The sequence below is a fragment of the Nuphar pumila genome, chromosome 6 (assembly GCF_984573655.1).
Source record: "Nuphar pumila chromosome 6, dmNupPumi1.hap1.1, whole genome shotgun sequence".
NCBI classification, from domain to species: domain Eukaryota; kingdom Viridiplantae; phylum Streptophyta; class Magnoliopsida; order Nymphaeales; family Nymphaeaceae; genus Nuphar; species Nuphar pumila.
This window is the reverse complement of record NC_143254.1, coordinates 92,400,413-92,461,360: the sequence shown is the minus strand read 5'-3', so window position 1 is coordinate 92,461,360 and position 60,948 is coordinate 92,400,413. Positions and strand designations below refer to the sequence as shown.

General features: G+C 40.1%; 3 protein-coding genes across 3 annotated transcripts; 2 read left to right on the top strand and 1 right to left on the bottom strand.

Annotated features, from left to right (window-relative positions):
• Window positions 1-18,919: 18,919 nt before the first annotated feature.
• LOC149835160 (protein MIZU-KUSSEI 1-like) lies at window positions 18,920-28,452 on the bottom strand. Its single transcript, XM_090009532.1, has 2 exons — window positions 27,907-28,452; window positions 18,920-19,096 (listed from the first exon to the last, which is right to left on the bottom strand). The coding sequence occupies exons 1-2, from the start codon at window positions 28,450-28,452 to the stop codon at window positions 18,920-18,922; spliced, it is 723 nt and encodes a 240-aa protein (XP_089865658.1).
• Window positions 28,453-45,012: 16,560 nt separating this feature from the next.
• LOC149835159 (anaerobic nitrite reductase HB1-like) lies at window positions 45,013-49,200 on the top strand. The gene is made up of 4 exons (XM_090010431.1): window positions 45,013-45,135; window positions 45,848-45,962; window positions 46,030-46,146; window positions 48,883-49,200. The coding sequence occupies exons 1-4, from the start codon at window positions 45,038-45,040 to the stop codon at window positions 49,018-49,020; spliced, it is 468 nt and encodes a 155-aa protein (XP_089866557.1). The 5' UTR covers window positions 45,013-45,037; the 3' UTR covers window positions 49,021-49,200.
• Window positions 49,201-57,508: 8,308 nt separating this feature from the next.
• LOC149835158 (anaerobic nitrite reductase Glb1-1-like) lies at window positions 57,509-60,374 on the top strand. The gene is made up of 4 exons (XM_090009531.1): window positions 57,509-57,603; window positions 58,846-58,960; window positions 59,982-60,098; window positions 60,234-60,374. Exons 1-4 carry the CDS (start codon window positions 57,509-57,511, stop codon window positions 60,372-60,374), a joined length of 468 nt encoding a protein of 155 aa, XP_089865657.1.
• Window positions 60,375-60,948: the final 574 nt, after the last annotated feature.

Sequence of the window (60,948 nt, the reverse complement as noted above, 5' to 3'; positions counted from 1 at the left end):
TATAGTCGTAACTTTGGGATCTACATCCGGATCCAATTTAAGCTTTGTGGCTGCAGTTTCAGTAAAACCTGGAAACACCCACTTGGTTAGGACCTGGGTCCGTCTCAGATCTTTCACATGCTCACCCAGCTGCAGATCTGGATCTGACGAGACCCATCATGCATGTCATGGATCCCACATGGATGCAGACGTGAGCAGGCCATATCCAACAACATGGGTCGGTTCCAAGTCGTACCTGTGTCCACTTAACATGGCCTGACTTAATGTGGGTAGCAAGTAGCAACTAGCATCCACATCGAGAGAGAAACTAAGTTGGATCCACAAACTAATATGCTGGACCCAATCCATCTTGATTAATTATGGATCCAAGCACAGTCAATGCCTCCATCTATCTAGACACCTGTCCCACTTATAGTTACCACTTACCAAGAACCGTAATGGCAGTATAATAGGAAGGCAGAATAATGGAATTAAAAACTTTGTTTGGTTCGCATCACAATTCATATGTGTGAATGACACATAGCTGCCACATACTCGGGAGACATCTCTCTCTCTCTCTCTCTCTCTCTCTATATATATATATATATATATATATATGTATATATATATAATGGGTCGTGCTAAACCCATTTGGTGTTAAACCCCATGTTAAATAGGTTTTTCGAGCTTTTTTTTCATTTTATTTTTAAATTCTAACTGTACAGATGTGATCTATGTACTTGATTTTATAGGGATTAGCTCTTTAAGCGTTTGATTCTAACACATTGGGTGGAGGAGTCTTATAAAGTTCAAAAAATCAACAGCCAAAATCTATGTAAATTTTTTAAACTCCGAACATCATTTTTTTCCCATCGAAAACACATGATCTAGGTGTGGATTCTTAGTAAATCGACCATGCCCAACACATTTATAGGGCCAGAACTGCATAAAAAACACCAGAGAAGATGAAAAACTCAGTTAGCATGCGGTTTAACACAGACCCATTATATATATATATATATATATATATATATATATATATATATATATATATATATATAACACAGAAAAATCAATTTTAGTGCATTTATAACATATCACCAAGTTGGCACTTTCCAAAACTACTATCGATTCAGTATTTTCCAAATAATTAACAACTTTGGTAAAGATTTCCTATACAAGTTGGATCCTTACTACTACAAGGCCTTGTAAGATCTTTGTGAATTCAAACACCATAACATAAAATGATGTTGGGGATGACCCCATGTCATTTTCCAACAAATTGTCAGAAACCCCATCTTGAAAACCAAATCCATTTGGCAAAAACAGAAGAAAAAGATGAAAAGAAGAAACTCTTCTCAGCAGGCCACACTCACACTACCTTCCCTTTTCATCCTTCTTTTTTTAGTGTGTCTTTTGAGAGAGAGAGAGGAAAAGAAAGCAACAAGAGTGGTGATGGTGCATGGTGGAGTGGACCAGAACGGCGCGGAAAAGACAAGCGAAGGTTCGAACCCCGGAAGGAACAAAGCAGGCAGGGGAAAAGGAGAAGTGGACAAGAGTCAAAACGCCAATCATATGGACAAAAGGCATCTCAGGTCACGTCCACAACCCCACCCTCACATCGAAGCCCACCATCATACGCCCCATTTGGAACACCCCCCCTCCCCCTTTTGCCTTTCCAACTTTTGCTTTTCCCATGCCATCCTGCTGTTTAATAATAATTTGTTCCACCTCCCACTGCCCCCGGTTCTCTGGCCAACCGACCCTGCCAAAAGTTATGTATAAAATCATCCCACAAAGTGGAGGAGTTGGGGATCCTGACTCAGACTTGTGTGGCCTACAACTAGGTTCGGCCTTTTTCTCAGTCCGAGTTGCAAAGAAAGGCTTACCTTCTCAAGCTGAGTCGTTGAATTCGGATCGCGGGGACCGCCGGAATACTTCCTATCATTAAATAACAGAGTTAATATTTGGTGTCGGTGGGTCAAAACCTGCCTAACTTGGTTAGGTTCATAGCAACAAGTACGAGTCGGATCTCGTGCTACCAATGATCCAAACCTCCATCCTGGATCCGCTCATTTGCATCCCTACGTGCAATCACATTGCATGGAGAAAAAAAATATGACAACCCATCTGCTCTGCTGGGCTCACAAAAGATTACACTAACTAGTTAATATTTGTGGGGCCCTCGGATCGGACCAGTGTCGAGGGGCCAGTTGGGCGTCATACTTTTGTTGTGCAATGTGATTGCAATTGATCCCTTTTATATGGTTCAAGATTATGGCCATTTGGGTCACCTCTTTTTAACCTTCAAAATATGATGATATAGAGAATATCATAATTTTTACAATTTAATGGCTAAAGTGTTAGGGAAATGATTATTTGATCTTTTCACACTTTTAAATGTTGATTCTTTTTCTTATACCTTTATATTTTAATTACCATTTTGCTTAGACTTTCACAATAAAAAACAAAAATAAATAATAAATCATTTAAGCGAAATAACAGTGCATAAACTTCTGTCAATATGGTTATAAGTCCACGGGCGGTTTTACCTTTACCGATCAAGTTACCATTTTGAACTTGCCTTGGGCCAACTTTACGTAGACTTGGTCCGAGCCAATGAAAAGTTTACCCTAAGCCAAGCATCGGTTAGGATGCCGGGTCGGGTTCTACTCTTCAATCTATGAGGTCAAAACCCAAGTGGGAAAAGTTGAATTTCCCATGCACCCAAAAGGAGAGTATTAAGGAAGAAAGTAAAGGGAAAAAAAAAAGGAAGAAAGTAAAGAGAATAAAGAGGACACCAACAAGAACTTTCAAATTTTGAAAAAGTATACTTGCGAAAAGTGGAGAAACAAATAATATAGTAATATAACTATGTCAAAAAAAAAAGAATATAGTAATATACAAATTAGCCAACAACATGTGGAATGATTTATCCGACGAAAAGGTGACATCTTGGGAGTTTGATTATTTAAGTAAAACAAATGTGGTATTTTTTTTTTTGAGAGGCAAACTGACGTTAGGCGGACTCCTACCTGAACAACAGCCGCCCCATGTGGCAGAGGGATTCGATCTTTGGCCTTCAGCTTGACACAGGACCCCGCTTACCACATGGGATACCACATAGGTGGGTTTTACAAGGCATGACTATATCCCCCTACTTGTTTTTTGTTTGAGCTTGTATTGTTTGGGATCCAGGAGATCTAGTTCTCAATGGGTTTACCTTTAACTGGAGTTGGGATCTATGAATTTTGTTTTACAAGTTAGCGACTTCACAGGTTGATGATCTCTGTCCACAAGAGCTTCGTACATTTGGTAGGGGCGACTTGTGAATGTCACCAAGTTGACGGGACATCGCGAGTTTGAATCCCACAGGAACATCATTTGCCGAAGCTAGGTGTACCCCTGGTGGGCAGGAAGGTCCTCAGATGTTTGGAGAATTCGGGGTGTTCACAAGGCCTAGCAAAAAAAAAAAAAAAAGAGTGATGATCTCTGATAAGAGAGATCTATTGAATCAAGGGCCCACGTGGCATATGATTTCCTGGTTGGGGGCCCACGAGGCATATGATCTCTGATAAGAGAGAAATGTCCCTTGTTGCAAGGTCAAAGCTGGGTATCCTCTTCCATGGGAAAGAGGAGTCTCAAGGATTTTTTTTTTTTTTGAAAAGCAAGCTGGGGGTGTGGCAGACCCCACCAGTTACACCACAATACAATTGGGATTTGATAACTGTAGGCCTACCAACCAATGTGGGGCTCTGCTTGTTTGGTAGTAGAAGTGAGTGCACATCACCATGTGTTTGGCACGTTGCAGGTTCAAATCACAATGGTATAGTTTTATAACTGGTTGGGGGTCTGCCTAACCCCAGCTTGCCTACCTTTAATAAAAACAAAAAAACCACCGCAAGGCTTCGCCCATGTGGCCAGCAAGATAGTTGGGAAGGTGCTGAGATGAAGTCACTGAATCAATCCCCACTGGCACATGGTGTGTACATAGCTTTCAGAGGTGGGCCACATAGGGCAGGGTGGTCGTTGGGCCCCACCCAGAGTTTTCCTTGCTTCGTCGGGGTTTTTTTGTCATAAAAAAAAGTAGGCCTACCCTGTCTATGATTGATCATTGACCCAAGATGAAAATTTCCAGAGAACAAAAAACCAGAGATCTATTGACCCAAGATGAAAATTTCTTTTTTTTTTTTTTCACAACTGGAGACCAAACGCTGCTTTACTCTGCGTAGGCCAGCCCTCATAAAGATGGCTAAGTACGATAGTTTTAGACGAGACTGTGGAAAGAAGATCCCTTCGTTAAAATTGTGTGGGTAGGCAACGAAATAAAAAAAACAGTAAAGAACTTAACAACGGTTAAAGCAGATTTAGAAGATCTTACCACCCATATACAAATGTTTAAAAGAATAATATCTGGCCTCATTTCTCATGAGCAAATCAATAAAGAGCATTTTATCAAGAAAATATCTATAAAAAATGAACAAAATTCATAATTTTGAAAATGCAATAAATTGAATATAAATTAAAAAATATGTATGGGCATTTTCTTTAGAGAATTTACTGCTAACAACATAAATATAACAATAAAATCAATTGATCTGCTCGCTTAAATGATAATATCATGAGAGGCACAATTTTGGTCCTAGGGAAGCTGCTATTATGCGAGTAAAGACCTCACCATACACAATTGGTTACTTGATAGAGGCTGTGATAGATGCGAGCACTAGATTAATTTGCACAACCATTTAGGCTCTATTTGGAATCTGGCAGCTGGGCAATGGGAGTATATACATGGTCAAACTACTTTGGTGGTAGGTGTTTGAAAACTGGTAGCTGGGATGAGAGTTTATGCATTTAAGAGAGGTTAAGTGAAACTGTCTCTACTTTGTATTTGCACTAAAGAGTAGATTTGGTAGCTATCAAATCTAGGATTTAGCAGCTACCATTTTTATAAAATCCTTAAAACTCTCTTGGAGTACTAGTTTCCAAACCGAGCCTTGGGGCATGTTTGAAAGTGAAAAACATACTCATAGGAAGAGAAAATTTTGCTTATGAGAAGTTTTTATATGATATTTTTTCTAAAATAAAAAAATTTCAGTTGTTTGTGCGCATGAAGAGAAGGGAAGAGGGAGGGCCGTGGCTGAGAAGAGAAGATGAGGGAGGGGAGGAAGGAGAAGGGACTTGATGTTGTAAAAGAGGACAGTCTGTTGTCTGACGGTGTATCCGCAATGATCAAACGGTGGGTGGTGGGCATTTTCCATTCGCTTTCAAACAAAGATCTTAGTCCGGCCAGAAATCGGCCTCGAAGATGATCGTTGTCAAGGTTAGGAAAGATGGATGATCAAAGTGAGGGTTGTAACTAGATGGCGAAAAGCGAGCTTTTCTGGTGAAATTTTGATCGCAGCTTTGATTGGGAGAAATTTTGAAGAAGGTCAAGAATAGGGTTTCCAATTGGGTGATAGGTGCTGATGGTGATCTCGAGCAAGCCAGGTTGGGTTCGGCGGGCTGTACTGGCAGTCAATGAACTTAAGGAGGCAGTGGTGATGGTGAGTGGTGGTGGTGGTGAGATGGATGGTGGTGGATGGTGAGATAGATGGTGGTGTTGGGGAGTAAAACTCAACATTTTCTCTAGGTAGGAATCATTTCTCCACCTCCCTTTGGAGGAATGTTTCTTATTAAAAAGAGTACTTTTTAGAAAAACTCTCTCAAAAAAAGTCTCTTTCATTTGAAAAGGTCGAAAAAATCTTATAAACTTTTCATCTTGTATCACTTTTCCTATATCTTTCTCACTTACAAAAAATTTCTTAAACTACATTTGGATAAAAGTAATTAAGAAGAATTAGAATTTTATTTTGTGGTTGAAAAGGTGGCCATAGGATTTACACTACAAGAATTCTTCGGATTAGCGACGGACGCTATCCGACGATAATCCGTCGCAAATCCATCGCTAATCCGTTTAGCGATGGATTGACGACGGCTTAGCGATGGATAGCGTCCGTCAAAATTTCTTGGTCGATAATTAGCGACAGAACTGATTTATCGCTATTTTTGTCGCTAATTTGCGATGAATTAGCAAATGTCATGATCCGTCATTAATCTGTCGCTAAATAAGAACTGATTTGGTTTTGTGATGGATATATATCCGTCGATAATTCATCTCTAAAATTTAACGATGGATACGTTTTTGTCGCCAATTTATCGACGGATTCACGACGAATTTCATTCTATCGCAAAACATCGGTGAATTCAATTTTTGAGACAGATAAATATTCGTCCCTAATCCATCGCTAAATTCGCGATGGATAGTAGCAACGGATAATATTCGTCGCTAATTCATCACAAAATTAAAAAAAAAAATTATTTAAAACATAAATATCAAGATTTTTTTTTGTTATACAATTTATATAACCTGTGTATAAAAAATAAAGTACACATAAAAAATACATATACATTGCAGGTGAAATAAATTTAACATAAGTTATAAGTGAAACAAATTTAACAACCCACTATAATCCTCACCAAGTTCTAATTAGGTACAAGTGAACATATACAAAGAGTTTCTTTTGAAACAATAAGTACGTGAAACAAATTTAACACATAAATGTAATCATCGCCAAGATTCAGCGCATCATCCTCTTCATTGTCTCGATCTGCTCTTTCATCCATGCCTCCATCAGCTTCTTTACGCTGATCATCTTCAGCATCCTACAAGACAACCAAAATGTTAGTATTGATAAACCAAAATATAATGAAATACATTATATGCAATGCACCTAATCTAAGGCATTCAAACTAGCATGGCTGAATAACATGTAGACTAGCAATAAAGTGAAGGACATTAACAAAATTCAGATATGTGTTCTAAGGCTGACAAAAAAAAAATCATAGTGATTCAATCATGGAGATATGCGTTCTAAGGTTGTCAAAAAAATGTCATAGTCATTCAAGCATGCATATATGGTTTATAAGGCTGTCAAATAAATGTGTTATGTATCACAATCATGCATATATGTGTTATAAGGCAGTAAAAAAACTTTTATAGTAATGAAATCATGCTTATATGTGTTCTAAGGTTGTCAAAAAACTTTCATAGTGATTCAATCATGCATATATGTGTTATAAGGCAGTCAAAAAAATTTTATCGTGATGAAATCATGCTTATATGTGTTCTAAGGTTGTCAAAAAACTTTCATAGTAATTCAATCATGCATATATGTGTTATAAGACAGTAAAAAAACATTCATAGTGATGAAATCATGCTTATATGTGTTTCAAGGTTGTCAAAAAACTTTCATAGTGATTCAATCATGCATATATATGTTATAAAGCAGTCAAAAAACTTTCATAGTGATGAAATCATGCTTATATGTGTTCTAAGGTTGTCAAAAAACTTTTATAGTGATTCAATCATGCATATATGTGTTATAAGGCAGTAAAAAAACCTTCATAGTGATGAAATCATGCTTATATATGTGTTCTAAGGTTGTCAAAAAACTTTCATAGTGATTCAATCATGCATATATGTGTTATAAGGCATTAAAAAACCTTCATAGTGATGAAATCATGCTTATATGTGTTCTAAGGTTGTCAAAAAACTTTCATAGTAATTCAATCATGCATATATGTGTTATAAGGCAGTCAAAAAACCTTCATAGTGATGAAATCATACTTATGTGTTCTAAGGTCGTCAAAAAACTTTCATAGTAATTCAATCATGCATATATGTGTTATAAGGCAGTCAAAAACCTTCATAGTGATAAAATCATGCTTATATGTGTTCTAAGGTTGTCAAAAAACTTTCATAGTAATTCAATCATGCATATATATGTTATAAGGCAGTAAGAAAACCTTAATAGTGATGAAATCATGCTTATATGTGTTCTAGGGTTGTAAAAAAACTTTCATAGTGATTCAATCATGCATATATGTGTTATAATGCAGTAAGAAAACCTTCATAGCGATGAAATCATGCTTATGTGTTCTAATGCTAGAAATAAAAATTCATAGTGATTCAATCATTCATATATGTATTCAATGATGCATATACTAGCTTGAAATCTAACAACATGAAACTTTATACCTGATGGGCACCAAAGCTTATGTTGAATGCAGACGAAGTTCCCCTATCCCGAAAAAAGTTGCACAACTCATTATGGACAAGGTTGGGAATGACTTCATTTAAAAAGGCATGCATTGTATCTTGAAGAAACTGGTGGACACCATCTTAAGAAACAATAGGGTCAATCGGACGGTGGGAGTTGATGCTGGCAGAAGAACTCTGAGAGCCCTGACTGCAGGAGGCAACGACTGGTGTGATGTTCATGGTACTCCCAAACCCGAACACACGACCCTTTTTGGGTTCATCGGTTGCAGTCACCCATGCTGCAGGATCAAAAGATGGATGTTGAGTGGAGTCATCGCCATATCGCTCTACCATCTGCTGCTCGTATGACTCCTACAAAGTAATGATTACAGTATTAATTAATAATTAAGAATTATAATATTTATGATAATGTAATTCATGGTAATTTATATATTACAATGTTTATTAATACAATAAATACATACCATTGTTACTCTTGCCTTCTCTGATACAAACTCTCTCGTGTTCTTACGTTTATGTGTTTCAATAAACACATTCTTGTAAGACATAATGCCACATTTTTTTGGCTTCTTACAAAGTTAAATGATAAAAAAATCAATTAGAAAGTATGCAAAAATACTTATAAATTTGATTATATATATATATATATATATATTGATGAGTTACCATTTTCTTCTGGTAGCTCCCAAAAGTCCTAGAACCACCTGTGTGTAGATGGTCATTGGGCATCTTCGTTCGATTTTGTGCAGCCTTTGCTGAGCGGTTTCGAAATTCATGACTCGCCCACTTGTCGCACATTGCATCCCAATAATCTGTTCTGATAGTAGAAGAGCCATGACCCTTCCACTGTAGTGAATCATCTATCCCACCAGCTGCTTTTATTACTGCAATCTTCATATTGTGCAACATGTCGGCAAATCGATTGGCAGTCACCTTCTGCCACACTAGCCCCGCGTCCTACTTCTCTTTCGCAATCGTGAAGCGATTCGAAGCCTATAAATAATTTCAGAAAGTTAGTACACATGACTATAACAAAAAATTAAATATGAAACATATTAGCTATGATAAACGGTTGTATACCATGAATGATGACCATAATTTTTCCAACACCTCCTTTGGGTACTCTTTCATTGAGCGATCAGTCCTGATAGATGCTGAACTAGTGACTTCTTAATTTTTTGTATTATTTCTTGTAGCTTGAACGTCGTGCTGCACATGAATTGATACACATTAATAATCGACTATCGATATACACTATTTATAAGACAAGTATTGGACAAGTGACAATGTAATACTTATGGTCGACTATCGATATACACTATTTGAATGAGTCATTGTGTGTTAGACTGAGAAGACTTTGCATCCGGCATTATCTCGTGATGTGTATGAGTAGCTGGTGTAAGTGAGTCATATGCAGACAAAACATCATCTACAGAACAATGAGTTAGAAATTTATACAATGCACATATAAACTAATCAACTGTGCAATTATTTAAATGATATACCTATTGAAGTATTACGTGAAGACGAAGGCTGAGACTGACTATCACTGAGCTGAGATCCTATAAAGATGATTAACAAGTAACATTTTTTATATCAACATATAAGCAAAAACATAATGAATTCCTATATTTAAATATAACACAAAGACATCTACCTAATGATGTCCCACGACCTCCACTTGGTCCTCGACCACTGAGTGCTCTACCACGGTGACCTCCATGAACCATATTCTAACAAATAAAAATGTTATTTGGATCAGTTACATAACTCTTGATCTTAGCATGAACATGACATATGCATGAACATGGATACATAATCAAATAAAAAATAACTTCATGCAAGCATGCATACAATCACATCAAACATGACAATGCAGTTAAATAATTCATATCACAACAATGTCAAACATGTACCTGCAGCATGCACAATTCAATATCCCGTTAACTACAACCATGAATAACATGAAATCCGAAATACAAACATAAGAACATATGAGAAAGTGATGTGGTATGTATTACAAGATGTATTTCACTAGCTCGAGTATGCTTTCTCATCACTTATTTGAATTTCATATTCTTTTTTTTCCTCCTCCTCCTTTTTGTCCTCTTCTTCTTCTTCTTCATTGGTAGCCTATTTACTTGGTATATCATTTGGATCACATTCTTCCATATGTGTGCTATCGGACAATGGTGATGTGACATGCAAACCATGTGTGACATCGTGACTATAAAAGAAGTCATATATATCACCTGATTGATAGTAATCACCCTCTTCAACAATCTTGTCTTCCTGTAATTGATCATACTCGGGGTATAGTTTAGACTTCACCTTGTAAACCGTCCACCATTCATTTCTATCTGACTTTCTTGTATTCAGATATGAAGTATAATAAACTTGTTGAGCTTGCGATGCTAATATGAATGATTCATATATTCTAAACCTTGATTTATGATTCACCTTCACAATGCCTGAGGCTTTGTCGAATCTTGTTGCTATGAGATCAAACCAATGACACTTGAATAAAGTTACTGTGTTATTTATGCCTAAGTAAGTCAACTCCATTATTTCTTCAATAATGTCGTAGTAGTCAAGTTCATTTTCACCGTAACTGCTACCATTGACACAAACACCACTATTCATCATTGACTTGTTTACACCGTAGTCTTTTGTATGGAATCGATAATCATTTACAATGTACCTGTTGTAACATTGCACAACTTTGGTCAGACCATTTTGTAAATCATATATTCTTTGATCATTAACATCACCATGACAGATTCACAAGTATAAACAATGACTGTAATCACGACCAATTAAGTAACATATTATTATTTACATGAAAAGAATGCATGTCATCGTTCTTACCAACCCTTTAAACTATGCCCCAAACTTATTTTTACGTTCTTTCTGTACTTCTGAATCAGTGAGATGTGGAAGTTCTTTTCGCAACTTTAGATCAAATCTTATGTACTTAATAAATATTTATATTACCGAATCATATACACACATAGAGAACTTAGTATTACATATTAAGTATACTTACTCGATGTAGGGGTCGATCGCTGAGCAATTAAAAATGATATAGATTTGTACTGCGTCTTGCTATCGATCTTCCAAGAATCGTGACCGACAACTGCCAAAGGCATTCCCAAGTGGTTTAAATATCCATAGTTTGTCAGCTACAATAATTTGTTCTCCATCATCATTACGAGGTGAGCAAGTGTAACGTGTTGGAATGTGAGATTCAAAGTACATAGATGAGAAATTTGAAATCTCTTCTAAAGTGTATGTCTCATAAATTGAACCCTCCGCTCTTGCTTTATTCTGAACCTTTTTTTGAGGTCAAATATGCATCTGTCAACAATATACATCTCGTAATACAATAAATTCCCAATAGCATCAAAGAGAAAAGTATAACTTTCAAATGGGTACATCCATCGATATTGCACAGGACCACCAACCCTAAGTTCATATGGCAAATGTATGATCACATGTTCCATAACATCGAAAAATGTTGGTGCAAATATCTTCTCTAGCTGACAAATAGTAGTGATGACAGAATCCTTGAGATTCATTATCTCAGTTACTACAACTTTCAATGCACACAACTCAGATAATACCTCCTATATAGGTTTGTCTAACATATCATGGAATGCTAGGAGAATCAACCGTTGCATAATGGCATGGCAATCATGGCTCTTCAACCCATATAATTGTCCCGCGTCTATCTTCATAGCCCGAGCAATGTTAGAGACATATCTATCTAAAAATCTCAACTGTCTTAACCACTGACATACATGATTTACTTGATCTGGTCTAAGCACATACATTGCCTTTGGTTTCAGTACTTTGCCATTGTACTCTTGGAGTTCCAATTTTGGTCTTTTACATATTACTTTTAAATTCATACAGGCCTTCAGATTATCCTTCATTTTTGCTTTGACATTCATTACTGTATTGAGCACATTATCAAATACATTTTTCTCCGCATGCATCACATCCAAATTATGTCGTATCAATAAGGTATGCCAATATGGTAGTTCTCAAAATATAGATTTTTTGTCCAATTGTGATCCTTCCCAAATCCAAGAAAGGGCATCAGACTACGGGCATCTGTCAATCCATATGGAAAGTATCACAATCGTCTTAAAATCTCTATGTCAGATAACTATGTAGGTGGACTTTCTATTTCAGTTGTGCCTGCTCGGGATACATTCCTTTGTCGTCAGAACGGATGGTCGCTGGGTAGAAATCGATGGTGACAATCAAATCAGCACGGCTTCCTTCCATGCATCAATCTAAAAGATTTTGTATCCTCCATGCAGTACGGACATGCCAACCTTCTAAGTGTGCTCCAACTAGATAACATACCATATGCAGGGAAGTCACTAATTGTCCATAGAACAACAACCTTCATATTAAAGTTTTGTGTTTTGTGGGCAACGTACGTGAGAACACCGTTATCTCACAATATTTTTAGTTCATCAATCAATGACCTTAAATATACATCAAAATTTTGGCCCGGAGACGTCGGATCAGGGATCAATAGAGACAAGAAAATATTTTGATGCTTCATAACAAGCTTGGAGAAAGGTTCTATGGGGTGACAAATACTGGCCAACACGAGTATAAGGTTGATCTACCCCCAGATGGATTAAATCCATATGTACATAAACTGAGCTTAACATTTCTCACTTCCATTGTGAAGGTCTGATGAGTACAATCAAAGTGCTTTCAAGCTTTCACGTCAACAAGATGCGTAATCTTGTCTTCATCATGTCAAACTTTTTTTGCATGCCATCTCATATGTTTAGCTGTCCTTGAAGACATATACAATCGTTTCAATCTAAAGATGAGAGGAAAGTAGCAGAGTGACTTGTATGATACTTCTTTTGACCTCGTGCTAGCATTGCCTTGAACCGAGGATGCCCACATGATGAATATGATCTGTTATTTTCTTGATCTTTGAAATACAACATGCAGTGATTTGGATAAGCATCTATCTTTTGATACATCATACATAGAGCATTGACCATAACCTTCGCACGATAGAAATTTTGTGGCAATTTCTCATCTTTGAGCAACATAGTCTTCATAATAGAGCACAGACGATCAAAACACGATTGACTCAAATTATACTCTGACTTCAAATTCAGTAGTTAAAGAACTGCAGACAAGATAGTGTGACTCTCACAACCATTCCAAAGTGGCTCATCAGCATCTCTAAGTAAGTCATAAAATCTACAAGCTTTATCATTTGCTACTTCTTCCTCTACCTCAGTTGGTACATTACTAGGACCCATAGCAAAACCCAGTTCTGGTCCTGCAACATCAAATATCAAATCCACATATGGATTATCATGCACCACATCCACCCGTGCGTCAAAATTATTCCAAAATTGTTTACCATAAAGCGTTCAATTATGATAATCACTCACAAAACCCTTCATGTATAGGTGATGTCTAACGCCATTTGGTTTTACAATTTGATTTTTCTTACACATCATGCAGGGACACCTAATCCGACAGATGAGATCCACTGTATTGACACTTGCCGTTGCAAATTTAATAAAACTGTCAACACCATCCATATATTCAAGCAACACCTCATTATCAACTATCCTACGGTACATCCATTCATGGTTTGCAGTCATTTTATCTTATAATGTTACGAATATTATCTTTACCAGTTAAAAGAGAATCATAATAATACAACGATGTAAAAAATATCAAATTTATCATGCATTGTTGGTGGATATATATATATATATATATATATATATATATATATATATATATATATATATATATATATATATATATATATATATACACACACACAAGGATATTTAGAATGATGAAATCACATTCATCAACATGATACATTCGTTTGAAGCATATTTTTATGATACAATTTTACATGGAAGGCATAATCAAATTGAAAATAACTTCATACAAGCATGGATATAATCACATCAAATATGACAATACAATCACTCATTCATACTACAACAATGTCAAACATGTATATATAGCAAACACACTCCAATATCCCGCTAACTACTACCATCACTAGCATGGAATTCGAAGTACAAAAATAAGAGCACTTCTATTCTCATACATTCAAATCATACTCAGCGGGATCTCCAAATTCCAACAAAATAGTCCTAGAAATCCACAACTAAGTGAGTGTGTGAGCATGAAAGTATTGCATCTATGAAAGTAAATAACATGTGATGTGCTTGCATCACTTACTCACCACGGGTATTTAATTGATTTGATGCTTTTGCAATTGCATTTTTCTTGTTTCTTTTTGCATGACATTTTAAACCGCATGTGATGCTTAGCATTAAGCATCATGCATTTTTCTCTGCTACACACTTGCAATGCACATTTATATACGGCAGGGTCAACAACCCATCAAGAGGCGGCAGGGGCTCCACCACCACCTGGTAGAGAGAGAGAGGCAGTATACCTGCAGACTCACTGACAAAGGGGATCCGACCACGAGTCGATTGCGGAGTAAGGCTACCAAAATAGGAGGACAACCAAAGACAAGGTCACCGGCCTAAGTCAGAGGAGAAGAGAGCGATCGAGGCTACCAGAGAGGGAGGAAGAAGAGGAGGTCGATGAGGGTCATAGGTGGGGGGGGGGGGACTCCAACGACTGCCGCTCGGAGGCTGGCGGTCTAACAGAAGAGGATGGAGGGCGAAGAGGGACGAGGGCGACGGTGAGAGGGGAGGCATAGTCGGGGAGAGAGAGGAGGAAGACAGAGAGGGTTCGACCCTCTGTGCCCTTTTAAAGGCACAATGAGGTTGTTGGAGCGGGAGGAAGATGAGAGAGGAAGGAAGAAGAGAAGGTCGGTGAGGGTCGCAGGTGGGGTGTGTGTGTGTGTGTGACTTCGATGACTGTCGACCGGAGGTCGGGCGGAAGAGGAGAGAGGGCAAAGAGAGACGAGGGTGGCGATGAGAGGGGGGACACAGTCGGGGGAGAGAGAGGAGGAAGACAGAGAGGGAAGGCATAATCAAATTGAAAATAACTTTATACAAGCATGGATATAATCACATCAAATATGACAATACAATCACTCATTCATACTACAACAATGTCAAACATGTATATATAGCAAACACACTCCAATATCCCGCTAACTACTACCATCACTAGCATGGAATTCGAAGTACAAAAATAAGAGCACTTCTATTCTCATACATTCAAATCATACTCAGCGGGATCTCCAAATTCCAACAAAATAGTCCTAGAAATCCACAACTAAGTGAGTGTGTAAGCATGAAAGTATTGCATCTAAGAAAGTAAATAACATGTGATGCGCTTGCATCACTTACTCACCACGGGTATTTAATTGATTTGCATGCTTTTGCAATTGCATTTTTCTTGTTTCTTTTTGCATGACATTTTAAACTGCATGCGATGCTTAGCATTAAGCATCATGCATTTTTCTCTGCTACACACTTGCAATGCACATTTATATACGGCAGGGTCAACAACCCATCAAGAGGCGGCAGGGGCTCCGCCACCACCTGGTAGAGAGAGAGAGGCAGTATACCTGCAGACTCACTGACAAAGGGGATCCGACCACGGGTCGACTGCGAAGTAAGGCTACCAAAATAGGAGGACAACCAAAGACAAGGTCACCGGCCTAAGTCAGGGGAGAAGAGAGCGATCGAGGCTACCAGAGAGGGAGGAAGAAGAGGAGGTCGATGAGGGTCATAGGTGGGGGGGGGGGGGGGGGGGACTCCAACGCTGCCGCTCGGAGGCTGGAGGTCTAACAGGAGAGGATGGAGGGCGAAGAGGGACGAGGGCGATGGTGAGAGGGGAGGCATAGTCGGGGAGAGAGAGGAGGAAGACAGAGAGGGTTCGACCCTCTGTGCCCTTTTAAAAGCACAATGAGGTTGCTGGAGCGGGAGGAAGACGAGAGGGGAAGGAAGAAGAGAAGGTCGGTGAGGGTCGCAGGTGGGGGGGGGGGGTGTGACTTCGATGACTGTCGACCGGAGGCTGGAGGTCGGGCGGAAGAGGAGAGAGGGCAAAGAGAGACGAGGGTGGCGATGAGAGGGGGGACACAGTCGGGGGAGAGAGAGGAGGAAGACAGAGAGGGTTCATCCCTCTGTGCCTTTTTAAAGGTACAATGAGGCTATCGGAGAGAGAGGCGGGGTTGCTGGCGAAGCAGAAAGGGTGGGCCGAACGCGAAGTGGGGGTCGCCGACGTTGGGTGGCCGGAATACAACAAGCAGGAGAGACGACTCAACCGAGGAAAAGGGGAGACAAAGGGGGAATGGCAAAGAGAGGCTGGAGGGAGGTGGCCGGCAAGGTCTCCGAAGGGAGCTGTCGGTGGGTCGTCGGAGAGCGGGGGCAGAGATGGCTAGCAGGGCAGCGACAGTCGGTGGAAGAGGAGAGAGAGAGAGAGAGAGAGAGAGAGAGAGAGAGAGAGAGAGAGAGAGAGAGAGAGAGAGAACAGATTAGCGATAAAAATATTTTGTTTCAAAATCCATCGCTACTTAGCGACGAATTAGTGACAAAAAATTTTTGTCGCTCATCCGTCGTAAAGTTGTGACGGAGTTTGAGATGAAACATTTCTGTCGCTAATTAGCGATGGATTTTGAGACAGAATGTTTATGTCACAAATTCTGCAACTAATTCCAATTTTAGGAATGACTAATTTTCTCTTGTTAATCCATCGTAAAATTGCGACGAGTTATTTTAGTCACAAATTTCTGTCGCTAATTAACATTTTTTTTGTAGTGTTAGTAGAATTGGATTATAATTCCAGCACATTCCCTAAATCGTAACACATCTTTAGGGAGCATTTTGATGCCAGAAATTTCACGTTCTACACCCAAAGCTTTGAGTGAGTTAATAAGGCTGTGTGGGGGGAGTGGCTTCGCCTCTATAGGCTGCTGGGCATGTGTCATGGTTACAGAGGCCTCTGGTGTCCTCTTTTTTAGCAGATTTTAAGCTTGAGTCTTAATAAGGGGGTGTAAGCACTACAGGAAAATGGGCTTTACTGGCACAACGCTTGCGCCAATGTAAGCATTTATTGACGCAATAATTGTGTCAATGAAAGACTCACCGGCATGACTTCTGGCACCCAGTAAATGCTTTAAATGGTGCAAACGTTGTGCCAATAGAGCCACTTTTTCCTGATCAACATATATGAGAACTTGAAGATCAACTATAGAGTTATAAAACAAAACCCAAAATTCAGAAAAGCTACTAGGAGAGTTCTTGCACATGTTGCTTTGTTTGCTATAACCCACCTCATACCACACAATTATACCATCCTCATGTAACATAACCTCAAAGATTTTGAGTCATTTGCAACAATCCTATAGCCTACACAAAATCTTCCAAGTTTCCCAATTCTATGCCAGGTCACAAGTAGTTAAGTCCTCGATTTTCATATATGTTCTAAAAAAATGCAAAAGAAATAGATATTTGCGAAGAAATTCTGATCATTATGGCACTTCAGCTATATTTTCAAAAAGCTGATCAATATGGCACTTTAGTACACCCGCATTGTTTGCAAAATTTTGGTTCTTTTTCGCTTTTGATATAATTTTCACAAGCACAAATTCTAGTTTTTATAGGTCCAAAAATTCTTTCACAAAACAACCCATCTTTTTTCAATTTAATGGTTTTGTAATGAAAAGTATAGGGTTTTGTAATCTCTCCATAAATTTGAGAGTAAAAAAACTGGGTTATACATCAATCAATCTACTCACATAAAAATATGATTTTGAATGCTTGAATATTTATGTGAATGTGCTTGGCATGGCGAATTTGTTAGGAATCAACCATTGGATCATGTATTTTTTTATGAAAAATGTGATTTTTGAGCCATTGAATTTTCATAGATTTTTTGTTCTTTACTCTTGAATCTTGCCCTACACATCTACATGCTTAGTTTTATAAAGATTGGCTCTTGAATCATCCAATTATGATGCATAAGTGAGATTTTTTAATGCTTTAAAATCAATGGCTCATTATCTTCATAAATATTCAAGCAATAAAAAATCACAATTTTCTTCAAAAATGCATAATACAACAGTTCATTCTGAGCAAATTTATCATGCCAAATACATCTACATACTTGGATTTGCAAAAAAATGCGTTGGAAATGCCTATATTTCTAATTCTCATATTCTAGTGATTCTCTCTCTCTCTTTATATATATATATATATATATATATATATATATATATATATATATATATATATATATATCACTACAAGAAAATTGTTAATTAGCGACGGAATTTTTTTGTCGCTAATTAGCGACAGATTAGCTAGAGAAACAATCTGTCGCTAATTCGCGACGGATTAGCAAGGAAACAACTTTTATCACTAATCCGTCGCTACTTAGCGACGAATTAGCGACTGCAATGTTTTGTCGCTAATTCTTATTACAAGAACACCATTTTAGCGATGGATTTAAAGAGGGAACTATGTCGTCGCTAATCCGTCGCTAATTAGCGACGGCGTAACGACATAATATATTCCGTCGCTTTTTTGGTATTTTGATTTACGACGGCTTAGTGACGAAATTATTCCGTCGCTAAGCCGTCGCTAAATGTCGCGTAAATCCCTAATCCCATCCCTCTTTCTCTTTTTCCTGTTTCGCTGTCTTGCTCCCGCCCTCTCCCTCCCGCCGCCCGTCGGCTCTCGCCACCGCCCGGCCGCCGCCGCTCGCCAGCCGCCGCTCTCCGTCCACCGCTCGCCAGCCGTCCACCGCTCGCCAGCCGTCCACCGCTCGCCAGCCGTCACTCCCCTCTTCTCTGTAGACGATCCATTAACCCCGCAATCCATTTTCTCGCAATCATCCATCTTCTGCCTCTCCATCTTCTTCTCCTTCACGATCTGCATCTTCCTCATTCCTCTTCCATTCCACCTCATCAGGAGCGACACAGCAGCTCGCCACTTCCCCTGGTTCCTTCTGTGCACCGCGCTTCACCCCATCACAGTACATCTGCGTCTTCTTCTTCCTCCCAATCGGCTGAACCAAAGTCGCTTTTCAACCTTCAGGGCTCCGAGCAACCACGGTAAGCATCTCCTCCCTCCTTCTCTTATCCTGTTCCCCTTTACTTTGCATATTTCGCCCCGCCTCATTAGAGCATCGACATAGTATCGGTCTTGCTTATAGCAAGTACCGATCTATGTAAATATGCACATCAAAAGAAACGAATGCGTTCCGATATATTTTCTTTTATTTATCCTTGTTCTGTTTATGCTATGATATTCAGTAAATTTTTTTTTCTGCTAATCTTCGACTTGTGCTTTTATTTTGCTTATTATTTTTCTGAGAGTTTTCGATTCCCCATTCACGTTGTCATCTCTGTTCCCTGAATTTGATCCCACCTCTTCACTAGTCATTTACATGCTGATTTCCTTTTCTATTTCTTTCTTATTTCATAATATTTCAATATTTTTATTTCATTTTGCTTCACATGTTCTGATTCTCTGCAACGAGTTCAGGGTCTTAAACAAAAAAATCTGACAGGCTAGTTGGACAACGGCCTATCACTTTTTTTTTTCTTTCTTTTCGTTTTTGTAAGTGTTTAAAAAAAAAAGGAGAGCAGATCAAAAGATCTCTGGCATCAATCTAATTTCTGGATTGATTCTGATTTGTTGGAATCCTGTTGAAGGTTAACCCGATTGCTTTAATTCTTTCATGGGTGCTGATGCTCTCAATTCAAAATATATTCAAAAGATGAAGATATTATATCTAGATATTGCCATTCTTATTTAAATTCTAAAGTTGTCTCTGTATATTCCTGTTACATTAATGTCTATTCCTGAAATTAATTTGCGGAGGCCACCTGACAAATCAATTTGCTTTTGCTGATTCTTTGACCGAAATCCATCTGTTAACTAAGGTCATGTTGTGATATTCATCTCAATAACGTAAGGAATTCGTGGGGTAAAAGGGTTGATGTGCCCATAAGTTTGTTAAGGCCCATGTACAGCTCTGCCCTCCTTTATTTGTTGCTATCTGGATGGCAATCAGAACGAAAATGTGGGTTGAACATATGGTAGATAATGATGTAAGGGTACATGATAAGTGATTAGGAAGGGCAGGATTTCTCAAGGAAATGAATTACCGGTGCATAAGTGGTGGGTTTCTCGTGAAAACCTCACTCATCCAGTACTTCCATGGCAACATCAAGTTAATGGAATGAGAAAATTACAGATCAGTTGTCTGACCACACCCCTCTTCTCTGTATTGCAAGTTCATTTTTCTGTTTTCCTGTATTTCAATTTCCAATTGTGTTTTTCTCGTTATTTTCTTGTTTCATTTTTCTGTGTTTGCTTTTCATCATTGCATTTCATGTTTAGATAATTTCTTGTCTGCATTTCTTGTTCTGCTAATTTTTGTTAATCTTTTAGTTTTTCATTCTTTTAAAAGTTCTGTTTAGTCTTTTTGCTTCCTTTGCATAAGTGTTTGTGTTTCCCTAATTTGCTTCAATATTCATTGCAGTACATTACTTGCACACTTTATTGTAATACTTGATGTGAGTTGTATTGCAATACTTGGTGTGAATGATTAAAAATTTTATTTGAATGTATTGTAATACTTGATGCGAATGATTCGAATGCATTGTAATACTTGATGTGAATGATTTCAATTATCTGAATGTATTATAATTTATGCAACGAATGATTTGAATTAGTGCAATACTTAATGTGAATGATTTGAATTATTTGAATGCATTGCAATGCTTGATGTGAATGACTTGAATGCATTGTAATACTTGATGTGAATTATTTGAATGTATTGTATGACATATGTTATTTGTTAGAATATGGTTCGTGGAGGTTATAGTGGTCGCTCATCCAGTAGTAGCCAGGCTCAGCCTTCATCTTCACGGGCTCCTGTGATAGGTATATCATATAACTAATTGGATGCTTGATTAGTTCAAATGCGCATTCTGAGAATTTCTAATGTATTTTTTTACAGATGATGTTGCGCCTGTACACGACCCACCTACACCAGTTGATCACACAAGTCAACAGCCAACACAGGAAACAGGGTCTTCTCAGGCTGGCACAAGAAGACTCATTCGAATAGTGTATATCGATAATCGACCGTAAGTATTTTGTTTTCAATTATTGCATATCTTTTAAATATTTTATATTGATATTTACTGTGTAACAATTCATGTGCAGCACTAGGTTTGAGCCACAAGAAGTAGTACGGGAGATTAGGAATTCACTTCTTCAACATCTACCAGGACCAGTTGCTCAATGAAAAGAGTACCCAAAGGAGGTGTTAGACAGATTGTGGTCCTCATTCATGGTATACAGTTGTTTCTCATAGTTAATGCGTTTCATATTTAATTTATTTAAGCAATGTCTACTAACTTTCTGAAAATATTTGTAGGCTTCGAATCGCTTCGCAACTATGGTGGAAGAAAATGATGCAAGGAAGGTGTGGCAAAAGGTGGCTGCCAATCGATTTGCAGACATGCTGCACACTATGAAGACTGCAACAAAAAAAGCATCTGGCGTAGTAGATGATCCATTACTGTGGAAGGGCCATGATCCTATTACTATCAGGAGAGATTACTGGGATGAAATGTGCGATAAGTGGGCGGGAGATGCATTTTGAAATCTCTCTGCAAAGGCTGCACAAAATCGATCGAAGATGCCCGAAGCCCATCTACACACAGGTGGATCTAAGACATTTGGGAGCCACCTAAAGAAAATGGTAACTCATCAATATATAATATTAATTTTATAAGTATTGTTGCAAACTTATGTACTAAATCTTTTGTCATTTAACTTCGCAGGAAGCAGAAAAATGAGGCAGTGTACCATATAAGGATGTGTTTGTAGAAACACATAAACGGAAGACCACGGGAGTCTTCGTATCAGAGAAGGCGAGAACGACAACGGTATGTATTAATTCAATTAATAATCATTGCAATATATATGCAAGTTATCATAATGTTATCATTAATTATAAATGAATACTTTAAACATTATTTTGTAGGAGGCATATGAGCAACAGATGGTAGAGCGATATGGCGATGACGCTACTCAACATCCATCATTTGATCCTATAGCATGGGTGACTGCAGCAGGTGAACCCAAAAAAGGTCGCGTGTTCGGGTTTGGGAGTAATATGAACACTTCACCAGTTATTGGTTCTTCCAGTTACGGCTCACCGACTTCTTGCACCGACATAAGCTCCAAGCAACCGACTATTCTTTCCGGTGATGATGTACGCCAGATCATTAATGAATCACTGAATAACTACTTCCAATACACCGTCGCCCCCTTTCTCCGAAATGAGATCAAGGCCGCTGTTCAGGATAGAGGATCTTCGATTCCAGGTCCCTCTCAGGTATAATCACATATTCAGTCTTTTGTCTGCCTTAGAACACATATGAGCATAATCGAATCACATATATAACTTTTTGCCTGCCTAAGAACACATATGAGCATGTTATAATCACATATTCAGTTTTTTGACTGCCTTAGAGCACATATGAGCATGCTATAATAACATATAGAGTTTTTTTATTGCATTAGAGCACATATGAGCATGCTATAATCACATATAAAGTTTTTTTGTCTGCCTTAGAGCACATATGAGCATGATAGAATCACATATAAAGTTTTTTTGACTGCATTAGAACACATATGAGCATGCTATAATCACATATTCAATTTTTTGACTGCCTAAGAACACATATGAGCATGTTATAATCATATATTCAGTTTTTTGACTGCCTTAGAACACATATGAGCATGCTATAATAACATATAGAGTTTTTTTATTGCATTAGAGCACATATGAGCATGCTATAATCACATATAAAGTTTTTTTATCTGCCTTAGATCAAATATGAGCATGATAGAATCACATATAAAGTTTTTTTGACTGCATTAGAACACATATGAGCATGCTATAATCACATATTCAGTTTTTTGACTGCCTAAGAACACATATGAGCATGTTATAATCACATATTCAGTTTTTTGACTGCCTTAGAGCACATATGAGCATGCTATAATAACATATAGAGTTTTTTTATTGCATTAGAGCACATATGAGCATGCTATAATCACATATAAAGTTTTTTTGTCTGCCTTAGAGCACATATGAGCATGATAGAATCACATATAAAGTTTTTTTGACTGCATTAGAACACATATGAGCATGCTATAATCACATATTCAATTTTTTGACTGCCTAAGAACACATATGAGCATGTTATAATCATATATTCAGTTTTTTGACTGCCTTAGAACACATATGAGCATGCTATAATAACATATAGAGTTTTTTTATTGCATTAGAGCACATATGAGCATGCTATAATCACATATAAAGTTTTTTTGCCTGCCTAATAACACATATGAGCATGATAGAATCACATATAAAGTTTTTTTGACTGCATTAGAACACATATGAGCATGCTATAATCACATATTCAGTTTTTTGACTGCCTAAGAACACATATGAGCATATTATAATCACATATTCAGTTTTTTGACTGCCTTAGCACACATATGAGCATGCTATAATAATATATAGAGTTTTTTTACTGCCTTAGAACACATATGAACATGCTATATATCATTTATGATAGAATCACATATAAATTTTTTTGCTTTGCCTGCCTTAGAGCACATATGAGCATGCTATATTCACATATTCAATTTTTTGACTGCCTTAGCACACATACGAGCATGATCGAATCACATATATAGTTTTTTACCTGCCTTAAAGCACATCTGAGCATAGTAGAATCATATATAGAGTTTTTTCTAGATGCCTTAGAACACATATGAACATGCTATAATCACATATTCAATTTTTTGACTGCCTTAGCACACATATGAGCATGATAGAATCACACACACACACACACACACACATATATACATATATATATATAAAACTTTTTGTCTGCCTTAGAGCACATATGAGCATGATAGAATCACATATAGAGTTTTTTTATTGCCTTAGATCACACATGAGCACATGATAGAATCACATATAGTGTGTAATTTATTTCATTATATTTTGTTTATCAATACTGACTGTTCTTTTCTTGTGTAGGCTGCTAGCGATAATCAACGTAGTGGAGCTGAAGGGACAGATAAAGACAATGAACAAGAAGACGCACAAAATCTTGGCGATGATTAGAGGACTGTGTTGAAGAAGTTCTATTTTTTTTATGTTTCCTAATTGTAATTGTTGAATTGTAAATAATTAAACTTCTTAATTTTAAGGTGGAACGATTAATTGTTGTAGATTCTTGTTATATGAAATTTTTTGTGTGGTTTGTTTTTTATTTACAGGAAATATAAATTGTACAGGAAATAGAAATTGCTCGGTATTTAATTTTCAAATAATTTTTTTTAAATTTTTTTTCGTGTTTGCGACGGATTAGCGACGGAACCATCCGTCGCTATTCATATTAATCTAGCGACGGCATAGCGATGGAAGTAAATCCGTCGCCAAGCCGTGGTCGCCGTTTAGTACCGGCGGATTGACGACGGAATATAGCGCTCGTTATTCCGTCGCAATTAGCGACGGACCTGGCGACGGAATAATTCCGTCGCCAGTTAGCGTCAAAATATTCGCGTCGTAAGCATACTGTCGCCTCGTTGTCGCTAATCCGTCGCTAACCATGTTAGCGACGGAATGTGGTCGTCGCTAATCTACTGCTTTGTTGTAGTGTATATATTGCTACTGTCCCACACTGAGCCTTCAAAATGGAACATGTGCAGTGCAAAGCTCTATTGAGTAGAAAATGCATCGAGTGTAGGAACTTGCAGTATGCGTTGGATTGATCGGTGACATACAATGGTAGCATGACATGCGATAGGCAACAATATTGTCATTGGTGCAAACGGTGTGTAGTGAAACAGGCGTGAAGCGTTATTTGGTTAAGCAATGCCAACATATTAAAGGATGTTGCCTTTATGGTAACTTGGGACTAGGAGAATGAATGCCTAAGAGATGACGAACGAGTTTGAGTGATGCTCTTCGCTATGACATACAATCATCAATTGGTTTCAGACTGAGGTCGCAAGGCATTGTCCCTTCTGTGATGAGGTTATGCTTAGACATGCCTATGAAATCGCGATACACTCCATGACATGCTAGGCTAAGGCATCTGTACACTTGCTAGCCGGTATGAAACAATTATGCACATAAGTGACATGCAGCAGATAAAATATGCATTTGGAGATACGCTTGATCAGCTTCTGCTAGGTAGCGGTACACGAGGTGGTGCTTGGGGTCAATGAAATGATTCAGCACATGAAAAATTATTGGTGCGTTGGGCCAATGAAATGATTCAATATATAAAAAATTGTTGGTGCACGACCTTTGGCCGTTAGGTTAGCCAGACTAGGCAGTCTGGCGTATCACGGGTTTGCAAAAAAATTCTATGCCCATGACAACTATGGATAGGTGTGAAATGATAGGTGCTAAATGATACATGCTAAACGAGTTTTTGAGGGTTTTTTCATTTTATTTTTAAATTCTAACTCTACAGACGAAAAATCAATGGTCCAAAATCTTTGTAAATTTTTGAGGCTCCAAATATTATTTTTTCATTGAAAACACATGATCCAAGTATGGATTCCTCGTAAATCGATCATGCCCAACACATTTATGTGGTCGGAATTGTGAAAAAAATACCGAAAGGGTAGAAAAACCCATTTAGCACTAATCAATTTTGCACCTACCCATCTCTCTCTCTCTCTATATATATATATTGGACTGGTTTGCATAGATCTAGCCACCGTATTTTGTGTTTAGCATGATTTAATTTATTAGCATGTTTAGTGGTATCCAATATACTATAAGGTTTGATATTCAAGGTATCAAAAAATAAATCTAACAATTCATAAGTTTTAAACTGTGGTAGTCCAATGCATATACTACATGGAGAAACTTGCTTTCCTTGAAGCTCTCTTCGAATGCTGAAAACTCTTCCCTTTCTCAAAAAGAAGAAAATCTTTGGAAAACCTATTTCTGAAATATGGGAAACTCTATTAGCTTTAGTGAGAAGCCCACTTCCTCTTTGTTTCCTCAATTATTTCTCTTTAGCTTCATTAACGTTTTCCTCTGGTTTCTTATCACTTTCCACTTGCTTTCTTCTCAATTCTTTTTTTTTTAATATTAGAAAATTATGATTTTTTTTAACAATCTTGGATATTGGATTTATATATTGTGTTTGCATCATTTCTTATTTGCTTCTCTCGATGCTCTATAATGCTTTATACGTGTTTTCTTTTCATTTTTCATGTGCTGATCACTTTACAACCGTATCACGCTTCCCGCTTCCCGCTTCATGCTACTTTTTTACTCTCGTTTTTTCGCTTCTGCTTCACTTCTTGTATCCATTTTGTTTTCTGGTAACTATGGTCCGATGTGAGGTGATAAACTGTTGTCACCGCAAAGTCCTCGTGAGCATAGGCACAAATGTCACACAGGAAGTGAATACTGTCCTATTTGGCATGCAAAACTAGCTAGGAGTCCCCATTACACTCGACAACCGCCACTTCTGCATTGATCGTTTTACATAAATGCTTTTGCAATTGACGGATTTCATAGCATACATAAGATGGAATTAAGATCCTTCTTCCTTGGATTTATAGCAATGTATCTGTCTTGATTCAAAATAAAAAAGAAAAGAGAATAATTTGCACATAAGAAAACAATATATTGAGGTAGTCTTCAACGTAATTGTACAGGCTATTTTTATTTATAAAAAATGACCTTGTACTTTAAAAACGCAGGGACAATCAATCTCTCTCTCTCTCTCTCTCTCATGTATCCGAGGAAAGGGTAAAAGGATAAAGGTTGGTAACCATCCAACGTAATGCAAGTATCGTAGGGATTCTGTTGTTTGCTATTAACACGCTAAAGAGATTAACATTCCCAACTATCTCTTCTTTATCGCTTCATCAATTAATCATGAATGTCCAATCTTCAACCCCCCCTCCCCTCGAAAAAAAAAGTAACAAGAAAACAAAACCACCCTCCTGAATCTCTCAATCCAATTTTCATGCTTGTGCTTACATGAGCTTTTTACACTTGGCTAGGTGGGTCAGCTTAAGACGTTCAAGCTGAAGGACATTGTGAGTTCGATACTCCCTGGTGAGCAAGTGGGCATGCCGTCGCGACAATAGTTCGACAAGACTTTTCGATATTGCAACTGTCTTTGGATGTGGCACAACTTTTCCTGTTTAATAAACAAGAAACCAAATTCACACTTAGCGTTTGTGTGTCACGGAAAGTGGGTTGTTTTTTGCGAAAAACTCATCGACGGGCATGTGTTTTCACGGGACCGACAGTGACAACACAAACAGTGAAATAGTGCATTTCCGCAGAAAACCCTCAATGGGCCTGCTATTTTACATGCTGAAGGTGGGTTTTCCGTGGAAACTGTTCCCTTGGGGGAGATTCGATTCCAATTTCAAGGCAGTGTAATCCACGGAAGGGGGTGCCGCGTTCAGTGACATGCAAACGCCCCCTTATTTGACACCATATTTTTAAAATATGGTTCCCCTATTGTACATCTGCATCAACGAAACACAAGGTCTATAATTTTGCACAACTTCAGGCCCACCGAAGTTCAATGCTGGTTGATCAATCACCTTGTTTATTATCTCATTAATGTATAGCTATAGCAAAGCTTTATATAACAAATGATAACAATAACAATAATGGCGATAATAAACTCAATGTCTTAGCAGGAAAATGCTAAACTCCTGGTCTGTGCACCCAGCCGGATTGATCATATGGAATGACTCGGAATCAGCCGAACCGGTCACCCTGGAAAAACTGGCCCGGAGGTAGAGGACGTGCCCGTCTTCGCACTCAGCCTTGCAGGGCAGAAGCCCGGCGCCGGTCGACACCAACTCCATCGACTTGAGCACTGCCAAGTCATCCTCCGACGCCTTCCTTCTCGACGCGAACCCCACGTTCCGGCCATTGCAGAAGACAGTCCAAACGGGGATGTCCCAGAGGTGGCACTCCGATCCGGTTCGTCCGCACTCAAGGGCGAGTCGGACCATCCCGTCCTGCATCTCACTGGCCAAGTAGCTGGTCTGAATTGGGAGCTCAAGGAGCAGAAGGGGGAGGCTCTTTGGCTCTTGCTGTATGCATAAGCTGATGCGCTTGTTCCGGTGGCCGTAGAAAGTGCCAGTGACGGGAGATGCGGCCGTCGAGGCTGGCTCGCCATCGGGGACGGGCGGCACGGCCTCGCAGACACAACGGGGCACCATGAGCTCGACCATAAACCGAAGTGCCCGGCGCCACCGAAGCTCTTTGTTAGCGTTTGCAGAATCTGAACGCCGGCTGGAGACTTGCTCGAACATTTTTGCTGGTCCGAGTCTCGAGTGTCCCACGTTAGGATGAGTCGCTTGGAGAAGGAATGAAATGAAGGGTATGTCCTCGTTTTATGTGTGATTTCAAACTACTCGCATTCCCTCTAACTATATAAGTTTGTACTTTAGACGGTTTGGATTTAGATTGGATTTTATTGGACGAATCTGATGTTGGCTAAACAGATTCAGATTTCGATGGATGGTGAAAAGTTCATACTCGATCCACTTCAGTCATAATTGTGAAAAGATCAGGTGCATATGATTGCACAAATATTTGTGCATTAAACACTTGATCACCCAGGTGTGGGGCCCAAGACCTGATGGAGGGCTGTCAGGTGCTTAATGCACAAATTTTGTGCAATCATATTGGACCCTTGACTCATCATAATTGGATATGGTTTTGTCTTACCAAATGCAATTAAATGGAATCGAATTTAGTCAGATATCTTATAAAATCCGATTCAACGACATCCCCAGTCCCATAAAGGTCACACAAACCAAACCTAAACAGAGGCCCTGCAAAATACCAATTTTTTAATACATATTACATTAGAAAAACGTTGATCTTAATCAAGACTTGGGCCACCTGTGTCTGATTTGAAATTTCATAAACCATACCTCGCTCCATATTCTAAATTTCTAATTGGATCTTACAGGATCCCTCCTGGATAGTTAATTGGACGCATTTCTTCGTCACCCGACCCTTGACCTATCAAGTTTGGTATGGATTGGAATTGTGCCATACCTGACCCGTTTACAATTGTAAAACATGAGCTGAGCCACGAGCAGCTCATCTCGTTTCCCAGCCCTAGGTCCATGTATAGCCGCCTATATGTGACTCTATGCCTCTTCTTATGTACCAAGTCGGTGTCAATCATATTTTTTGCATTTTTTTCCTTGTAGAGAAAATCATATCGCAGTAACCAACTGTTTATATAACATTTTGCATCCTTTGAAAATTGGAAATTGAAGATAATTCTTGATGACCCTAATGTCTTATGGTGCTTAAGAAACTAACTTGAGAGAGAAACATTTGAAAGTTTGCATGGTAATTCAGAATGACTCGGTGAAGGGGCAGGGTTCCTAAACTGCCTATTTTAAACCCGACTTAGATGCAACTTAACAATTTGACAATATACTTGAAGAGGACATGCTGAGAGGTAAATTGAATAACTCTTTTTCCCTTGCGCTAGATAAGAAGCTTTCGATTAATGATGTTCCATCTTTTTTTCAGGTTTTATTTGATATAGATAAGTCAAAGAGTATAATTGAAGAGAGCACAAGCTTGCTTGGAATAGGGTACTGTCCTATGGTTATTTTAAGAGCTTGTCTATGTTTTCAGTTGTTTGGGTAACTTAGACGCTTCACTGTACTAAGACAGTATAAATTGATAAATGAAAACTAGAAGCTTTTGATAATTTGTTAATTGAATTCATTCATATTTGAATTAGATGTTCACAACAATGAAACTTAATGAAGCTTTCCTGGGGTCGAGTTGTTTTCATATTTTCTCTCTGAATCTGCATTGGAATATGGTAGGTTTTAGGTTATTGTGGTGGGGATATTTTTGCAAGTTTTACAGATGGGAATGCAGCTGGCATGGTTTGGAGTGGATGCCTGACCAACTTGACTCTGTTTGCTTGGGTATGATATGATTCTACCAAACCTATGACTTCTTAGGCTGGTTCTGGTGAAGGTTTTCTAATACCAAACTAGATGAAGATCCGTATCTGATTATTGATCCATCTTATTGGCATGTTTTGTAAAGATCTTCAATTAGGTTAAGGATTTCTCTTTCGCCTACGCACATATATATGATTGGAGTAGGAGGAGTAAAATTTTAATATGATAAGAATGCATGCTTTAAATGAGTCGTTATCAGACTGAAAAGTTAGTCTTGAGAGCAATCTTTTCTGCAGATTGCCACATTGCTTGTTTTTGGCAAACGGTATTGAAAAACATATATAAATGGATATTACCCAGGACATAGTTGTTGACTAATCCATCCAGTCGGTGTTGGTAGTCAGACTGAGGTTCATCATGAGAGCAAGCTTCGAACCAAACTGTCAATCGATAATCACAGTTTCAACTGGAAGCTTATGTGGGTGGAGTTTTTCTTTGACCTAGAACCATATCTCATCACTTGTTGCATTCATTCTTCCGTCACTTTAATTTTTCAAAAAAAGAAAAAGAAAAAGAACAAGTAATGGCATCTCTTTCTAACTGTGTGGCAAATGCTTCACCTTCAATTAGTCTGAAGGAGGTTGGGCCTTGTTGTGAGAAACTCAGGCGGGCAGTCACTACAAGAAAAATGTTATTTAGCGACGGAAATTTACGACGAAAATAATTTATCGCAACGTTGCGACAATATAGCTAGAAAAAACTAACCATCCCTAAAATTGAAATTAGTTCAGGAATTTGCGATGAAAAAATTTCGTCGCAAACGCTGTCGTAAATTTGCAATGGACAAATTCCATCTCACACTCCGTCGCAACGCGATACCATTTTTCTATCGCTACTCCATCGCAAATTTGCAACGACGTTTGCGACATAATTTCTCCATCGCTAAATTTCTCGTAAAACCCTAATCTGAGCCCCTTTCTTTTCCCTTTCTGTTTCATTCTATAGCTCGTCGCCCGCTGCCCTCTCCTTCACCTCCTCCATCTTCCCTCACTCCATCTCTCGCCGTCGTGTGCTGCCGTCGATGACTCTCAAGCACCGACGTCGCCGTGTGCCACCACCGTTGACCCCCGAGCACCGACGCCACCGTGGGTTGTGTGCCACCATCGCCGACCCCCGAGCACTGACATTATCGTGTGCCGTGTGCCAATGACCCGACGCCCCCCAAACAACCCGACTCGTTGACAACGCCTCGTGGTGCGACAGGGTCCAAACACAACGGGGCTCTCACCCTCTTTGGTGCCCCCTTCTAGGGGACTTGGGTCCAATCCGTCGGTGAAGATGCTTCTACAAACTACAATTCGGTAGGCGAAGCCTACCGATTCTCAAGCTGGGTTATTCCCGGTTCGCTCGCCGTTACTAGGAGAATCCTTGTAAGTTTCTTTTCCTTCGCTTATTGATATGCTTAAACTCAGCTGGTGGCCTCACCTGACCTGGGGTCGCTAAGCTGAGACGAGAAATCACCTTTAGAGTTCCAGCAAACTTTTGATGCTTCATGCGAGCTGCGGCAATCCACCACACAGAGATTGCACGACTATGGTAATCCACCGCTTGCCTCACCGCATTGTGCCGTGAGCTAATATTTCAGCCAATGACACACCCATAAAAAAGGCATCGCAGGCCAATCATCTGTTTATACATTTGTGCTTTGCAGGTGTGTAGCTGAGCTAATTGTGCGATGTTTAGTTCTAAGCATCGCATGCGGCTAAAAATGCCATACAAAAAGAAATAAGAAAAATGCAAAGACAAAAGCATGCAAATTGGGTAAATACCCATGGTGAGTAAGTGATGTAGGCGAATCACGAGTTATTTAATTTCTTGGATGCAACACTTTTCTGTTCACACACTCACCTAGTTGTGAATATCTAGGATTGCTTTGCTGGAGTTCGGAGATCATGCTGAGCATGATTTGAATGTATGAAAATAGAAGTACTTTTAATTTTGGAGTTCGGATTCCATGCTAGTCATAGTAGTAGTTAGCAGAATATTATAGTACGTTTGCTGCAGGTACATGTTTGACAATGTTGTAGTATGAATGAGTGATTATATTACCATGTTTGATGTGATTGTATCCATACTTGCATGACGTTATTTTCAATTTGATTATGCCTTTCATATGAAATTGTATATGGAAACATGCTTCAAATGAATATATCATGTTGATGAATGTGATTTGTGATGACTATAAATATGATGTGATGGTTTTGCACATTAAAATATTAAGTTATCAATGCATGCATCATAGTTCTTGTGATTGAATGACATCATATATATATATATATATATATATATATATATATATATATCTGTGTGTGTGTTATATATCAAATCATTACATCCACCATCAATATATAATAAATTAGATATTTTCATCATCATAACATTCTTATGATTCACTTTTAACTGATTATGATAATATATGTAACATCATAGGACAAAATGCCTGCAAACTATGAATGAATGTACCCTAGGATAGTTGACAATGAGGTATCACTTGAATATATGGATGATATTGACAGTTTTATTGAATTTGCAATGGCAAGTGTCCGTACAGTGGATCACACTGGTCGGATCAGGTGCTTCTGCACGATGTGTAAGAATAATCGATTTATAGAACCTCATGGTGTTAGACATCACCTATACATGAAGGGTTTTGTGAGTGATTATCAGAATTGGATGCTTCATGGTGAAGAATTTTGAAACAATTTTGACGCACGGGTGAATGTGGTGTATGATAATCCATATGTAGATTTAATATTTGATGCCGCAGGACCAAAACTGGGTTATGCTATGGGTCCTAGTGATGTACCAACTTGGGTAGAGGAAGAAGCAATAAACAATGCAATTAGTAGATTTTATGACTTACTTAGAGAAGCTGATGAGCAACTTTGGAATAGTTGCGAGAATCACACTATCTTGTCTGCAGTTCTTCAACTACTGAATTTGAAGTTCGAGTATAATTTGAGTCAATCATGTTTTGACCGTTTGTGCTCTATTGTGAAGAGTATGTTACCCAAAGATGAGAAATAGTAAAAAAATTTCCATTGTGCGAAGGTTATGGTCAATGTTTTAGGTATGAAGTATCAAAAAATAGATGCTTGTCCAAATCATTACATGTTGTATTTCAAAGATAAAAAAAATAGCAGATCATGTCTATCATGTGAGCATCCTCAGTTCAAGCCAAAGACAAAAGACAATGGTAGCACGAGGTTAATAGAAGTGTCATACAAGTCGCTCTGCTACTTCTCGCTCACCCCTAGATTGCAACGATTGTATATGTCTTCATTGACAGCTAAACACATGAGATGACATGCAAATAAAGTTTGACATGATGAAGACAAGATCCCACATCCTATTGACGCAGAAGTTTGGAAGCACTTTGATCGTACTCATTAGACATTCGCAATAGAGTTGAGAAATGTTAGGTTCGGTTTATTATAGATGAATTTAATCCATTTGGGAGTAGATCAACTCCATACTCGTGTTGTCCAGTATTTGTCACCCCATACAACCTTCCTCCAAGCTTGTGTATGAAGCATCAAAATCTTTTCTTGTCTCTATTGATCCCTAATCCGACCTCTACGGACCAAAATCTTGATGTATATTTAAGGCCATTGATTGATGAACTGAAAATACTGTGGGTTGACGATGTTCTCATGTACGATGTCTAAAAAAACAAAACTTCAATATGAAGGCTGTTGTTCTATGGACAATCAGTGACTTTCCTGCATATGGCATGTTATCTAGTTGAAGCACACATGAGTGGTTGGTATGTCCATACTGCACGGAGGATACAAAATATTTTAGATTGACGCATGAAAGGAAGTTGTGCTGGTTTGATTGTCATCATCGATTTCTACCTAACTAATGTGTTTCATATTTAATTTTTTATTATAGTTACATGTACTAACTTTTTGAAATTATTTGTAGGCTTCAAATCGCTTCGTGACTGCGAAGAAGGAGCAGGACGCGAGGTGGGTGTGACAGAAGGTGGTTGCCAGTCGATTTGCCGACATACTGCACAATATAAAGACTGCAACAATAAAAGCATCTGGTGGGATAGATGATCCATTGCAATGGAAGATCCATGACCCTTCTACTATCATGTTATATTATTGGGATGCAATGTGTGACAAGTGGGCGGGCTATGAATTTTGAAACCGCTCAGCAAAGGTTGCACAAAACCGAACAAAGATGCCCGATGCTCATCTGCACACAGGTGGATCTAGGACTTTTGGGAGCCACCAGAAGAAAATGGTAACTCATAAATATATATTGTCAAATTTATAAGTATTGTTGTATATTTTTTAATTGATTTTTTTATCATTTAACCTCGCAGGAAGCAAAAAAAGGAGGCATTGTGCCTTACAAGAATGTGTTTGTTGAAACACATAAATGTAAGAGCATGAGAGAGTTCGTATCAAAGAAGGCGAGAGCGACAACGGTATGTATTTATTATATTAATAAATATTATAATAGACAAGTTACCATAAACATTGTAATTTTTTATTATTAATTCATACTGTAATCATTACTTTGTAGGAGTCATACGAGCAACAAATGGTAGAGCGATATGACGATGACTCTACTCAGCATCCGCCTTTTGATACTGCAACATGGGTGACTATAACCGATGAACCGAAAAATGGTTGTGTGTTCGGGTTTGGGAGTAATATGAATACCACACCAGTCGTTGCCTCCTCCAGCTAAGGCTCTCAGAGTTCTCTCGCCAGCATCAACTCTCAGCGTCCGATTGACCCTATAAATTCTTGGGATGGTGTCCGCCAGCTTGTTAAGGACACAATGCATGACTTTTTATATGAAATCATTTTTGACGTTGTCCGTAATGAGTTGTGCAGCTTTTTTCGAGACAGGGGAACTTCATCTGCAGGTGCCTGTCAGGTATGAAGGTTTCATGTCATTTGTTTCATGTCGTTAGATTTTAAGCTACTATATGCATGATTTCATCATTATGAAAGGTTTTTGACTGCCTTATAACACATATATGCATGATTGAATCACTATGAAAGTTTTTTAACAACCTTAGAACACATATGAGCATGATTTCATCATTATGAAAGTTTTTTGACTGCCCTAGAACACATATATGCATACTTGAATCACTATGAAAGTTTTTTGACAACCTTAGAACACATATATGCACGAATTCATCACTATGAAAGTTTTTTGACAACCGTAGAACACATATATGCATGATTTCATCACTATGAAATTGTTTGACTGCCTTATAACACATATAAGCATGATTTCATCACTATGAGAGTTTTTTGACTGCCTTATAACACATATATGCATGATTGAATAACTATGAGAGTTTTTTGACAACCTTATAAACTATATAAGCATGATTTCATCACTATGAAAGTTTTTTGACTGCGTTATAACACATATATGCATGATTGAATCACTATGAAAGTTTTTTGACAACTTTAGAACACATATATGCATGATTGAATCACTATGAAAGTTTTTTTACAACCTTAGAACACATATAAGCATGATTTCATCACTATGAATTTGTTTGACTACCTTATAACACATATATGCATGATTGAATAACTATGAGAGTTTTTTATAAGCATGATTTCATCACTATGAAAGTTTTTTAACTGCTTTATAACACATATAAGCATGATTGAATCACTATGAAAGTTTTTTGACAACCTTAGAACATATATATGCATGATTGAATCACTATGAAAGTTTTTTGATAATCTTAGAACACATATATAAGCATGATTTTATCACTATGAAATTGTTTGACTGCCATATAACACATATATGCATGATTGAATCACTATGAATTTTTTTTGACAACTTTAGAACACATATAAGCATGATTTCATCACTATGAAAGTTTTTTGACTGCCCTATAACACATATATGCATGATTGTAATACATAACACATTTATTTGACATCCTTATAAACCATATATGCATGCTTGAATCACTATGACATTTTTTTGGCAACCTTAGAACACATATCTGCATGATTGAATCACTATGATTTTTTTTTGTCAGCCTTAGAACACATATCTGAATTTTGTTAATGTCCTTCACTTTATTGTTAGTCTATGTGACATTCATCCATGTTACTTTGATTGCCTTAGATTAGGTGCATTGCATATAATTTATTTTATTATATTTTATTTATCAATACTAACCTTTCAGTTCTCATATAAGATGCTTGAGATAAACAGTGTCGAGGAGCTGATGGAGGCATGGATGAAGGGGCAGATCAAGACAATGAAGAGGATGATGCTCCAAATCTTGGCGATGATTAGATTCATGTGTTGAATTTGTTGCACCTTCTTATTGTTTCAAACGAAACTCTTTGTATATGTTCACTTGTAAATAATTAGAATTTGGCGAGGATTATAGTGGATCAATAAATTTTTTTCCTTGTAACTTGTGTTAAATTTATTTCATTTGCTTTGTATATGTATTTTTTATGTGTACTTTGTTTTATATACACAGGATATATAAATTGTATAACGAGAAAATTTTTCTCGATATTTATACTTCAAACATTTTTTTTAAATTTTTTTAATTTTTGTGACGGATTAGCGACTGATGATATCCGTCACTAATTAGTATCAACCTTCAATTTAGTGATGGATTAGGGACGGATATTTATCCATCGCAAAACTGAATCGGCCGATGTTTTGCGATGGATTGTAATCCGTCGCTACAATAGCGACAAAATTAACGACGAATATGCATCTGTTGCAAAACCAAATCTCTGCGGATTAGCGATGACCTCACAACGAATCATGGCATTCGTTAATTTATCATAAATTAGCAACAGGTATGTTATGTCGCTAATTAGCGACTAGAAAATTGTGATGAAAGTTATCCGTCGCTAAACTATTCAGCGATGCATTTACGATGAATTATGTCTGTCGCTAATTCACAGATTTCTTGTAGTGAGTCAAGGTTCGATTCATGCAAAATGTCACCTCTGTCCAAGATGACACCCAACATAAGCTCTGAGAGTGAGGGTTCTAGCCTTGAGTTTACGCATCTAAGATGATGCCATTTGGTATGATAGGCTGAGACACTGTGACGAAGTCTTTGATCCCAGATAGAGCGGGTACTAAATCATGAGCTGAACGATTCAAGCTTGGCTTGTTTCTTTTGTCGAGCCAAGCCGAGCTTGAGCTCATGAAAAGCTCGAGCTAAACGATGAACATGAGCAAGCTCATTTACAAAATAATTTATTTTTTTGAAAGTTAAAAACAATAAAATTTAGACCTTAAATCCGTTAAGCTAAGCTAAAACTAGCTCATTTATAAAATAAAACTTATAGGCAATAGAATTTTAACTCTAAACTTATTGCTTGCAAACCAAACGCTTCAACCATCTTCATATTTTTTTGATAGGCAAGCTGGGGTTAGAAAGACCCCTACCAGTTATACAATACCATTTGGGTTTTGAACCTGCAATGTCACACTAGCTGCTCCTACCAGTACGGATGCACACGAGCTGAGCTTGACATGTTCATGTTAGGCTTGCTCACATAACTCGGGGGCTCGAGCTCAGCATGAGCCTGAACCAATGGTGTTCAGGCTCGGCTATCGTGCTAAGCCGAGCTCAGCCTGGACTTATTCTGGGCTCAATAGGCAGAGAGAGAGAGAGAAAAAGAGAGATTAGCAGGGAGCAAGAGGATCCCTTTTCTCTTCTGATTTCAGAGACTAGAAAGAGCACCTTATCATCCTTCCACGCTCACAGCAGACAACAGCTTGACATCAAGTGTTTAACAATGCTCTCATCTTCAACCTTGAAGCTGTTGCTCTTCTTGTTCATATCTTGACATCAAGTGGCTAACAATGCTCCCATCCTCAACCTTGAGGCTGCTGCTCTTCTTGTTCCAGAGATGAAAGAAGAAGCTATATTTTTGAATCTTGCCAACTTTAAGCCAACACACACTTGGATTGATCTACATCCCTTGGGTTGTGAAAGAGACTCGAAATTCTACTCCAATCGACCAGGTAAATAGTGATCGGTGGCATCATAGAGAATTCAAAACCAGACCTGCCCACGATCCTTGAAACGACCCTCGACACCAAGGCCCATTGTGCCCCCACTTGTTTCCGTCTAAGTTTGTAGAGAGAGAGAGAGAGAGAGAGAGAGAGAGAGAGAGAGAGAGAGACGAACTATAACCATCAACATTACGATACGAAAACAGGTTCAACCAACATTGAACCTACCGGGTAACCAAACACGGGCCCAAGACATGCCAAGGAGCCCAAAAAAGGAAAAAAGAAAAGTAGCGATGCAAGGAGAAAAGGAAGAAATAAACAAGAAACAAATACAGTTAGGCGACGAGCATCACCATGGATCATGAATGGTCCCTGGAGGCAGATGGTGTTGCAGATCAGGGATGTTGATGTGGAGAATGGCGTGTACGTCCGCCAAAATACGGTTCACCATTTTGTTGAACACTGCCGGAATATGCCGAAAAATAGCATTGTTGCGAGTCATCCATACGACCCACCATGACGAGAGCAGCCATGTTCGCCAAATAATACGCCATTTATTGCAATGACGAACTTGTTGAGGAACCCACAACAAATCGTTGGCGAACGATTCCTGGCGCACGCTAACCCCCGGCTTATTCCAAGTCACCTTAAAGATGTTTTGAAAAACAGAGCACTCCCAAAAAAGGTGGAAGGCAGATTCTTCAGCCGGCTCACACAACACACATTTACTCGGCAGATGAAATCCGATGGATTTGAGAAAGTTGTCAGTCTGCACTCGATCGTGTAAGATTTGCCAAGCGAGGAAACATGATCTCGGAGTGGGACCCTTGCCCCAGATCAGGTTTGTTGGGAACCGGTCCACCCCCGACGGAAGGAGAGCGAGGTAGCCTTCTTTTGAGCAGAAAAATCCGTTCAGAGCAAGGTTACGACCAAAGAACTGAGACTGCGAGTCAACATTGCCATTATGAGACAGAATTGCAGACCATGCTTGGATCCATGATCGCCGAAGCTTTGACATAGTTCGCTGACGCACGCTTGTGGCCCCCACCAAAGATTCCACACCACTGTATTTAGCTAGAAGCATGCTTGCACACGGAGACCCAGGTTGGTGTGCAAGCTAGCTCTGCTTCACGACCAGAATCATACTCCTCAGTCGGGAATCCTTGATTCCCAAACCCCCCCTATTTGGGGGAAGTCGAAGAGTGTCCCACCCTATTAGGTGGCGCTTGTTTTTGGGACCTCGCCCAGACCACAGGAAGTGCGTCACTACCTGAGCTGTCTTCTTACTAACCCCCATAGGCATCAGAAACATAGACATAAAAAATTCTGGCATAGCAGAAAGAACGTGCTTGATTAGAGTTAGTCTACCCGCGATAGAAAGGTAGGACGCTTGCCAGCCCGATATTTTTTTTCTGAACCCTTTGGATAGTAGTGCTCTAGGTTGCCGTTGATACACGACTGATTTGAGGCGGCAAACCCAGATAAGAAAAAGAGTTATCCAAAACCGAGCATCCGAATATCCGCTGGCCCATGTCCAACATTGATGGAGGGGCGTTGACCATGGATAGACAACACTTCTCATAGTTCAAGGATAGACCTGACATCGATTGAAAAAAAAGAAGGACAAGCTTGAATCTTAACATTTGTTGGATGGAGGCCCTTCCGAAGATAATTATGTCATCAGCGTAGGTCAGGATCTGACTACGACACTCTTGAATACCGAGAGATTCAATTAGATCACCCTCCACTGCCCTCTTAACCAAAACCACCAGGCCTTCAGAGACGACGTTAAAGAGTAACGGAGACAGATGACATTATTGTCGAAGACCACGACCAAGTTTGAACTGTTTTCCTTTGACCCCATTGATCTGCAACTGAGATTGGGCATTGGTTACCAGCTCATGCACCCAGCTAGAGAAACACCTACCGAAGCCCAAGTTTGCCAACATGTTGAAGAGGAACAACTAATGAACCGAGTCGTAGGCTTTATGAAAGTCAAGATTCAGGGTGAAAAAGGCCCCCCCACTGATCTTTAAGGAGTGCAACACTTCTGTGGCCAAAATGAAGGAATGTTGAAGTCTTTTGTTAAGAATGAAGGCGAACTGTTCCTCCGAAAAAATCTTAGGAGCAATGGACTGCATCCTGTTAGCTAAGACCTTTGCGATAATGCGATATAAACTCCCTAACACTAATATAGGTCTAAACCGCGAGATATTCGATGCAGCTTCCTCCTTGGAAATAAGCGACACAATTGCTAGGTGAGAATGAACCGACAATCAGCCATTACGATGAAACTCGGCGAAGACACTAAGAATGTCACTCTTAACGCATTGCCAGAATATGCGAAAGAAATCCACAAGATACCCATCAAAACCTGGAGCTTTCCACCCAGACGACTCCCGCACCGCCGAGGCAATTTCTTCTTCGGTGAACAAGCCCTGAATCGAGTTGGATAGCGCTCGATCCATGGACAAAAATAAAGTTGAACCCATATTGCCACCTACAGCTTGGTTGCAGGAATACAGGTTAGAAAATAGTTGGAGACAACATTGATTACCTGATCGCCCGAAAAGGAGACACCATTGATATACAGAGTGTGAATCGCATGTCTTCGATGCCTGTGAGACGCCAAAGAATGAAAGAACCTTGTATTCCCATCACCCGCTTTAAGCCAAGTCACCCTTGACCGCTGCTTCCAACAAATCTCATCCTTTAGACGCCACGATTACACTAGAAGAGTCAGCTCGACCGATCTAGCATTGAGACATTCAATATCTGATGCATTCATATAGGACGTATCCAAGAGAGACTGATTGATAAAAGCCAGCTCTCGCTCCCAATCCCCTAGATTTTGAAATTTGCTTATTCTATTGGAAATAAGCCAAGATTTGATATCGCGGGATAGACGAAAAAGCTTAACCATGCATCTTGTAGCCGCCCGTACTGCAAAGCAAGGTTTATTCCAAGATTGATAGACTAACGACTCGAAGCCCGTCTCCTTAAGCCACCATTGCTCAAATCTAAATGAGCTATCGCCGGTGAAGCCTTGACCTCATCGGATAACAATCTGACTATGGTATGAGACAGATGGTGGAAGAAGGCAACAAGAGATGTCATTAATAGAACTCAGCAGCTCTGACGAAACGAGCACCCTGTCTAGCAGACGGAAGCACGATGTAGATCGTCGATTGGACCACGAGAAAGCTTCACCAACATGGGGAACGTGGTACAACCGGTTCATTTGAATAAAGTTTTGGAAGCCCCTCATTGAAGCTGAGTAATTAACTGGAATGCTAGAATCGATAGGAGACATAAGGCAGTTGAAATCTCCCATGATAATATGCTGGTCCCCGAATGAAGCAATTACCCTATTTAGGTCCAACCAAAACTTCTCCCGACGGCTTTGACGGTGGGGACCATACATCATAGTGACCACTGCTGGAATAGTCTTAGGAGGTAAGGGAAGAATGATGGATATAGAAAATGTACCTTCGTCCACCCGTTGAAAGGCTAGAGAATGCTTTCCGAGGATGAGGATGCCTCCCGCATATTGAGTCGCAGGCTTGAAGAAGAAATCTGCACCACGCCAGATTTCGGAGACGACGAAGCTCGAGATATCTGCCATCTTCGTCTCACAAAGTGCAATTAGATCGAGCTTTTCTTGACTGATCCAACTTGCCAGGAAAAGACGTTTGGTGGGGCAATTCAGTCCCTGAATATTCCAACACAAGATCTTCATAACTGAAAGTCCGAAAATACCCGAGGAGTGCGAATCCTCACAGACCGCCTAGGAGAGACCCCAGACTCGCCGGAGGGAGATAGCGAAGTTCGACGATGTCTCCTAATTGAGAGACCACCCCACCCAGGATGAGATAACCCCTCGACCGAAGGAGACAGGGTGTTGATGGACAGGATATGCCCATCATCCGCGACCAAGGTCGAAAAACGATCTGCGATCGCGGCAACGGACTCACGCATAACAGAATCGACGCTGAGGAGCTGAGCTTGGGAAAGCGCGAGCTTGAGCCGCCGAGCTGCATCGTTCACAGACAGACCTAAAAAGGATGAGAGTTGACCACTCATAGATGACGAACCCGCAATTGACGGATAGGCCAAGTTTGGGGAACCCTCCAGGCCTGCGAAGTCGCCCTCCCGGATGAAAGAGTAGGTGTTCAATGCAAACGGAGCCTTACAATACACGGCTAACATAGGGGCACTTACCAAACTGATGGAGACCAGGCGAATCAAACAGACAATGCACTTGGTTGAGATAGACGAAACCAAGACTGAAAGACCATCAACCAGCTTGAAGAAGAAACATTGTCGGATCGGGACTCCTGAAAAAGGCGACCTGTGGTCCCGAGCAAGGAGAGAGTCCTCCGAGAGATGAGACCTCTTACGCGAGAAAGGCCCATACTCAGAAGCCCCATGGGTCGAAGCAAACGAAATATAGGATGTAGCAACTGCCGAGGGGCAGAGAGAATCCTTAGACGCCAAGGCGACACCTGACGGTCCTCGATCCCCCTCAAGCTCGAAGAAAGGATCCACCAAAAGGTTCCGCAACAACATAACCCAAGACTCAGACTACCCGGGAAGCCACGACAGCCAACATCTTCCTGACCGAGGCCAAGATGCCTCGTCACACCCGCCACTCCACCTGAAAACCTGCTCCACTTCGAAACACGAGCCCAGAAAGGAAGATACTTCATATGATGATGATGATGCCAGCAGACTCGCACCCCGAGGCTGCAAAGAGCCCCTTGCCGACACAGATACACAAACACCGCCACAGAGCCGCGGTGGCCTGAACCCCAACGCCCCCGAAGGAGAGCAAGATGACGACAGTGGACGAAGAACATCCCTGCTCACCCAAGAAGACCTCGCAACGTCGATAAAGGGCCCCACACTATCCACCGATCTCTGTACGGCTCGAAAACTAAGTGGCCAACACGACCACCAAGACAAAGAGAGGCGAGATCTCGATAAATGGATCGGGGAGAGCCTGCTTGCCTCACCTCTGGCCTTAACAACTTGAGGCGGGGGCTCAGGGTAGGGGGATCGAGGCGGTGGTGGGGAAGCATGGGGGTCGAGGTGAGGGTGTGACGGTCTCGATGTGGGGGCGAGACAACTTTTTTAATTATATATATATATATTATATTATATAAAATATAATATGAGCCGCACCTTATCAAGCTTGGTAGGCCGATCATGCTCATTTGCTTGACTGAGCTTTAAAACTTAGTTCAGGCTCCGCTCATTTATGGGATGAGCAGAGTCTGAGATGAGCTTTACCGAGTGGAGCCTGAGCCTGCTCGACTCGTTGTGCATACCTACCTACCAAACAAGCGGAGCCCCGTTTGTTTCAACCACCTTCATTCTATAATATAAAATATATATATTATTAATAAACAAATCTATACATGCCGAGCAGAAACGAACATTGTTTTTTCATGTTCAAGCTCGTCGAACCTATTTCACGAGTTTCAATGAGCTCATGACTAGGGGTGGCAATCGGTTCGGGTTGGCGGGTCGTGTCGGCGGGTTGGCGGGTCAGCATACCTCAACACGAACCTGACCCATTTATTAAATGGGTCGGCTGTGGCAAACAAGAACCCGACCCATTTATTAAACGGGTAACCCAACATGACACGTTTAACCTGTTTAATAAACGGGTTGGGTCGGGTAAACGGGTTGGTGGGGCGGGTTCAGGGTTTTACATTGAAAAGTTTACTGGTTGGCGGGTTAGCGGGCCAGGTTCCCGACCTGCCTAACTCGTTTATTAAACGGGTTGGCGGGTTGGCATACCCCTAACACGAACCCGACCCATTTACGACATGAACCCGAACCCGACCCGTTTACGATACGAACCCGTTTAAGCCAAACCCGAACCTGGCTAAAAAACCAGTTGGCGGGTCGTGTCAGAAATTGCCACCCATACTCATGACTAAAGAGCCGCGAGCAACTCATCCCCGTTTCCAGCCTTAATCTCTGATGTGATTTTCTTTCAGTAAATCCAAGAAAAAAAAGAGAGAAGCGAAACCATGTTATAAATTGAAATGAATTTAAAAGCTTGTAATAAATTGAAATCCTTTTTGTTGTTCTCCTCCATTGGAGCTGGCGTTTTTAATAATAGCAAGGTGCCGTGTCGTGTTTTTTTTTTTTTTTTGATTTTAGATAATGTTTAATGAAAAGGGAAGACCGGCCGTAGCATGGATCGAAGGGTCAACCCACCTTCCTCCCCCAGTTGCCAAAATCAGCTGCTACCGGACAATTAATAGATAACCCATCTGCCCACAGTATAAATCTTAATGGATCCGCCATTATGCGGTGGGTCTCCAGACCCAAGTAGATCAGTCGATATTTTGAAAACATCATGTTATTCTCGAAACCTTATAAATAATCCGGAAAAAAGAAAAGATGTATGCAATAAGTTGCCTATTTTGAAAATATCATGTTCGTATTGCTATGTAATTTGGGTTAATAACGCGCTATTAACATTTTTGCTCGCCCAATATAACCCGAACCCGATCTTTGGGTGTGGGTGGGATTGCCTGTCAGCTGGGTGGATTAGGGCGCACCATAATGGGTCAGATTTCTGACCCGTCGAATCCAAATCCTTGTTGTTTGGAGCAACATGCAGTTTCCGCCCACGGTATTAAGCTGAAGAGTGCTGTCAACGAATGCTGGAGAAGGCCATCCATTGAATGCTTGAGAAGGTCATATATATCTCGTTTTATCAGAGAGAGAGAGAGAGAGAGAGAGAGAGAGAGAGAGAGAGAGAGATGGCCTTTCGAAACTTGAAGGGACGCTTTCTCTCTGATCGGATTTCCCTATATAAGGACACGGACCACTGCCCTGCTCAGCGAAGCATAAGAGAGAGAGAGAGAGAGAGATGGCATCATTCACAGAACAGCAGGAGGCATTGGTGGTGAAGTCATGGGCAGTCATGAAGAAGGATGCTGCTACATTGGGCGTCAACTTCTTTACCAAGTGGGTAACCTTTTTTTCTGGCCTTGATTTGAAGTCTTTATTTTTCAATTTCATTGCTTTAACTAGAGTTGCTAGGTTGGTCTTATTGGGATTGGGATTGGGTAATGAGATGAGCTGGGCTTGGAAATGATTCGTTCGAACTAGTGAAATAGGTTCGACAAGATCTACTTGTACGACTAATGTTCGTCTCGGCTGTTTGGCCTGCAAGCAATGAGTTTAGAGTTCAAATCCTTATATTTATTTTGTAAATGAGCCAGTTTGAGCTTTAGCTTAGTAGTTTAGGGTTCAAGTTGTATTGTTTTCAACTTTTAAAAATATATAATTTTTGTAGATGAGCTTTCTCTTGGCTCATTTAACTCGGGCTTTTCATCAGCTCAAGCTCGGGTTGACTGGGCACAAGAAACAAACCAAGCTCGAAGACCCTTTGTTTTGTTTGTTCGTTCAGTCGTTTACCAGCCCTAATTGGGACCATGGGGCTGGGTACAGATGGACCCGAACAGAGCCGTACTGGTTCAAACGTGGTTGCTCTCTTTCGAAAAGACTGGACCTGGGTTTGTAGATGGGGATGGGTCTAGCCAGACTCGAACATCCCTCGCCCACCATGATTCAGGAAGGCTCACTATGCATGAGCTGAGTTGCCTAAAGTCAACCACTTGACCGAGTCTATTTTATTATTGACTGACGCAACAGCTTCCTTTTGAGAAAAACTCAGGATATTTGAGATCGCCCCATCTGCCAAACGGCTGTTTTCCTTCCTTCGTGATTCGGACGCACCGCTTGACCAGAATCCCAAGCTCAAAACCCACGCCTTTTCCGTATTTGCCATGGTACAGCTCACCACTCTCTCTGTGTGTGTGTGAAAATCTTTATGATGGTAATGGTTGATATTTGCAGACATGCGACTCTGCAGTGCAACTACGGAAAGCGGGGAAAGTGACAGTGAGAGAATCGAGTCTGAAGCACCTTGGTGCTACCCATTTCAAATATGGGGTCGTTGATGAACACTTTGATGTAAGATTCAATTTTTCACCTTTGCTTAAACAGTTGTTCCTTAGAAATCACCTTTGTTTTGAGATGACAATCTTAATCATGGAGCCCCTTACGCTTCCAATATATATAATCCTGCTTACAATTTTTAACACATTTGTTTTGAGATGACAATCTTAATCATGGAGCCCCTTACGCTTCCAAGATATATAATCCTGCTTACAATTTTTAACACATCTCACAATTATTCAGCTTTGTCTTGTACCATCATAAAGTCAGATTGATAGTCCTATTGTATGCCTTTTCACTTGGTGTTTTTTATTTTTGAACTTCTGCATCTTTAATTCGAGATGATTTTGAGATCTACATTGGTTATTGCTGCATGCATTTCATAATTCAGATGTTTGTCTTTATGATGAGATGATGATTTTAGCGGTCTTATGGTTGTTTTCTTCTATAACTGGTTTTACATATAATCATTTAAAATATAATTGATCTGGTCATTTGCCTATTCAACGCACAGTTGCCTTCAGCTTACTAAACCTTGGCGCTATGCTTCTCATAAATTCTTTCAATCACTTGTCGACCTTGATTGATCAACACTTCAGTGATGCAATATCGAAAATATAAATCATATTGCCATGAACTTAGATTCCTTAATCAACTCCTTGTTGTGTTGATCAATATGAACAGTACTATTTCTCTGTCAGAATGCTATCTCATGAATGACCTGCCTCTCTTTTCCGGGTTCTTATCCTGTCACTTTCTCTTGATTGCAGCACTGCATCTTTTTAGTTCCCTAACAAAAGATTTGTTGCTTTGGCTTGCCCATGTCCTGTATATGGGACAAAATGCTAAACTCTGTTTCACTAGGCCACTTGAGCATACTCTTACTCCTGCTATAAAAATGAAAACACTGTCAAGGAAGGACCTATTCAGAAGTTTTTTATATTAAGTTATCGATAAACTTGCTTTTTCATGACCAATAATCACTTTTATATTTTAGGAAAATTATACAACTTCCATGTGCATTAAAATTGTAGCACTGTTTTTGCATCATATTCAGTTAAATATGTCATAGACCAATAAAGTGATGAACTAGTTCAGGAATGCTTGAAACAGACGAGGGTACATCTTTAATGAGGAATAGGGATGTGAATTCTGATTTCCCAAGGATGCCAATGTGTGGCGGTTTCTTTGATAAAGGACTGTTGAGTAATAAATTTTCTTCTGTCCCTGCTTCAGATTTGGTAATATAGATGTGTTAGTACAGCCATTGACGTTCCTGAAAACTGCATTATTGGCCTTGTGTATGACTCATTGAGTCGCAAATCCTATTCAGTGGCCTATTAGCAATCTGCATAAAGACCAATGCTGATTTTCTGTTGGGAAGGTCTTTTGTTAGCTGGGGTGGTTACGACATAGCATAGGTGATTGAATCAATGGATAAGTGGTCCCTTTTGTATGCCTTCTGATATTCATGGAGATGTTTTCCTTGTTTTAATATTTTTTGGTTGTCCAAATAAATAGCAAAGCCTATTCCTTTTCATATCATATATTGCAAAAACTTAGTTGGCCTATTCTGCCAGTTAGGTTATGAGAGTGTATCTCAGGGACATGGAATTTTGAGATCAACCATTGGGTTGGTACTGGTGGCAAGAACTTTATTGAAGTGGATGTATTTTTTCTGGTATAAATTAGATGATAAAAACAGGTTCCGCCATTTTCTACCTCAAAATTCATCTAGCACCAATTCATGAACCCCAACATGTAAATAATTCATGAACTTAGTCATGTTTCCTATGATGCCAGATGTAATCTATGACATGCTGCAACTTCTTCTGTCATGTTCTATTTCCGTAGTTCATTGACAAGGAACAGTATTAGAGGTTACTTTCAGCTCTGCTTTGCATGTGTTCATGTCCCATAGGTTTAAAATAGTTTTGCGCGTTACTTTTTTAACCAGTTCAGCTCTAAGTGATTTGAACAATGGTTCATGAGTCAAAAAGATTTAAGACAGGGGAGCAGCCCTGTTGAAAGTTTTTAATTCCTTTTCCTGCACTCAGAACAATGTGCTTACGGATGGGGAAGCTCTTGAAAATTTGCCTAACCAAACACTCGTTGATCTTAAATCAAAGAAAATGTTTCTTGGATTGATATAGGCGAGTTGAATTCTGCCTAGCCCAAAGCTCAATGATCTTAAACAGAAGAAAATATTTCAAAGGTATGAAGTGATAAAGGAAAAATATAAAGCATACTAGAAGCTGGCACAATCATTCTTGTCAAGGTGTGAAGCGGTGATTTCCTTCTGAAAGACAAAAAAAGGTTATCCAGTAATGAAAGAAAATATAGGATATCAGAAGCAGGCTAAAAGGCATGTAGTGATGAAAGAAAATATAGGATATCAGATCCATATCGTTCTTGTCAAGATATGAATTAATGAAACAAAATGCAGCCAGAAATTGCAAATTTGTTTTTCTTTGCATCATATCATTTCTTTGACAAAGATCTAACAGTACATGACAATGGAAATCAACCGGAAGTTGTCAACATACTCAGTTTGACCTGAGACCAGCAAGAATGATATATAGAGACCAATTCTCTGTCTTGTTCTCTTCTTTTCTGTTTGCATATTCGACATAATTTTAGTTCCTGTTAATTTATGGTGTTCTCTCTCTCTCTCATGCGCAAGCACACACACATACAGACGGGTGATTTCTGCTATTTGGGTGGGTTTTGTGATGCGTTTTGGTAATTCAGGTTGCGAAGTATGCTCTTTTGGAGACGATAAAGGAAGCTGTCCCAGACATGTGGTCTGTGGATATGAGGAACGCCTGGGCCGAAGCTTTTAATCAACTTGTCGCAGCCATCAAAGTGGAGATGAAGCCTTCTGCATAGGCGGTTGCATGTTTATATGGCAATTAACAGATATTCGGGTCAAGGATTTAGTAATCGTCAAGAGTTTCAATTAAGATTTAGTTGTGTGTGTGGTGAAAATGTTCTCTGCATGCTTCGGTTGGTGTATGGTATCAGTGATCCTTCTCTTTTAAATAAATTGTTTCGGACTTTCTGGATGAATTCTTTCCCTCTACTGCATGGTGTTTGCTTCTCCCAACAAACTTTTTTAATATTTGTTTTCTTTAATGAAAATGGTGTTTTTACCCAGTTGTGTCTGATATTATAGGAGGTGGGCAAGGAATGAAACTAATTTTGTACATCATTTTGGCTGTATATAGTTTCTCAATCAATGGAAGGGGGCCTAACCCCCAAAAACACTTATCCAAGAAAAAAAAATCCTAAATTCAAAATTCAAGACCAGGGTCAGTCTTGAACACATCAATACAGAAGAAGGGGTCTTATCATATGGCGTATGATATGATCCTGCCATATGCCAGTAAACAAATGACTCTTTCTTCATTATACCTGGTTAAGTAAACAACCAGCGTCATTTGAATTAGGAACAGGTCATTCTCAACTGAGAATCCAAAAGCATGACTATGGGTCAAAGGGTCAGATCTGTGACCAATTTTCACAGGATTAAGCATTCTCAACTGAGAATCACAATCATAATTTGCAGTTTCTCATGTATCATTTACAAACCTTCTCACCCTGGACCTTGGATATAGGGCCATTTAATTTAATCATGACCCCATACCACCCCGGTGGTTACCCATGTGGCCAGCAGGGTCCTGTGTCAAGCTGAAAGCCCAGAATTGATTCCTGCTAGTACCCAGCTCTTGGTGGGGGTTTTTCTTCATCATAAAAAAAAAAAGATCATGACCATGAAGGCTAATGATGAATAATGAATCCATGCTTTCTATTTATGCATGGAGAGAGACTTTTGTCATTCTTGCCCTCTATTTCACCGTTAAGGCTAGTACGGATGAACTTGGCCCTTTTCATCACAGTGAAAAAGAAAACAAATTGACGCGCTCTGCTTCATGTCATATAATCGCTGCACATTATTTAAACTTTACACAGTTTTCAGCGGAAACAATTGGCACAAAATCGAAATTGTAATACTATCTTTCACTAGCACTCAGACCCTAGTAAGCCGAAAGGCCAGAAAGCCAAAGCCTGGAGAGGATCTCTATATCTGGAGAGGGAGCCCAAGTCTAAGAAAAGGAAGGATCAGACCAGTTAAGTAGCATCTCTATATCTGGAGAGGAAGGATGCTGATATGGCTCTTCCTGCTGAGGATATCCAGCAACCTAGTTGGCAGGAAGGCTGCCTTCCCCCTAACCATTCCAATGTAGGGATGTCAGTGGACCGGGGGACAATGGGGCCCCGCTCCTCCTCTCCCCGTTTGGACCGGGGATGAAGGACACATAATGGGAATGGAGGCGGGGATGAAGGTTAAAATCTATCCCCGTGTGGGGATATGGACTTAGGCTTTCCCCCGCCCTGCCCCGTCTCCGTCCCCATCCCAATCCCCGCCTCGCTCGCGTTTGGACCGGGAATGGAGGACTTGAAACGGGGATGGAGGCGGGGATGAAGGTTAACATCTATCCCCGTGTGGAGATATGGACTTAGGCTTTCCCCCGCCCTGCCCCGTCCCCGTCCCAATCCCCGCCTCGCTCGCGTTTGGACTGGGAATGGAGGACTTGAAACGGGGATGGAGGCGGGGGTGGAGGTTAAAATCCATCCCCGTGCAGGGAGGGAGGTTCAGATTTTGAGACGGGACAGGGGTGGTGACCTTGTCTCCCACTCTCGCCCCGGTCCACTTCCATCCCTATTCAAGTGAGAGCTCTCAGATGGAATGTTAGGGGCCTGGCAGGTGGTGGGTGCGTAGGCAAATAGCCTAGACCTTGTTTCAGCAGAAAGCCAACATTGGGGAAGGAGAAAATTACCGAAATGGAGAAAGATTTTCAGAAATATCGTATTTTTTGATAATTTTACTTACCGTTTCCTATCATGATGGACTCACTCCCTCGATATGGGGATTTATTTACAAAATGTTGCTCATTCACCGTCAGATGATTAGTAACACCCATGTCAGGGTACCAATAATCGCCCCCACTCTGTTGCATGAACATAGCTGAAAAAGCCTTCGGGATGTTCTAATAATCTTTTGCAGTGTGATCGTGCTTGCCGTAGTATTGACATGTTTTAGGTACTTGTTGATTTGAGTTTCCTTGATTGAAGTTGTTGTTTGAACGAGAATTATGCTCGTGTCACCTTTCTTGATTCTAGCGACCTCTGTAGAAGCCATGTCCTCAGCCTCTACCTCGAGTGGCACAAAACACAATTTAGGTTGATTCTTGAGTTTCAGACGGTTTTGAGTGCAATAAGAGTACTCACTTTTCTTGATTTATAAGCAGATCATATACATCAGCAAAGTCATGAATAATAAAGCCAGTTGTAACAGATGTTTCAAAGCTTTCATACTGGATGGGCAACCCATTGAGAGTTATCTGAATAAGATCTATGTCATCAACAAGATGATGCAAGGCAGCCAACGAATTAGATAAAAATCTGATTTTGTCGAGGTATGCCAACGTGTTCATTGATTCCTTATTGATAAAAGTTAACTCTTTCTTCAACATCATGATTTGCAACAGTGATTGCGAACCATGGACTTTCTTCAGCGATGTCCAAGCATCACGGGCAAACTTAGATCTTATGATTTGTCCAAGGACCACTTTAGAGTCTATAGCTTTGATCTAGCTCAGAGCTAGTTGGTCGACTTTTCGTTAGGTGTGATAGTTAGGTTTGACTACTTGTCTTCCTTCTTTGTCGGTGACAAATTCGATGAGTTGAGAAGACGACACATCAACAAAACTTAAGAAGACTTGACTCATCATGACTGACCAGCTACAAACGCCAGAGAAGATAGTTTTTCTCGATTCAGTTTAATCGATATTAGACTTGCCTCCATGTTCCACTGAGTTGTTGATGCAGTGAGTATCATTGAGACAAACAAGTTGGATGCCATTGATTTGCTCATTGGAGTAGGATGCTCAGATGCCATGAAAAAGGAAGGATAGGGTTTAGGAAATGCACAGTCACACGTTATGCGTGAGATGTGAGAAAAAAAAATTCATTAAGTTTGCACGATAGCTTATGGTTATATTTGTAGCCAGAGTCTATCTTAACTGTTACATGATTTTAAGAAATAAGTTACATGGAGATTACTTGATAAGATACTAACAAACAAATATCATTTGGCTAACAGTTGCAATAGCCGAATACACGATTTTAGGAGATTTAATCACAGGATAATAACAGTCTACATTTGCCGATTTTTGAGGAGTTGAGGATCAGCAATTGCTTAATGGATAACGATCAGTCGTTAATAGGGATGGCAGTGGGGCGGGGCGGGGCGGGGGACAAGGTCTCCACCCCCGCCCCGCCTCAAGATTTTATCCTCCACCCCCGCCTTCATCCCCGTTTCATGTCCTCCATCCTCGGTTCAAACGGGGATGAGGCGGGGCGGGGCGGGGATATTGCGGGGAAAAGTGGTCGGGGTGGGGATGAGGCGGGGATCGTGGCGGGGACGGGGCAGGGCGGGGAAAAGTGCATGTCCATCCCTGCCTCCACCCCCAGACGGGGATGGATTTTAACCTTCGTCCCCGCCTCCATCCCTGTTTCATACCCTTCATCCCCGGTCCAAACGGGGCGAGGCGGGGCCCCGCTTTCCCCCGGTCCACTGCCATCCCTAGTGAGAGGGTGGTGTATGTTCCCCCCGGATGATTCACTGAATCCCACGTTTGTGTTCGGGGCTTTGAATGAGCACCACGTATACAAGCACATGGGGCTCGTATTCCCGTGTATGTTGACATAACTTTGCATCAGACTCTGGTGTTATTGCAAAGACTTAAGTGCCCTTTCTTACTATTCTTCTCATAAAGTGATGGTTTGATAAAATGACAAAAATGCCCTTCATTCAAAAAAGAAAAAACAAATAGTTCAAAAAAAGGACAAACATGTCCTCCATCCAGAAAGTCGAGGATGATGTTGACTCTTCAAAGTCTTCTTCTTCTTTCTCCGTTCAAAAAAAGGACAAACATGTCCTCCATCCAGAAAGTCGAGGATGATGTTGACTCTTCAAAGTCTTCTTCTTTTTTCTCCGTTCAAAAAAAGGACAAACATGTCCTCCATCCAGAAAGTTGAGGATGATGTTGACTCTTCAAAGTCTTCTTTTTCTTTCTCCGTAAAACACTGTAAAACCCTCTCTCTCTCTAGAGAAGAAATCAAGGGAGGCAAAGAGTTCTCCCTGGAGAAGGCCATGAACATCAACCCTCTCACTCTCTCTCTCTTCTCTCTCTACTTCTGTGCACATCCAACAGACGATCTTACATTGCTCCATCAAACATCGACTGACCTGCACACTGACTATAGCATCGTTCAACTTGAAGAGTTGTGGAGTCTGATTCAGAGTTTTTGCCCTTACAGGAGAAGGGTTTGAGGGCTCCTCCCAGCGTGGGTAGCATCGTTCAACTTGATTCGTTGTGGAGCCTGATTTAGAGCTTTTGCCCTTACAGGAGGGGGGTTCGGGGGTTCCCCCCCGACGCGGATCCCGCTGCGCGGTCAGCGGGCGGGGGTCCAGGGGGGCCCGCCTCTGGCGGGGGGGGGGTGGGGGTGGGGGTGGGGGGGGGGGGCTCGGGGGCAGCACCCTCCGAACCAAATTTTTTTGGGGCCTTCCAACAACGATTTGTAGTGTTATCAGGCTTTCTTACAACGATTTATAGTGTTATCCGGCTTTTCAACAACGATTTGTAGTGTCTTCTGCAAATCGCTATAACGATTTATAGTATTTTTGGATCTCACTATAGCGATTTGTAGTGTCTTCCGCAAATCGCTATAGCGATTTATAGTATTTTTGAATCTCACTATAGCGATTTGTGGTGTCTTCTGCAAATCGCTATAGCGATTTATAGTGTTTTTGAATCTCACTATAACGATTTGTAGTGTCTTTCGCAAATCGCTATAGCGATTTATAGTGTTTTTGAATCTCACTATAGCGATTTGTAGTGTCTTCCGCAAATTGCTATAGCGATTTATAGTATTATTCAGTAAGCAAATCGCTGTAAATCGCTACCCGAATTAGGACCAACTTGTCAGGGTCATATCTCCTTAACCGGAGGTCATATTCCAAATCCGTAAAAAATGGTGTCTTTGTTATTGAGTCTAGTTTATTCCTGTAAATTTTAAGAAATTTCTATTATCATTTCATTCTCCATTTTAACTAAAAACCATACCCTTATTATTTTGTGTTATTTGAGTTGCACAACACCATTCTCGCTTGACATCCACATCTTAATTCTGGCATGCTCCCTGTTGGATTTTCCATTGATTTCTTCCAACCTTGCTTGGAAAAAACATATGTCTTTCTCACCACGACATCCTGTGCATTTTTTGACCACGACATCTGGGACCCGTGCCGGGGGGAGCCCCCGGACCCCCTCCTGTAAAGGCAAAAACTCTAAATCAGGCTCCTCAACGAATCAAGTTGAACTATGCTACTCACGATGGGAGGAGCCCCCAAACCCTTCTCCTGTAAGGGCAAAAACTCTAAATCAGGCTCCACAACGAATCAAGTTGAACAATGCTATCCACGTTGGGAGGAGCCCCCAAACCCTCCTTATATAAGGGTAAAAACTCTGAATCAGACTCCACAACTCATCAAGTTGAATGATGCTACCCACGCTGGGAGGAGCCCTCAGACCCCCTATCTGTAAGGGTAAAAACTCTGAATCAGACTCCACAACTCTTCAAGTTGAATGATGCTACCCATGCTGGGAGGAGCCCTCAGACCCCCTTTTTCTGTAAGGATAAAAACTTTGAATCAGACTCCACAACTCTTCAAGTTGAATGATGCTACCCACGTTGGGAGGAGCCCCCAGACCCCTCTCCTGTAAGGGTAAAAACTCTGAATCAGGATCTACAACTCATTTAGTTGAATGATGCTACCCACGCTGGGATGAGCCCTCAAACCCACCTCCTGTAAAAGTAAAAACTCTGAATCAGGCTCCACAATAGTCAATGTGCAGGTCAGCCGGTGCTTGATGGAGCAATGTAAGATCTTCTGTTGGATGTGCATAGAAGCAGAAATAGAAGGGAGAGAGTGAGTGAGAGAGTTGATGTTCATGGCCTCCTCCAGGGGAGATTTCTTTCTCAGATAATCCTGCAGTGCAGAGACTGGGTCTTAAATAATCATCTTCGGGGCACTTAAGTCTTTACAACCACTCCTTTTCAAGAATCGTCATTTTTTTTGGCACCAATGGAGGAGAGGGTACTTAAGTCTTTGCAATCGCATCAAACTCCAACGCTAATTAATGCTGACAAACATGGGGATACGAGACACACATGCTTACATACGTGGTGCTCTTTGGGACCCCCGAACATGAGATGTAGCTAACTGCCCAGTTCGGGGGGGGGGGGGGGGACATATAACCTGCTTCGATCCCTAGTCATTAACCACTGAGAGTAACTCTTAGGAGTTACTGGTTATCATAACACAACTTACCTATCAGGAAAAAAACTATTTTTCACTTCTATAAATAAATGATAAAAAGTGGGTGGAGGAAAAGAAGTGCACCACAGGATCTGGTTCCACTCATCCCCTAAGGCATGTTTGGAAGCAAGAAAAACTCTCATAAGAAAAGAAAATTTTGCCTATGAGAAATTTTAATATGATAATTATTCTAAAATGAAATTTTTTAACTTGTTTATGCAGCAAGAGAAAATTAAAATAAAAAATCTTAAAAAAATGAGAGGAGGGGGTATTGGTGGAGCTTCTTCGGTGCGTTTTTTCAAGAAGTGGATGATAGTGGTGGTGATAATGGTGGAGCTTCTTCGGCATCATTTTTTGGGACGTGGGTACATGATGGTGGGTGGTGATGGATGATGTTGATTGATGGAGGGGAGGGTGGTTTTTCGAGTGGTGGTGGTGAGATCTATTGAAATGGGTGGTGGAGAGTAAACCTCACAATTTTCTCTTGATAGGAAACATTTCACCTTCTTCAACCGATGAATGTTTCTTATAAAAAGTAATCTTTTTAGGAAAACTCTTATAAAGAATTTTTTTTTCTTGTTTGCAATGGTCGAAAAAACCATACAAAATTTTGATTTTGTATCACTTTTCTTACATCTTTCTCAATTTCAAACGTGCTCTAAGTCATCGCTATCTTCATACGCCTCTTTCGGATTCCATTGATAGAATGGGACTTCATGGATGTGAACTACATCATTGATACAATGAAGATCCCATTAATTTAAATCGCTGAAATCTGAATTGTGTGCAGGATTTTTGGCTATTCCAAAATCGATGGTTGACAAAACACATTTTTTTTGTGATTTAGAAAAAACATATACTAATTTCCATAAAAAAAAACGACCCAAGGGTTGATTCTTTTTAAATCGTCCATGCTGAATCACGATCATTTAAGTGTCTAGTACAACAGCCAACTTGGCGACTAACCTTAAGCACTGCTAGCTTCGGAACAAAGTACTATGTCAAAGGCTCATTTTAAAATGTAGTGCTAACATCGATTCTGCTCTGCAACCTTAAACCTCTGCTACCCTGCACGTCTTGGACACGTCACACCGCCTTACTCTTTAATCTCAGAATCAAATCAATCATCGCTGCACGTCTGCCCATAAAGCCTTAATCTTGGGGAGAGAATCAAACCATCTCACCTTGAACACAACCAGCAATGTTGCCAGTATCAGTATCAGTATCGGCCCTGAATACTTTGGCCATCGATTCAGCTGTATGGACCTATACCGATACTCAAGTGAATCGTTTTGTATCGGTCAAAAAACAATAAAAAAATATTACATGACACATGTTAAAACTATTAAAATAATATTTAAAAAATTAAATTTTGAGTGAAGCGTATCGATTTTCTGCCGATACTATGCGTATCCCATACTGATAACAAATCAGAACCACTGGCACTGGTGGAGAGAGAATCTAAACTCCTGCCCACAGTTTTTTGGTCAGAGTCGCCCCAAAATTAACCAGGCTTTCCCTCCTCCCAGACAGAAACGGGTTTTGTTTCTCTATATAAACATCCGTGTGCCTGCCAAGCCCAAGCCCAAGCACAACCCTCGCTGCTCCCCACAAGTACTCAGCTTTAGTTCGGATCCATATTTATGTATTAGTGTATAGATCTTTGAAGTGTTTGGCTTGCAAGCAATACGTTTAATCTCATTGCTTACAGCTTTGTGAGCTTGGCTTAATAGGTCACTGTCTAAATTTGATCAGTTTCAACTTTAGAAAAGGTTTGTTTTTTAAACAAGTCGGCTCGAACTCGGCTCGCCTTAAAAATGAGCTGAGTGCGAAGACCCTTTGTTCAGTTCGTTTACCAGCCGGCCGACATTGCGCGAACTTTATTAATATCTCTATGATTTCATGTTTGATGGCAGAGCTAGGGGCACCATGGCATTCTCAGCAGAACAAGAGACTTTGGTGATCAAATCATGGGAAGTTATGAAGAAGAATGCAGCTGGGCTGGGGATGAAGGTCTTCACAAAGTGGGTGATCACCTTTGGCTTTTGAGTTTTGAACTCTTTCTTAATTTGTTGCTTTAAACGAGTTTTATGCTGCCAGCACGATGACCGTAGGGATGGCAGCTGTGACAGCACGATCAGGTCTTCGTGTCGGGTGCGGTTTCTTCGAGTTTTAAATCCCGCCCCCCCCCCCCCCCCTCCCTCCCAAAAAAAAAAAAAAAAAAACAAGTTGCTCGGTTGGTCTCAGAACATAAAGCTTGGTTGATCAACCCAGACTGGGTCATACCCATTTGAATGCAGTTGGCATGGCTCAAAAAGATCTCAGCCTGGTTTCTAGTTCTAGTCGAGCCTAGCTCGACTGAAATAGTCCTTGCCATAATTCAAAATGGCCCAGTACGCATTTGGTTGTTAGATATGGTCGAGTCTAGCTAGACTCAAGTTGTTCTTGCCATGATTCGGGGAAGGCTCAGTTTGTATGAGCTGAGTTGACTAAGTCAACAAATTGGGTCTTGGGGGCTTTGCAAAGTATGTCTTTGACTTGCATATATTTCATGGACTCGAGGGTTGTTCATGAAACTGTTCCTCCATCTATTTACTCATTACCATGTCCATACTGAGCCTAACCGACTCTTTTGCGATGCTGGATCAGGTGCAGTCATATTGCACATTATTGATGTCCTGCTGCACCTTAGCACCCTCCATCTTTCCATATAGCCTGTCAGTTGTGAGGCCCAACAACAGATGGTGGGTGCTCAGGTGCAGCAGCACGTTCAAAATGTGCAATGTGATTTCACCTGATATTTTTTCTTCTTTTACAGCTACTTTTGACCGAGGACCAAGTATTTGATATATATATATTGGGCCGAGTTTGAGCTTGAGTTGGCATCACTTGGAGCATGCCTGCTAGGGATGTCAATGGGTGGGATGTAACCCAACATCTGACCCGAATCCTAATCCGATTAATCGGGTTCGGTTGCTAAATCTGGATCTGATTAATAGTTGGATCTGGGTTTTGGTATTAAGTTTTGCATTAAAACTCAAACTCGAATCCCACCAAAAAACCTGAACTGATTTAAATGTAAATACTGGGTTTTAAGCTAGTCTGATCTGGGTTTGGTTTTATCTTTTTCCACCCGTATCTGAATCCAAATCCGATCAGGTCAAGCCTGATTAAGTCGCACTGAGTAATGCCCAGATCCAACCCGAGTCTCACCTTTTTACTTTCCTTATGCTAAAGCTAAGATGGATATGATATGGGAACTGCAGGATATTTGACATCACCCCATCTACAAAACGGCTGTTTTCATTTCTTGGTAATTCGGGTGTGCCACTTGACCAGAAACCTCGGATCAAAGCCCACGCCTCATCCATCTTTACAATGGTATAACTAAAACAGAGAAGTTTATGGTGTTACAGCTCTTGTATTTCGTAGATATAACTTCAAAGTATAGTAACTACCCCTTGGATCGCACTTTGTATGTCTTATTTTTATATGTTGCAGTCGGCTCCATCATGATATTTTGGGCAGTTTTTTCATAATACTAATTTTGAAAAAATTGTGAGACATTGATAATATTAATCATCTTGAAGCACTTCTTTGGCCTATGGTTAGGTCTAAATATCTAATGTAATATGCCTGCATGCATGCCAGTATGTGTACGGAGTTTTATAGGTGAGCAGTGCACACCAATTTTCACTGTTTTTTTTTAAATTCTGACTGTACAAATATGCTTTATATGCTAGAATTATTATTGCTGCAATCACATCGCACAAATGTAATGTGCTGCTGCACCTGATCACCATCCATTTGCTGATAGACCCCACTCTGACAGGCTGTACCAAGAGAAGCTGGAAGGGTGATCAAGTGCAGTGGCACATTGCTTTTGGATCATCAGATTTTGACACAAGCATGTCTCTATACACGTGCTGTATATGGTAGAATTAGTGGGGGCTGGCTTTCGGATCATGCAATTTTTGTGGTGTTGGCTTTTGGATGACACATAAGTATGTTTTCTTAAGGATTGAAAGATTTTGATCAACAAATTTTTAAATTTATTTTGTAAAGTGGCTCATCTTGTGCACTCAGTGTTACAAAATAAAGGACTGATTGAATAAAAATTAAATAAGATTAGACAGGAGAAATGAAAAAAACTGTAAATTATCATCTTCCTTGATAAATGTTAATATTTGGGAATACAACTGCCCTCCAACATAAGCAATTATCTTGAAAGCTATTATATGTAATATGTGATATCCTTCCATATCTCTGTAGATTCCAAGGGCTTGCACACCCACCCTTTCTCTGTATATGTTATTATATGGTTCTCAACCATAATAAATTTTACACACGTGCCCGTGCACATGAAAGTGTCCACAATAACGAGGGACATTTTTTTTTTCAGGCGTGCGAGTCCGCAGTACAACTACGAAAAGCGGGGAAAGTAACAGTAGGAGGATCAACTCTAAAGCATCTTGGTGCTGTACATATCAAATATGGAGTCATTGCTGAACACTTTGATGTAAGATTTGAAGTTATTTCTCACAAATTACATTTGCATGATATTATCACAGCGCCGCTTGTCTTGGTAGAATAATATACAATCCTTAGAAACACACGAGTTTTTCTGGGTTTCTGTTTCATTTTGGTTACTCAGGTTATGAAATATGCACTGTTGGAGGCGATCAAGGAGGCTGTCCCAGAAATGTGGTCCTTGGATATGAAGAAAGCATGGGAAGAAGCTTTTGATCAACTCGTAGCAGCAATCAAAGCAGAGATGAAGCCTGCTTCCGCGTAGGAAAGTTGTGTTGGGCGAAACCCTGTGAAAATAACAAGACAGGGAGCGTACCTGGATTCACCATTGTCAGTGTAGGTGGTTCGGCGTTCTCCTCAGCCGGTCGACGCCCACAATGAGCCCAGGCCTAATGTCGACGGTGAGCAGGACCCGTTCTGCTGCGCCTGAATGCAGAAGTGAATTTGGGCAGGATATGGCTATGAACTCTCATCAACTTCGTAGCCCCTAATCCCATATTTATAATGGAGAATTGGGCAGTTACGTGAATGTGGTCTCTCCACATTCACGTAACTCCCACCCACTACCTCCATTATTCAGTCACTTACGTGACCCACTAACATGGTGTCAAACCGGGTCAGACTGCGGGTTGGACCCGTAACCCATAATGTCCAACATTCTCCCACTTAACCCATTGACACCAAGTGTACTAAATCGAGGTGTATACCGTTATCTCGATTTAATTCTTCATGTGGGTTCACATGCCACCCTTTATCACAAGGATGAATCGTATGAGTCAAGGATATGAACACCCCTTTGTGAAATGTCATATTTCCTTGTACTACACTACAATTCACCT

Coding starts and splice junctions, on each gene's coding strand:
- LOC149835159 (XM_090010431.1), top strand. CDS start 45,038: ATGGCATCATTCACAGAACAGCAGGAGGCATTGGTGGTGAAGTCATGG. Junction 45,963..46,029: donor CCTTTTCCGTATTTGCCATG/GTACAGCTCACC, acceptor TGATATTTGCAG/ACATGCGACTCTGCAGTGCA. Junction 46,147..48,882: donor TCGTTGATGAACACTTTGAT/GTAAGATTCAAT, acceptor TTGGTAATTCAG/GTTGCGAAGTATGCTCTTTT.
- LOC149835160 (XM_090009532.1), bottom strand. CDS start 28,452: ATGTTCGAGCAAGTCTCCAGCCGGCGTTCAGATTCTGCAAACGCTAAC. Junction 19,097..27,906: donor TCCGGGCCAGTTTTTCCAGG/GTGACCGGTTCG, acceptor ACTTTGGTTCAG/CCGATTGGGAGGAAGAAGAA.
- LOC149835158 (XM_090009531.1), top strand. CDS start 57,509: ATGGCATTCTCAGCAGAACAAGAGACTTTGGTGATCAAATCATGGGAA. Junction 57,604..58,845: donor GGGATGAAGGTCTTCACAAA/GTGGGTGATCAC, acceptor TGGGAACTGCAG/GATATTTGACATCACCCCAT. Junction 58,961..59,981: donor CCTCATCCATCTTTACAATG/GTATAACTAAAA, acceptor TTTTTTTTTCAG/GCGTGCGAGTCCGCAGTACA.